Source organism: Convolutriloba macropyga, chromosome 6 (genome assembly GCF_964194025.1).
Source record: "Convolutriloba macropyga chromosome 6, txConMacr16.3, whole genome shotgun sequence".
Classification (NCBI taxonomy): Eukaryota; Metazoa; Xenacoelomorpha; order Acoela; family Convolutidae; genus Convolutriloba; species Convolutriloba macropyga.
In genome coordinates, this window is record NC_134473.1 from 61,991,298 (window position 1) to 62,063,386 (window position 72,089).

A 72,089-nucleotide genomic window follows, 5' to 3' on the forward strand; every position below is an offset into this window, starting at 1 on the left:
GCTCAGATTTGAAAGACCCGAGAAAGATGTCAGGTCTCACATGGAATATGGTCGCTTTTGAATTTAATTATGTAATTTGAATAATTGACAAATGATGGTCATTTTTGCCGACATAATAGCAAAACTATTAAGCATCGCAAAATTCGTGTCAGTGCTGATAATGTACGCTTTCGAAGGCAAAGGTGACCGAACGGCTTTCCAGTGGAGAACATTTGACCAAAGTAGATGCCATTTTGAGTTGATGACACTTGCGGCCCTCTAATGGAAGACTATAGCCAGTAATCATCAAGCATGTTAAGTACTGCTTGATAAACACTGCTGACGGATGCTAATTTTCTAGTTCTGTTTTAGCTTTGTAATATAATATCACAAAAAAGGAAAGTTAAGTTTTCCGCTGCAATCAAAAGCAGGTTTTGACACAAATGCTGAAGCTGAAATAGACTTACTTTTATCAGATAATTTTTAGACCTACAATCAAATGTTCGGCCATTGCCTCACTCTAATTGGCGACATTTTTAGGTGTAACTATTGTCCACACTAATGCGATGGTAAAGGACTTTCGTTTGAGTCGATCAAGAGTTTTATAATAAATAATATTGCATGGATAAGTAAATATTTTTTTGAAGTTACTCAAAAGAACTATTCAGTTATTTTTAATGGTTTAATAACGGAAAAATAAATCTAAATTATTCAGGCAAAAAGAACAAAATGAGCGGTATTAGCCCTTAAAGAATAACTGTTCTAATTTGAAAGCGGCTAAACGTCTTACTAAAAATCAAGCCTGATTTTATTTAGAAACTTAATTTTAAAAAAAAATTAAGAGAAACGAGGGAAAGGATTTCCAGAATTACTTCTGAGATAACTATTTTGTCATTAACGAATATACCTCCTCTTTAGCGTACTGATATACCCTGATTTTTCATTTTCACCTCTTCTCACGCTCTGGTCGCCCTATAAGCTTTAGTGCCGCTACTTGGAATTGTTTGACTAAGACTGAAAGGACCTTACAAGTGTGTTGTGTTTAGTGGTGACCTAGCAAATGGGTTGTGTTTCTGCTGTAGCTAGCTTGGCTGATTACAGTAATCGTCATAATCCTGAAAACAATTTACTATTAACAGCAGCCCTAATCTCCTCTGCAAGCTATTATTGCCCTCCTATCTTTCCGATGCGAAGAAATATGGATTGTATTGGTGATTTGGTTTACAAATAAAATAAATCGAAGTGTAATGCGGCAATGTCCTTTTTTTAAAGATCTGTACACATATTTTCATGATTTTTGAAGTCAAATAGGAGCGATGATTTTGTTCACGCCGGAACAAGAAATGGTGTAAAAATGGTGGTCTTGTGTTGTGATATTTATTCAATCTTACTTTAAAAAGTGGAGTGATAAAATGGTGTTTGCACAAAACTTCACTTTCACGCTAGTGTTTTTTTTTGTTCACTTGCTTGTTTCGACATTGGTTTCTATCGGTTTTTTCGATTTTTTATCTCGTGTTTTTTTTCAAAAAGTTCTTCCCCATCCATTCATAGTCCGTTCTACTTCTAGTTTCTTTTTGTTTAGTCAAGGAAAGTTCTTTGACTTGTCCTGCTATATTTTTAAAGATGTTTTCACACATGTTTCAATGAATTTGACCTTTCAAAACGGGATAAACAAATAGCGCCCAGGGGGAATTAAGCGTTATTGGAAGCCGTCAGCCCATTTTATTAGTCTTTTAAGTGCTTAGAGTGCTGAACGCAATAGAAGGCCACAATTTAATTTGAAGTGTCAGTTTTTGTAGATTTGAATCAAAAAGGGTTCAATTTCGCAGGTTTTCGGCATTTTTGAAGTTTCCGATGGATTGGTATCAACAAAACGATATGAAAACTTGATAAGCGTGGATTGGATAATTTTCATGTGCATTTTTTTTCTGCTATATAATTTGGTAATGCAATCTTTAAAGCCCAAATTGATAAAGAATTTTGCAACTATTTTCAAGTTCTTTTTAAAGTTTTTGATGTTTTAGAGTTTTCGATCATTAGAGTCCAATTTAACATTTTTAGCGCCTGAGGATGGCCTAATGGATGTTTTCCAGAGATTATGGCATGGATCTGAAAATATTCTAAAGAACTTTAGCAGCGTTTCAATTAAATTTGCAATTTTTGTCAAATTTGTTGAAAATCTCTGTCATTTTTTTACTGTTTTTTTCCTTAGGGTCACAAAGGTTTTTCATGAGCTGGAAGATTGCAGTTTCATGATAGTTTCTACAGTTAGGATAAAGGACTTAAAAAGTTTAATGTTTGCAATTTTTTGCGTCTTTTCTTTTTTCAATTGAAAATTGCCTCTTTTATCAACTTTTTTTGATTTTCTGCCTTTTTTGAAGTGCACGCTGGTTCACTAGATACAGTCTAGATAAAAAAATGCTTTTCAAGATAAATTACTTAAATATTGGCGACTTTTCAAAAAAAATTGTCTGTCATTTTTATAAATTGTTGACCTTTAGAGACCAATGGAAGTTTTATGAGTTTGCAGAGGAATTTTTGAATAGTTTGAGTGAGAGTTAAATATATTTATGATAATAATTTTTTAAGTTTCAGAGAATGTTCAGCAAAAATTGCAATTTTTTCCAAATGTTTGGAGATTTTATTAACTTTCAGTTTTTCCAACTGTAGGAGCCATGAAGTTTTCAAACAGTTTTTGCATGTGTTAATGCTAAACTTTTTTTGCTCAGTTTTTGGTTTTGTGGACATTAACGTTAAGAACCTGAGCAAAATTGTGTCATTTTTGCAATTTTGTTGAGTTCATGCAATCAAATTTTTTATGAGCTTGGTGCTGATTCTATGCATGAAATTTAACAGTACAGTTTCTGCGTTGAACACATTTTGGCGCCAGAAACTGTAGTGCATCTCGGTATTCAACACCTTGGTTTTCAATACGCTGATCATAAGAGTTGCGACACTTTCAATGCCATAATATCTATGTTTCTCAGAATATGAGAAACTGCTTTATTATGTTTTTCTGGCATTGTTCAATTGGTCTGCAGGTGAGGTACAGTAGGTTCTAGTTTTTCGTTCAGTTTTTTGTATTGTATTTTAGGTTTTGTCCTGTTAATTTTCTTTTGATTCGTCGAATAAGAAATTGTTTGGTTTTACCTAAGTTCACATCTTGTAAAACATTTTGCATGAAATCTTCTTGTCCTAGGCTAGTTTAATTGTTCTCTCATTCTGCTCAAAGTGCTTTTAAACAGCCGTTGCTCATCAAAGCAATTTGAAGTGAACAGAATCAGTATCAAAAACAAAATCCAAATTAGGAAAGGAATAAACCCATAAAACCCGATTTTAGATGCCCGCTACTAAAATTCTTGTAAGTCTTAGTTACCACCTCTAATGCTTATTGGCTTTAATTCTAACCGCTTTATCCTCTTGTTAAGAGACAGGAGCATGTCTAACTATGAAAAAAATCGAAATAATTTTACTATAATAATTATAATATAATAATTATAATATAATAATTAGCTTAATATAATAATTTCTTACATCAATCAGTTTTGTCAAATTTTTTGTTCATTCAATCCCAATCGGTGTTATGGGAATCAATGGCGGCTATTTTCCGGCAATCTGCCGGGTATATTAAAAATTTGCTTAGTCTTGTAAAATAGCGCTTCTAAATTACCGGCAATAACGAAATGCTTTATTTTCCGTATTTTAATCTCACCCTTTCTCAAATACTCCCCGTCGGTCTTTACATCTAAATAGAATTGTAAGTTGAAGAACTTTTTTTAAATCGGCCGAGTCCAAAAAATTCTCTGAATTTGGTCTTCTCCTTTCTGATTTTGACCGCCTGTCGTCTTTTTGAGAGGCGAGGTTTAAATTAGATTATCTAATTCTTATAAACAAAAGTTTCAGCAGCCTTTGGATTTCTCAGGATGTGAAATTGTTAGGGGTCTAAGCAAGGTATACCTTGAATTGGACAGTGTTGAATTCCAACTTGCAGGCCAAACTTCAGACTCAATTTGCAAGCCTGAATTTCTGCACGATCACATCAGTAGCACAAAGGCTCTCAATTTTGGGTTTCTATTTGATCTTCCTGTTGTTAAAAGACTATTTCTGTATCTATTCATCAGGCACCACATTATGAGGCAACCCTGCTTTTTGGCATTATCTCGGTTCAGCAATAAAAATATACAAAAATGTTTGAATTGCTTGTCTAGAAAATTTTGATGATTCTCTGTTCCGAAAACAATTTTTAATAATCATAATATTATTAAAGGTCACTTTGAGCAAGTACAGCTCCTGCTCGTTAGTATGTCAATCGTATGTTAAGCGTATTTTAAATTTGCTTTTACTATTGATTTAAGATTGAGCGAGAGAGGACAGAGCTGGACCAGACAGAGGTGGGTGCTCCTGATCTGATTAATGACGAGACTCTTCTTGAAGAACAGGAGGACCCCACAGTTATCATTGGTAAGTTTAGCATTCGGTTCAACTTTTCACGGTTTCATCACATTTTACCCAAAGCTGCAATAGCCAATGTGTCCAAGTGTTTCATGCCATAACACGCAATAGGACTTAATTTATTTCCCAATGAGCGGAAAGTCGAAATAGGGGCCGTGATGACAATAAAATACAATAATTGCTGTTACGAAAGAAGAAGAGATGAAGTTTAAGAGCCACAAAAAACGCGAACGATCGCACACCGATTGAGCTGGCACACTGTTCAATCAATTTAAAATCAATTTCATTTTCAATTGATACGTTGAAGATGGTGAACGCAACGCCGACGTCAAAGTAATTGACACAAAATTAAGCCAAAAGTTATGTAATAGTTAAATAATCTGTCACAAACAATACATAATTAACCGTTACAATCCAGGCAGCGCTTAGTACTCTCAATTCATATTGTATTTGAGCGCTACAATTAAACAAAACATGTCATTTTTAAGACATCTAGTGATTGCGAACCCACAGCAGACCACTTTCAATAGCCATGCCTCTCATCCGCTGTGGAATGGATGTAACCGCGTGCAGCGGCCTACCAGGGACGATTTATAATAGTGCTGTCTTGGAAATATTGGCTATTTTAGCACCTAACTCTTTTTCAAAATTCGGCGTACAAGCCTATCAGTTTGCTTGATCACCTGCCTTGAGTAACAATATCGGCCTGATTAACAATTCATACCATACAATTCGACACAAAAACCTTAAAATCAAAAACCCATCATAAATGAGAGTCAGAGTGATTCATTTTGATCTCTTATTAGAAGTTTTAATTGATCTCTACGAACAAGCAGTTTGTAGAAATTGTATTTGGCTCAGGCTGACCAACTGGGGACTGACCAGCGCCCAAAACTCTAGCAAATTGAAAGGTGATTTGATGGCCCCCAGACTAACATTGGAAGAATTTTTTGTCGGCGGCTGTTGGAAACCCAAGTTGGAAAAGGAAACTGATTCAATTAATCAAAAAAATCAAAGGAGTGAACAAGAAACGTGAAAGATTACCCAAAAGTAACCAAAATTCAACAAGATTAATTAAAGGTTGGTAAATTGATCTCTGTAACCAAATCTACTTGAATGAGAGCTACTGTTCTCTATCACCACAACATCTCTCTACAAGAAAAGCACTCACAGTAAATCTCAATTAAGTGGCTTGATCTAATCGCAGTTCTAGGGAGTTCTGATTTTGTTAAGATTGTTCAACTTTCTCAACAATTTTTCATTTATTTTCAAAGCCTCTTTACAAGTCATATCCTAAGCTATAAGTCTATTATGACACCATTGTGATAATGTTATGCTTCTACTTATAAGCTTATTTAAGTCATAGCTGTGAGCTACATCTATTAAGACTTTCGTACGTAAATTATTTTATCACTTCCGATGAGCAATCTTATGAGGTGTACGCCTTCTATTCCAGCTTTTTAAGTTGAAATAAGAGCTGTATAAGACTTCTGACGCTACCAATTAATCAACCGATGAGAGTCTCATCTTTTTCTCAAGAAATTAGCCTTATTCAGAAGTTGTTGCCCGCCGTATCTCTGAAGCAGTTTTCCGAAAACCAATAACAAAAAACTGCCTAGTGGTATGTACTTAACTCCTGCCAATTTTGAGCTTGCTACAGTATTCACATAAGAATAATGTCTTTTAAATTCTCAGCCCCTCTTCATACAGAGTAAAGTTGTCGTGCGAAAAAGTATCACCTTTTATCTATCATAATCCTATTAACTCGATATTTGAGAGATCAATAATTAAGACCTTTAACTAGAACTCTGTGGAGTAGACTTTTCCATTTTGCCCCAGAAGTTGAGTAATTGCACTTCAAAAAGAAAAAACTAATGAGAATATCATATTCTACAGTTGGTATTGCACGCATTTTTTACCATGCATATCATACTTACCTGGTTAGTTTGATCCCATGCTCAGTTGTGATACTTTCATCTCAAATCCCTCGAGCCAATGAGGCCTCACCGCGGAAAAATTTTAGACACATTTAGTGGAATTTATCATTAGGAACCAAATGAAGATTTTTTTTATACCAACGTTTGGTCGAGCGATTTTTTTTCTCAATCTCAATTCAAGCATGAACTTTCGGACCCACGTAAAAAGTCAAAAATTGTAAGAAAAGCAATGAATGCGATGAAATTATGTAATATAGTCGCATGGACCTTACATAATTTTAACGCCTTCACATAATTTATCGCCAAGTTATGTAAGAAAATTGGGTATTACATTTCTAATTTAATTTCTAATTTAATTTAAAAGTTATTAATTAAATGTGTTGACAAACGCTGAAATTATGTAAGAAATGCGTTGAAAATTCAGCATGTAATAGTTAACAGCTGAAAATGATTTTTCGGGGGTTTTCAGCGCTTTAAATTATTTTCGGAAAAAAACCGCGATCCTGTTATTTTGTGAAACTTGTCAATTTTAGAGAAGGAGAGAGATGACACGGAAGTTCCCTTGGAAGCAACAGGTGAGTTGGAGGGGGGAGAGGGTGCAGAAACAGGAAGGGATCTGCAGCAACCAGATGAACAACAAATACAATCAACTGATCCAGAACAGCCGCAAGAAACCAAGGAAGCTGAACCCAGTGAAGAGCCACAGCCCCAGCTTGAACAAATTGCTGAATAGTTTGGAGAATATTCTAGCTTATAACAAACAAACAAAAGTTTCTTATTCATTTTATAGCTTATTGTGCAATTTAATCAAAATTCAATGTCCTGTTTTTCTCCTGACAAAATTGCGTGTGCCTGTAACTTAATTGATGGCGCAACTAATGGCTGTTTTTCAAAAATATAACCACCTTTTTTGAGAAAAATGACTACTTTGTTAAAAGATATTTTGTTGTGAATTAGTAAGCGAAATACGCAAAATTAACAGGAAATCATTCATCATAAATTACTTAAAATGAATGTCCCTAACCGATTTAAACTTACGCAATTCGGAGAAGAATTTATTTGATGTGCCATGAACTTGAAGTGCATGAACTATTTTGACGGTGAAATATTCAAAAAAAAAATTTATCCTGCGATTGCTCAATGAAGTGAACTTAAAAACAGAATGCAAAACTGCCGTGCGTTTTTGTCCTACTGAAAAATTTAGGAGTAATCAAACTCATGCACTCGTCCGTAAATTATTGAAAGGTATCTCCATTTTTCATAGGAGATAGTACAGAATAGTTTACTGCCCGACAATAACCACAGACCGGGCGGCATTTTCTCACCTGTATGGAACGCCGATCAACTAGCAGCATTAGACGTTACCGTCACTTCTCCCTTGCAGTCAAGCCTCATTATAAAAGCGTCGGCAACGAGTCGTTTTGCCCTGTCAGCTGCTGAGGACAAGAAGTACGAACAATACGCCCAGAAATGAAGTGAAGTCGGTATTCGATTCATTCCTCTGGCTTTCGAGTCGTTTCGGGGATTTTCACAGACAGTTCGTAAGACCCTCAAACGAATCGCTACTCTGGCTGATAACAGAAGTTTACAGCCGGTGGGGTTGTCGTTAGTTTTCAGTAGGTTATCTCAATCAGTCTCTGTTACAGCAATTCGGGGGTCCACTATCATGCCCCTTTAAGAGTATCCCAATTGAAAATCAGATTGTGGGCTTTCCATTATCCCAATTGAATAACCGATTGCGTGGGTTTTATTATTCCAACTAAAAACCCGAATGTATGGGTTCTACTAGTCCAATTGAAAACTCGATTTCGTGGGTTTTTATCCACATATCAAATCATCATCAGAGTGACGAGGGACCATTAATACAAGTGTTGCTGTGATTCCAAACTTGGATTACGACTTTAAACTGAGAACTAATGACGTGTCAATAAGTTAATGAAGTCGACTAAGATTATATTACCGAGCTATATATTTACTGAAAAATAAAAATATAAAAAAATGTTTTCTCATAGGTAAATCAATTAGACTGGCATGAGTTCCAGTAGAATTCGTTTGACAGTTTTCCCATAGCAATAGACCTAAGAAATTTTTGAACCTTCTAAACCACGGGAAATAATTTTGTCCAAACAAAATTGCATTTCACCCCAAACATAATGTTCAGCAAAGCTCAACTTCTTGGTCTTAAAGGATTGCAAAAGTAACGCAAGAAACATGATCTATTTAAAAAGAAAAAAAATTTTGTTTCTCTGAATAAAAAGTGATTGATTCTACAATGGCTACTGAAACAAAATCCTCCAGAAAGACAACTTTTCCTTCCAGCTGAATAACATCAATTGCCTGGAGAACTACTTGCAACAACAATTTATTTGCAAAAATCTATTCTTTCATAACAACTTTCCAATAAAATTCAAAAATTTGTTTTATTCACAACTACTTTAGTGTTGATAATTTACACAGTAACCAGAAAAGGCTTTTCGAAACTGCGGATTTTTTTGTTCAGACATCAAATTGATCGATTGTGAAGAACGACGTCGGTTTGAAATAGATAACAAGTGATTGTTTTTTGAAACAGAAGAAAGGTAGAGAGCTATATGAAGGTGACTTCCGAAAAAAAAGATGGTTGTTTTTTGTACAAAATATTGGTCATTTCTTTCAAAATGTTTGTTTGCTTTGTAACGTCGGAAAAATTTTGCTGATCAAATTGCGATAAATTGAATTCATTGGGCATTCGCGGCCGTTGTTGAAGATTTAAGACCAACATGGCCAATACTCTCCACTGAATTTTTATAAAAAATAAGGCCAAATTTGACACCATGAACCTTTGTGAAATAGGCTTTTCTTGATATTTTTTGTTCTTGCAGCTGCTAAAATTTTGCTTTTTTTGTACCTTCTGGCTAAGAAAAAGTTTAAAACCACTGCATTAAAACTTTTCAATTAAATGGCATTCAGTTGAATTTTATTCAAATTTAAAAAAACTATATCTTTTTTGCTGCCTAAAATTTGATTGGTACCAAAGGAACTCTCAAACGCACTGTCTTGAAGTTATTTGATACGGTTGAATAATTTTTGCAAGCTTTTCACCGTTTAAAAACCAAAAACAACATTTTGATAGATTTTCTTCAAAAAATTTAACTCCAATTAAATTGTTTAGCAATTTTCTTTTATAAAAATATTACTTCAAAGTCGAAAGTCAAAAACGTTTCTCTGAGAATTTTGAGTTTTTTTTATATAAATTATATTTTACAAAAAAACAACAAAAGCCCAAAAATAAAAATCAGCAGTTTTAAGCACAATGACCTTGATTTTGTCTCTATTACGCCTTTCCACGGTCAGGGAAAAGTTTTTCTTTATCTGTAGAGGAGTTTGAACGTTGTTTTTAATATATATATATATATATATATATATATATATATATAATATATATATATATATATATATATATATATCAATTGATTTATAATACTTTGGCATAATTCTGAAGATTTCTGATGAATTTGCAGGTTTTTAGGTTTTTGTTTCGTTTCTATTCGACAAAGTTTTTAGTATCCAAACATGTCGAGTATCAAAAATTCTGTCATCCTAAAGTTCGGCTAATTAACGATTCATGTCAATTTCTATTGGCAAACTTTAAAAAAAATTCGTATTGGTTTTGTTTTGCTCTCATTGATCTACTGAATGTGTTTGTTTGTAGCGCTTAAATGCACAATTTTTGAGCGAAAGATTTGAAACTCAGCTGTTTAAAAAACACAATATTCGACAACGTAATTTTGCAATTACCCGAGTTTATCTTTCATTCCTTTTCATTAACTATTAGTTTCATTTTGTTCACAAGTCAAGGTTTTGTCAAAAAATAACATAAGGTTTGTGGTGAATAGCGGTGAAAATAATACTTTCACCCCCAAAGCACCAGCAGCATTTAGCAGTGAATGCGGTGAATTTTTGTAAGATTTGTGGTTTTTAGAGGAATTTTTATATTCACATTATTCACCAAAATTCTGACAAAAAAGACATTTCCGTACAAGGCTCAAACCTTTCACCTGCATGTCAATCATTTCTTATTCCACTGGGCCATCTGTCACTTACTTCTATGATAATTACTGTGAATTGAGTTCAGATTCAATAGATTCTATGGAAATCATGTGCGTTGAAAATTTGTAAGACTCGCGGTTTTTAGCAGTGAAGTCATTTTCACCGCTTAAGCGGTGAAAAAAATAATTCACCGCTACCAAAAAACAAACGATGAAAATGAAAAATTCATAAAAACCGCAAATATTAAAAAAACTCACAAAAATAAACTATATTGATTTTCACCGGTGAATTGATTTAATGTATGCGGTTTTCAAGGCTGAATTTCACCGATGCAAACAAAAAACTTTTCACCAGACAACTTGTATCGAAAATTTTCTAATGTTTTAGATTAGATTTCCCATACATAGGGGATAACTGTCCATGAATTTTGTCCTCAAAAACCGCATGAGAGCCAAACTTTTTTCCTAGGCAGGCTACACAAAAAAACAAGTTGAAAAAATTTATATTCAAATTAAATATCACTTGAGAGTTAAAACAAGAGTAACTAACATAAAATTGGCCCGATTAAAAATTTTGATAAATTTTTTTTTAAGATTTGCGATTTTTTGAGGTGAATTACTTTTTTCACCGCTCTCAACGCATTCACCGATTTTCTTACATCTTGTTTGCAGTATTTTCTGCCGTGACGTTATTTGCCAAACTTAGTCGTGAATTTTTGTAAGAATGGCGATTTTTAGCAGTCAGTTCTTTCCATTTACCGCATACAGCGCTAAAAATTGCAATTCTCATATGTTTTCACTGCATTCATTGCAATTCTTACATTTTTCTAACGATTTTTAGCGTTTCCACCGCGACCCGTGTTTTGAAAGTTGAAAGTTGCTTGTGCTTGTTTTTTTAATCAAGTTCTCTGTTAAAATTTGTACTTTGAATTTCAAGGATTGAGCTGTTGTTCAACCAGATGGATGCGTTTTTCACTCATCTTCTTAGTTTCATAGAAGCAACGCCTTTCTCAAATGATTTCTAATTTACGCAAAGTTATTTTCGAGTTCACAATTCCGCCAGCATTTCTGGAAAAATGTTGGCTTGTCCTTGCTGAGGATTCAAGAATTGTTTATAGTTCCAACGGTTTTCAGAATGGGAGAAAGTATAAGCAAAGCTGGCTTTTTTTCAGTCAAATTTTAACTTTTTGTCTAGGCATCGTAGAGAAAAACGAAAATCGCTGGGGGGACATCGCTCGGTTCCGGGGGGGGGGGGGGGTTGATAGTTTTTCGCGTTGAAAATCAAGATAAAAAAACGCTGAATTTTTATACTTTTAGTTATGTTGAATAGTTTCCAGTTTCATGATTATTTCTTTACATTTTCTGGCAAAAAAATTAACCATTTACACTATATAACCAAAAATTTTGAAACATAAATTATTTTACTTTTTTCTCAAAGTTCGTGTTAAAAAAGAAAAAGAATCTAGCTCATTTTTTCTGATTGAAAAACTCTCAAAAAAACCAATGTTTTTCTGGGTTGAATAATTTTTTTTTGTAATATTTCATGTAGAATTTCAAGCAATTTAGAGATCAAAAAAATGTAATAGTTTCTAAGTTCTTGAGCTGTTCTTGCAAATAAATTCATGTAAAAGAACCGTTTCTTCTTGTACTAGCCGTTTCAGTATTTTTCAAAACCGCGGAGACGTGAAAAAGACCAGTTTCATGGAATGAACATCAATTCAACATCAAGAATGAACATTATTATTGAAAAGTCCAAATAGAAATGTTATATTTTTTTTCATTTGTATTTCATATATTGTGAGAGGAGATAATACTAACCCCTCTGGTATAATGCCATGCAGAAGAATTTGAGAGTTAGACTTTAAAAACCCGTTTAAAAACCCTAAAATTGGATCGCCCGTTTAAAAACCCTAAAATAAAAGTTCAAAAATTTTTGAAAATTAGACAAAATTTCTACATCACTTCTCTGTATTTTTCAAACGTTCCGTAATGCTACTAAATAAGAGCTTTTGATACACAAACTTTAACACTGCCTTACAAGTTGGACACAAGTAGAGGGACATTGCAAAAATTGAAAAGTCTTAGGAAATTAGAAAGATTAATTTGTTTTTAGTGTAAATTGCGGTTTTAAATCCACAATTGTGTTAATTAACTGTAGCCGGTAACATATCTGTGATATCTTAAAAACCTAATTGGCTCATTATGCTCATGAAACATCCAACAGGACATAAACTTGGAACAATTTCCAAATACTTCATTTTAAAGTTAAGAGCCAAAATTAGAGTCGCCGATATAATTGCCTCAAAGACTCCACCTTTGGTAATTTAGAAAAAACCAAGAAGACATAAATGTCAGTCCAACCTTGAGTAAAAATTAGTAGCCAAAATAATTGAAAATTTGTTTTTCCTTGGTTTTGGGATTTCTTTTTGTGAGTTTGTGTTTGTAATGTATGTGTTGTGCACGTTTATATCATTAGTATGTGCATGTATCGTTCAAATTGCACTAACCTTATCTTTATAGAACGTGTTCAAGAGTTTTTTTTCTGTCGGTCAAACAAAGACCGCATAATTTTTTATTCAAACAGTGGAACTATAAATTGCTTTGGGATACTCCCAACTGTTTCTCTTACAAAAAATAACAGTTGTTTCTGCAACCTTGAATTTTACATCACTAGTGTGTGTGAGTGAGAGTTATTATTTTTTCAAACAACAGCCTTCTTTGTCGGAAAGTATGAAACCCAAATATGTGCTAGAATCATTCACAGTGAACGCTTCAGAACCCGTAAAAACTGATAAAGGAAGCCATAACTTGTTAGAAAAGGACATTATCTTACATATTACATAGCTGTTTTAATAAACTCTTATTATCGGAAAAACATACAAATCCGAAAGGAAACAAAATAACAGTGACAAGGAACATTGGTGTAATATTTTCAGTGGGCTAAGCTTGCCAATAATTTCAGTGGGCTAAGCTTCCCAATAATTTCAGTGGGCTAAGCTTGCCAATTTGTTTTTAAGCGTAAAAGGTTTTGTCAATTTTTAGCGAAGAAGAAGCAACTGAATGCTAGAGGCAATTTTTAGAATTGGGAATTTTCGCTTTTGTTTTTTTCTTTTAAAAATAATTAATTCCAACGTTGATTATATTGAAAAACTATTGATAGATTATTGATTTAAATTAGGAACCAATAGCTCATGCTTAAAGGAAAAAGAACGACTTCGTAGTGACCAGAACTGTTAAGGCGAGCAACTGACTTCAGACGAATCGCTCTCACACAACTGTTCAAATATTGGTTTTTATAGTAGCCAATACTTTCCTACAAAGACTAGCCTCGTTGGTTCTCGGGGAGGAGGGGCAAGAAAAATAAGCATAATTCAAGCCTCCAAAAATTTACGTTACCATGATTTCTACTTCCTCTGAAAACTATTTAATTGCAAAATTATTACCAAACCTGACTTCAATTAGTAAACAAATGTTGCTCACAAATATGCACACTTTTTAGTTTTGGAACAAAAACTGGAGTATAAAATTTTCAGTATCGTAACACTTTAGCATAAAATAATTTTTAGATACAACTGACTACGGCCAGATTATTTGCTCTCGAGAGACAAGTGAGGAGTTGACAGTTCAAGTAATGAATATATGATTCCTGAGATAAAAAAATCTGTCAAGCAAAAAACGCGTAAAAACCTGACAACAAGAACCCAATATCTCTTAACCAATTCAATGAGAGCATTCAAGAGCAAATAGCGAAACTATCGAAAAAACTCCAATATCGATTAAGATTTGGATAAAATTGGGGACAATATACCTGAAAATTGAAATCTTCGTAAATTCCCATCTCAGAAAAATCAATAAATTTTTTCAACTTAAACGCCCGGAATACTCCATTGAATTAAATTTAGTGCAGAAAAATAAATTTTGATGGCTCCTCCAAACAATTTTATTTTGATGAGTAAATTTGTAAATTAAACGCCAATGGAAGCGGAACTATATGTTTTGTTCTACTTGATAAATGCAGGATAAAAATTTGAAAAATGTAGCTGCATCAATCTACTGATTTATATCTCCTTCCCTTTTTCTATTAAAAAAAACCCAAGCAAACAAAATTGCTTAGCATATCGTATGTAAAATTGTTAAATGCATAGCTCTGAAATGATACGTTTAACAAAAACTTGCGAAATTTTGCAGCAGCACTTGCCCTTATTGAGATGACCTCGATATCAATTTGTAACTTCACATTTTTATGTGCCTCACTTTTACTTTGGCTGAGAAAACATTCAACTAATAATTAACTACGTAAAATTAAATTTTTTCACTACTTTGTGAACAACTATGTAATTGTTCACTACTTTTTTGAAACTTCTACCGATAAAGCATAAGAACAACCGATAAAGCATATTAAAATTACTCAAGTGAGCGTGAATATTCTTGAGCAAAACGGTCAAGCAAAATTTAGAATGAAAAACCCAAGAGCATTGAAACGCCAGCAAACGAGTTCAGTGCCACGCATATTAGATAACGCAGAAATGATAAGGAGAAAGACGTGAGTCAATGAATCAGACGTTTGATCGAGAGCAATTACCTGTTTCCATTTCTTTCTCCAATCAACGCACTTGCTCAAAGTGTCCGGAAAATAAATGAAAAAAAACTGACAGATATAGGCTGAAAAACTTATCGACGCCGATCAAAAAGCTATGTAAAAATATTCAGCGATAGCTTATTTAAGTTTGTTAAAATTCATTTCGCAGAAGCCTTTTCATTGGTAACCTTCATTACACATTGAGTTCCGTTGACCTAAAACTAATTCAAATTAAACGTAGGTTTTAAAGTGCACACGTCGTTTTATTGAGTGAGGTTAAGTCACGTATGATCAAAATCTAAACACGCAAATGTCCAAACGAAAAATTTGACACAAGAGAGCGAGACATGACATCACGTGCGCAAATGCCATTAGTGAGAGAAGTCATTCAGAAAATGTGACTTTCAACTTTCCTGGGTGAATGCATGTAAAACAAAAAAAACAAGTTTCAGACAATTAAACAAAAAACATGGCCCGAAGAAATCCGGAAGCAACTCGAATCGTCGGAATCTCACCAGCAAAACCGTAACTACAGCCGACATCATTGTTTTGTCTTAAAACAATTATTTTTAGCGCACCTGATTTGAAAATATTTTGTAAAAAAAATCTACCTCATAACGAGAGAAATTTGAGCATTAACATCACTGAACTAGCTAACATAAAAACAAGTAAAAAATCAGTTAGGAATCATAAGAAAGGACTCAAAAAATAAATCCAAAGACATAATTTTCACAGAAGATACTCACTGTGATATCTTGATAACGCAAGCTTTCAAATTACTCGAAACATGTCTTGTAACACTGAATGCTGGCCGAAATTCTTAGGATGGAAAAATATTCTGATCAAAATCAATGACAGGCTGAAAATTGTCGCGAAAGCACCATTGATAATTTTTTGAAACTCAGATCTCCGGAATTAACAATCCAACCCAAAAGACACAATCGGAAAGAACAAGGCAATCATCATTTTTAGAAACCAAATTGCCCTCAAAACAGAAAACACTAAACAATTTCTGATAGCGTCACATCACTTAATAATTAGGACAAAAATAAGATGTAATTCTCTATTGTTGGAGACAGCAGACAATGAATTCAAAACTATTTCAAATTTCATGTAAATTTGAAAAAAGGAACAGATTAACACTCAAAAGCAAAAAGAGATTTATTGAGAATTTAACCTAACGTAGAATTCACAAAAACTAAATATCAGTTAACATTTCTTATACTAATTCCAGCAAACTCAAGTGCTACATTATAAATCAATTGCAAGAAACAAAATTCGAAAAATCTAACAAACAAGAATGTCATTTAAGAATTTTTAAGGAATAAAAATCAGTAACAAGGCTATCCTGGGTCTGAGGAGACAGCTAGCATGATGCATGCTACATTAAGGGTAATACAAAAATATTGAGAAAAAAAACAAACAAAAAGACTACTTTGTAAATTTTGAAAGTTAAAAACCAAATAGGAAAAAGAAGCGGAGAAACAGAAAATTTTACTAAGCTTTCACGGCTCAGAAGATAACAAGCCCAATCTATTGTCTAAAAAAAAATAAAACGTTTCAAAGATTCGAAACAAAATAATTTGCAAAAGATATCGTCAAAATATTGTTAAGACTGCGTTTATGAAACAAATTTTCCACTGAATTTCGCCAATCAATTTTCACTGAAGAAAACTTCAAAAACTAGATCAATTATCATAAAAAAAAACAATCCACACCGGTACAATAGAGACTCTATTAATTAAAACAACTAAAAATCTGAGAAAAACGACAAAAATAGCAAAAATCGGATCAGTACTGGTTTAGTTCTATAAAACAAAAATGACTAAGATAAGAGAACTGCCTAACGCATGAAGTGTCAAGAGGACCTTGCCAAATATACATGTTCTGGAAAAATGTCTTTTTAAATATCCAAAGATATCATTGATGTCAAAAAAACACTTTTCCAAGTTAAAAAGTTTTTCACTGACCACAACGCATGATCAAAAAATTTCTCTCGCTCAGGAAAAATTAGTTCGCTTTTAGGTCAAAAAGCCGTTTGGACAAATAGTGCTTCCAGTAAGCAAAATTTCAAGAAAACCAATACTCCTCTTCGAGTCGTAAAAAACCACGAGCACCGCAATATAGATCCGCTCAGCTTCCACCTATAAATTCTTATTGCAGGCAGGTAAACTTTACCAATGCATAACTCCTCCGTCACTTTTTGTAAAGCTCAAAGCGTAATATTTGGGTATGCATATTTTACAAAAAGGTGATGTACTTTCGAGGGTACGTATGATCGACCTTTGGTAGTGGTAAAAACAGTCAGAGTAAAACTGATCTATTTTAAAGCAAGAAACAATGAATTCCGTTGGTTAAGCTGTTCTTGACGTTTTAGCTCGGTCAAATCTCATTTTAGTCTGCATAGGAGCAAGTCTGACAAAATTTATTTTTTGAAATGAAATTTTCGTTGAACCTACCCCCACAACAGAACTGGATTACAAATACCATTCCCGAATTGCTGCTGCAAACAATTCGAACCTATCGATTTTTTTTACTATTTCCCCCTTTTCCGATCAAAATCTTCGTCTGATTATTAAGAGTACAGTTAGAAAAATTGGTACATACTTAAAAAAAATAAACCTTTCAAAATCTTAAACACAATTTCGTACAAGCAAAAGACGAGTTTGCCTATGGAATATTTGCTCACGTCCTTTTTGCGGCTCCTAACTAAAGACCTATTCCACTCGAGAATATTTTTCCTATTTTCGATAGCCAAAATGGATTCCAATTTCCCATAAAGATATTGATCTTTTCAACAATCGCTCCCATTTGACACATAGTATACAATCGCCTCCCTCTCCTTCTGAGGTTTAGATAAAATACTCATGATGTGCACGGTTTAGATGAGCGATTATCACTCATTACGATTGCGGACCAGTGTTCAAGAATAAGCAACCATTTATTCTCTTTGATAGCGCACTAAATCTCTCACTTAAGTTCTATTGAAGAATTGCCTCCCCTTTTTCAATAGGATAGGCAATTGTTGAAAAGATCCCGCTATTGAGATTTCCGAAGGGTACCAACTTAATATTTCGGATGCACAACCAGAAACAATGTTTTTCATTTTTGCAAGAATTTTTGATCTTTCAAGCAAAAATGATTTCACCGTCGTTTCATGCTTCCGTATAATTTGTCCACATTTAAGCCTTTGGGCAAAACCGAATGTTGGCAATCAAGCGGCAGTTAGTCTTGTTTGAAGTATTGGAATCTAAAATTAATCTTTCATTTGAACGCAAAGTACCTTTAGTCAAATGAATGATTATAGACGTTCGATATTATGTAGTATATAGAAAGATACTATTTAGATCATGTAAACGCAACTTTTACAATTCATCCAAAATATCTGGTTGGAAATAAACTCAATTTTGGGACAGTTGGTAGACGAAATAGAGCTTGATTTGAAATACTCTTACTTTGACACGAATCTACATACTGTCCTACACTTTGTGAACTGGTTAGAACATAGAGCTCAGGCCGCTCTCAAATTAGGTTGACAAGAACTAACTTTGCACAGCTAACTAGTAGAAGGACAAAAGTTGGTTATACTGTTAAGATTTGAATTAGTGAACCAATGTTAAGTTGGCACCATGAGAGAGAGAGAGAGAAGATAGATAGATAGAGAGAGAAATCGGGTTATTTAAACAGTAGTAGCAATAATAGTAGTTGTAGTCTATAATTAATGAGACAGAGTTCAAATTCAATACAAAATTTGTCAATGTAAAAAAGCATCTCTTTAGCAAAGAACTGAAACAAACACACAATCGTATAGGTATATGAATGAATGGATTGAAAGAATGGACGGACAGCTGCTCAAAATTAAATATCTTCAGGTTATCGCATTGAATACAGGCTCTTTATATGCATTTGGATCAACCAAAAATTTATTACTGTAATTTGGGAGAGGGGGAGGGGAGACGAGGAGGGTGGGGGTGGGTTGACTCGTCTAGTTGTTGGCCATACTGACAGCACAGGTCGAGAGGGAGAAACGGCGAGACTTACTGAACAGGCTTTAAATGAATGAGTACAAATTTTACAGAGGCGGGCTAAAGGGGTTTCTTTCTATAAACGAAGCCATAATCGCTGCAGTTATTGTATAATTTTTGAATAGTTTTTAACTGCCCGAAAAAGGAATGCTACGTTCATGCTATTTACCATTTGTATGGTATTCAAAGTTCCAAAATTATTTTATTCACATCAAAATTAGGTCATCAAATGATGATCTAATAACTACTCTGAGACGGAAACAACACTTAGCGTACTAAATACTAGGCTAATTACCAAATTTAATACAAAATTTTCAAATTATAGCGCTTTTTACTTCTTGTCAAAAAATTAACACTACCTTCAGAGCTTTTCAACAATCTGTCACATATAGAGCTTTATAGTGACCAAGATTTTCGTTTTCAGGTAATCTTATTGAAAAACTCTTGTCTCATATGAAAGAACAAGATTGACGTGTTACTAACAATTAGCTACAAATGATTTAATAAACTCTAGTTATAATTACAGTTGCATAACTTATCGATTAAACGAATTGTTAATCGTTTTCCCCACTGCTGCTATATAAACACTGGCGAGAAAACAGTGGAGGCAAAAAAAAGTCTATAATCAGCTGCAGTGTGGCTAAGTTATGCAACTGTTGTAATCGCAACGAGAGTTGATTAAACATTAACACACGGTAGTTATCTCCTTCTCGAAGTTATTTAACAACTGGGCTTCTCCTCGGAGATAGACAACTTCTCGATGGGGATAAGGACCGTGTGGTAATATTAATTCTCTTTTCCTGAAGTGTGCTTATTTATGTCATCAGTTCCAGCCGGACTTGTCTTCTGATTTGTATTGTTGTTAATGCCTTCGGTGTCTATTCGTATTTATATATGCCAGTTGAGCGCAAGGCAACTAGGGATGGGGTGAGTTCCTGACTCGAGGGGAAAAGCGCTGTTGATTGTGGTGAGGTTGAGGAGTGTTGAGAAAGTGTTGCTGTTGTTGTTGACTCTCTCTGTCTCTTTCTGATTGCTGCATGTGTACACTGCTCCTCAACTCTCCCTGGGAGTAGCTCGACGACTGATTGGACGATACTCTTGACAGGTAGGGATGCTGATTGCCTGCTCCCTGTTGTTGTTGACTAAGTCTGCTAAAGTGACTGTTATCTTGCTGAGGAGCAGCTGCAGCACTGCTTTGCATGGCCCCAGCACTAATTGAATTTAGGGAAGAACTTGAAAGGTTCACGGACACTGAGGGACTGCAAATAGTTCGTAGTTGATTGTAGTACGTCAGAATGGCACGACAAACAAACGTGAACTGCTCCGATGTTTGAATCATATATGGCCGTTGGTCACGCAACACTCGTACTAGGTCCAGAGGCAAAACCGGCATGTTCAGCTCAATTAGCCGACAAGCCGTTTCCACTATTATGAAAACTCCAGTTCTGCCAATTCCGGCCGAGCAATGAACCAAGAGAGACGAGTTGCCCAAGAAACTAGCTCTGTACTTTCGCACCCTTCTCACAAATGACAGGAAGTCTTCCGAGTTTTCGGGACATTTCTTGTCGGGCCATTTGGTGTAATGTAACAAGTGAATTTCCCTCGGCATCTGGTCGGGGTAACGCGAATCCATGAGATAGATCTCACGTGTGGTTACGTAGTTCTCTTCAATCGGAGGGCTGTGACAGGATACCAACAGGTGTCCACACTTCAATACTGCATTTGTGTCATACGGCCAATAAGGGTGGCATTTGAGCATCGTCTGTTCCAGAACATTTGTCAACATCACCACAATCGCACAGTTCTGCTCCCAGATCATGCGCCAGAAATCAGTGATGGTCTCTTCGAGAGGTCCTTGTGCCGCAATGTAGTTCAGCTTGGAGTTGTCTGGCAGAATCATGACTAAATGGTTAGCATTGATGTAATCGCAGTCCGCACTGTCTCTGTCCACGTTAGACTTCAGAACGACACGTGACCTGTCGTAGGGCAAAATGTCCTGGTAGCGGTTTTTATCTCGGTTCTTGAGCAGCACAGAGTTATTTACAGTGAAATCCGTTCTCAGCTGAGGAGCATTTTGGAACTCCATATCCAGCTTGGATGCATCCTGGAGCTGTGACTCCAGATACTCCATCGACCTCCCCAGATCCAACGTCGGGTCGAAGTATGTATTGCACTGTTGGGGAAGTTGTAGGGGGTCTGGTTTATCGCCCACGTAATAGGGAGTGACGTCTTCATAGCCATCTTCCTCTTCATCGCCTGGTCCCCATGAGTCATTAGATGCCTCGCTAGGGGGCGAAAAGGCCTGGTGACCGGCGACATGTCCGTAGTACTCGTAGGGATAGCCGTACATTTCAATATCCTGCACGGTAATGTCTTCGAACTGGTCTAAGGTGCCGCTGTTTATATCAGTCCATGAGGAAGACATGAAGGGGTTGTTTGAGAGGCCTCTATGGGCTCCTCCACTCGAGGAAGATGGGCCTGGCATATTTGCACCCAGCGCACTACTGCTCACTGCTTGAGAAGAGGTGGCTGAGGCATCCTGAGGGGTTGACAAATTGGGAAAAGTGAGGTTGCTTGTGCGGATGTTGAGTTGTTGTTGCATATCTGAAGAAGCTGTAATTGAGTTCCGATTGGAGTTGGCTGATGAGGGTCCTAAATGAATGAACTGAATGTGAAATAATAGCAAAGATCTTTAAGTAATAACAAAAAGCAACCAACTAACGTTCGGTCAATTATCTCAAACAACTGACGGGTGTCTGTCTACATTTGGTGAGCTATGTCAAGCTAATTGGGGCTAATTACATGGAGCCAGAGAAACAAATATGTGCGGGCTGCCCCCTTTAAAAAAACAGCACTTGACTTTCTGAAATAGCATTCACATCATTTTTTTCAAAACTAAGAATCTACAAAAACTCTAAGAGCTGCACAGCCACTTAATGCCCGTAATGTAACTTATACGTTTTACTAAATGTCAAAAAGTTATATTGGTCAGACGATTGAACGAACGATCAAAAAAGGCCAACAGGAGCCAATAAATCACTACAAACAGCATTTGAGCCCAGTTAAAAAATATTCGACCGGTAAGTCAGCTATTAAGAGTGTCAAAGAATGTCAAATAGAACTCACGCCAACCTTTGACGCCTGGCGTGACAGCGGAAGGGTAAGGCCTATGCTTGGCACGCCGCAAACAATCAGTAACTTGCAAAAATTTCCGGCAATAGTCTCACAAAGGACGACCATTGGTCAAAAAAAATCTACTTTGTCCGCGTTTGAACCCCAACGTTCTCTGCCCGTAATTTTAACTTACGCAATCTTAAGCTAACGGCGTTTCTTTTTTCAACTTTACTTCGTTTCTTTAAATTAACTTTAAGAATTAAACATACCCCGCAGATTGCCGGAAAATAGCCGCCGTTGATTCCCATAACTCTATTGGGATTGAAAGAAAAGAAAATATCTCCTGTCTCTCAGTGAGAGGCTACAGGGTCTAGTATCAATACCAATAGGCATTAGAGATAGTAACTAAAACTTATGAGAACAAAGTTCAAGTACCGGGCATCTAAAAATGGGCTTTATGGGTTTATCCCGTTTCTATTTCCGACTTTGATTTTTTATACCGACTCTCTTCATTTTGAATTGCTTTGCTGAGCAGCAACAAAAACAGTGATGGAAAGGTAAAACTAATTTAAAAAAACCCAAATAAAAGCTTTTGAGAACCACACTTCACACCATAAATTATGTCTCTTCAAAGAGAACTGCGCTCGTTTGAAATTGATTGAAAAAACTATTGGCGCAACTTTGATCAGAAAATCAGCAGCAAACCACCACATATTACGTTAAGGGCTTAAAATTTGAATGAGAGAACTTCGATCACGTAAAATCAAGACTTTAAGAGTGAAAAAATTGCTGGAAAGGTCAAATCACTCAAGCGAGTGAAAAAAGATCGAACGACAGGCGGGTGGAAAAATAGTTGACCACAACGTGATTCGAACCATGGACCTCCAGATCGCTCCCCAGAGGCATGCCCACTCGGCTATCAGTCCGTTAGTAGCTATGCTGCAATGTTTTCATTTTAGCACCCAGCTTTACTTAAAAAAACTAAAAACCGCTTCGAAAAAACCGCGCGTGATCAAAATATTTTGCTAGCTTAGCGAAAAATTTTTCACACCTAGTTTGTCACTCTCTCAAATACGATATATGATCAAAAGATACCAGGCAGATTGCCGGAAAATAGCCGCCGTTGATTCCCATAACTCTATTGGGATTGAAAGAAAAGCAAATATCAACAAATAATGATTTTTGTATAGAAACATTTAAAGTGCGAATTATCTTGATGTTATTTCGTAATTGAACATACTCCTCTCTCTCAGTGAGAGGCTACAGGGCCTAGTATCAATACCAATAAGCATTATAGATAGTAACCAAAACTAATGAGAACAAAGTTCAAGTACCGGGCATCTAAATATGGGCTTTATGGGTTTATCCCGTTTCTATTTCTGACTTTGATTTTTTATACCGACTCTCTTCATTTTGAATTGCTTTGCTGAGCAGCTTTGGTTTAAAACGACTTTGAGCAAATTACAGAAGAGTGAAACAAGCCTAGAGAATTCAAAAACATTTCACGCAAAATGTCGAAAAAGCGGCAAAATGGGTAAAGCGAAAAAAAGTTCGACGAAGTAAAAAAACATAGCAGGACAAGTCCTGATGTACAATTCAAAGAATTTCCATTGACTATACAGAAAACTAGACCTAGAACGGACTATTGGGAAAACCATTTAAAAAAATCCGATCCAAAAATCGAAGAAAAGTGAAATTGCCGCATGTGAACAAAAAACCACTAGCGAGAAAGCGAACTTTTGTTCAAACACCATTTTGTCACTCTGCTTTAAGTTTAGAGCAAAACAATTTCACGCCGCAAAACCAATCGCTTTTTCGCTCCACTTCCTGTTTCGGCGTGACCAAAATCACTACTCCAATTTTACTTCAAAAATCATGAAAATGTGTGAACAGATCTTAAAAAAAAAGACAGCGCCCCAATACAATTCAAATTCTTTGAATTGTAAAAAAAACAGGAGCGCTATAATAGCCGGCTGAGAAGATGAGGGCGGCTATTAAAAACAAAGTGCAACGCACAGGCGTATTGGTTACACATATTTTGCAGAGAAAAGAAATAAAAAAGATAAATAAAAACCTCAGCTGTTGCTTCGAAATGACTTCACTTCGGGATCTCAAATGATGCTTTTAGAGCTTATTAGAGACCTTAATTTCGGTGACCTTTTGTTAGTAATCTTTAAGTAGTAATAGTAGAGCAATTTAAAACATAACTGACTAAAGTCAGAAGAATTTCTCTCGAACGACTAGCGGGAGCTCAAATCTATTGTACCCCCTTCGCTTCAGTCGGAGGAGGGGGTGGTAACTAAAATCACTACGGGGGCTTCAAATGACGTCATTAGAGGCTATTATAAACCCCCATCGGTCAAACAAAATTTTTGCGTATGAAACCTAGTCGGTAGATTGCCGGAAAAATACCGCCGTTGACCCCAGTGACCGCCTTTGGGATTAAAAATGTTGGAAAATGGAAACACTGACGACAGTCTAATATCTTTTCTAACTGTTAAAGTGTTCGAATTTCTGCAGTTTCATTAGATTAGACAAATATGGTGAATTCTCCTGTTAAATTAGAGAATATTTGGCTGCATACTAACGTCTGTTAGCAGTATACGCTAAGAAATTTCCATAACTTAACGCACGAAAAAAAGTTACAGACAGCCTAGTACTCTTTTAAGTGTCAATCAATTTTCAAATTTGGTCCGCAGTTTCATTAGATTCAATACTATTTGGCGAGTATCGCTTCTATATTGGAGGACAATAGGCTTAATACTAATACCGATTAGCAGCATATTCTATGGAACTTTGATAACTTAATGCATTAAGTCTTTAAACAATAACTCTTAGCGCGCGGGTTTTATTGGTTTATCCCATTTAGTTTCATTTCTTGATTTCGCCTTCTGACCTTGAACGTATTTGAGTAAAAATCCTGAATCAATTTTAAAATCCATTCAGTTGAAACAGAGTGAAGTAAGTCAGAATTCAAAAAAGGTGACTTATGTAAAACGAAAAAAAGGTCAAGCGAATTTAAAAAAGGAAAGCACCTAAATATTAGCCGTTGAGAGGCTGACGACGGCTAGTGAAAAGACCAACAAGTTTTCAATAATAACTTAAAACTTCGTTCGAGAGCAATTAATCAGACAAATGATGAAGTCAAACATGAAGATGTCAGTTAAAAAGTCAAATCGCTCTTGCATTCAAAATGTGCGTTCAAAAGTTGCACACATTTACAATAACTGCTCCATTTTTCGTTGAGAACAATTAATATTCTCGAGACCTCAAAAACGGATTTTTGTTAAGGCTTCAGCAAGATACTTCTAATGCGAGTTAAAAATTAATTATTCGTATACGTATTCCATACTGACGCTGTCACGCTATTAAATTGGAATATTTTGAGCAATAATTATGCGAGCTTTCACCCTCATTTTGCACAGCTAAGAATTTTTTTAATAATTTTTCAATAATTGGCCTGCCCCATCTACAGTTTGACCATGTACTTGTTGAGTCAATATCAGCTTTGGCAACAAGAGAACATAAGTTGAGCAGCCGATGAAACCATATACAAACCGACGCAAGGTAGTCCCCCGTTGGTCTAGTATAAATTTGCTGGACAAGTAACCTGTTGATGTTCTGTTGGACGCTGTCTCTGAGAAGGAAGAGCCAATGACACTGTTTGTAGCAGTCGATGTCTCTTGTGAGGAAGGTTGCTGTTGCAGATACCTACAAATGAAAAAACATCAAACGGAACCTTATGTGCCCATATGGACATGGATGCAGAACTGAGATACACGGAATGTCAATTCAAATGCAAACACATTCATCAGTGTAGAAAATTGTAAATTGACAAAAAGTTTAGAGAAAACAAATTTTACCATTAGATTTTTGACAGATATTTTGAAAACAGAAAAAATCTGGCTAAGGGGTCAAAGAGACAAAAAAAATTGGGAGCAAAAGGTATAGGAGAAGAGATATTATCGGCAATACTCAGTCATTTGTTTAGCTAATGATCTCAAGATATCACTTTAAGGTGACAGAGGTCGCATATTCCTTAAATCGTCTCCCATTCCCATTGCAATGCAATCTTAAATAGTTTTAACTAGCTTATTCGTTGTTCTGCAGCAGAGGTAAATCTATTGTGTGAATTAATCTGTCCCATCCGAAACTCAGAAATCTCTATTCTATTCAGTATAGTAAATAGACAATACTCAATAATAGTAATTCAGTCGTACACATATTTGTACTGATTACCTAAGAGTGCAGACGTTAAAAATCGCCCAAATCTTAATTGAAAACATAGCTGGCAGATTGCAAAAAATAGCCGCAATAGCTTCGTCGATCTCAAAAAAAGTAAAAAAAAAAACAGACCAAACAATTTGATTCTTTTCATTAAGGGCTGAGATGTTATATTTTGATTAAGAATCTGTCTAAGTTATTACCGCCTCTATTAGCTCCTCTCAAATAACCTTCAATTCGAGTGACACACTTTCGCTTGACCTTATCTTTTTGAATTAAAGTCAAAAAGTCAATTTCAAAGTGAGGAAGTCATTTTTGAGAGTGAGGTAAGTCAAGTGTGAAAAAAAATTAATCACGCGAATGGCGAATGAACAAAAATTCGCTCCACTTAGAAAGAAAAATGACATCACGCACGCTATTCAGTTGAAATTGCATAAACGAATGAACAAAAAGCAGATTCGAAGTGATTATGACGTCATATGGTCGTAACAAAAATCTATTCCGGAAGCGACCCGAAGCGTCAAAACTTAACAAAAAACCGTAATTGCAGCTGAAGCCATTAGTCTTCTATTAAACTATTAACTCATTACCTCCCCAGTTCTGATACCAAAATTGGTAAAATTTAAACCACTGTCACCAAGAGAAAGAAAATCCAGCAAAATTTTATATTGAAAACGTTTTGTAACGTTAAAAAGGCCCAATTAATTAGGATGATCAAAATACTGATAGGCTGAAAATATTGACAGGGCTATCAATCGCCCTCAAATAATTCATGATTCTAATCTCAGATCGAGAAAGCAAACGGCAGATAATAATCATAGAAAGTAAGTTTAATTTTTCAAAAAAGAATGCTCAAAATTAAGAATCAGAAAACCCCTACGATTAGATTTCGAATCACTACTAATAAGACAAACAGAACACATACATCTTCTTTCTTGTATATATGCGAGACAACATGATTTCATACTAGTTCAAAAAATAAATCAATCACTGACATAAGCAACAGAATATTGTTCAAAGGCAAAAAATCGTTCAAAAATACAAAGGAGGGAAAAAATTGCACTAAAAAGTAATCAAAGGAAATTCTCGACAAGGATGTCTAGCAAATTCTGAATACTGCCTCATAATGAACGAAGTCAATTGCAATCAAAGAAATGACAAAAATCCAAGAAAAAGCTGAAATCAATCAGTTTTTTCAACAACCGAAAAACTATGTAACCTATATACATGTAGGTGCGGGACAAAACTAGAATAATACAAAACAGAATGTGATGTATATGGACACGATGCAAGAAACACCGTAACAAAGCATAATTCTTGATTTTTGAAGGTTAAAAATCAAATTAAAAATTCAAGAAAAACAATTACATTTTATTGTTCAGCATTCGCATTCGAGACATCGAAAATAAAACGAGTCATCCAAGACAAAGATCCATCCCCCTGAGTAGAACAAAATATGAAAAAGCAGAACTAAAACATGCGAAACATTTTCCAAAAAAATGGTCAAGAAATTTTTAAGACTGAATGTATGAAAAAAAAAATTTGAACTGTTTTTCAAAAAGTTAACGCTAGAAAATGATTGGATTTTTATTGAAACAATATTAAAAATCCCCCATGTTGCATAAAAAGACTATTTCTAGTAATTAAAACCAAAAGACAAACAAAAACTGAGAAAAATTGCAAAAAATTACAAAAATTTGATTAGCATATAAACAATTTCATAAAACAAAATTACATCGAGGGAGAAAGAGGCGTTGAGTACATAAACTTTCAAAGGTGAACTGCCATATTAACTGATTTATGACAAAAAGACGACTGAAAGATCCAAAAAAGAAGAAATTAATAGTATAAAGCCGCAAACTATCTAGAAAATCAAGAAATATGTGCCAATTTTAAACTTGAAACACATTTTCAGGCTCTGCAAAACATTGTGGTATCAATTTCCGAGGTTTACATTTCAATATAGCATCGAATAAAAATTATTTCTACAAAAACACCAAAATTATAAACATAGCTGGCAGATTGCCAGAAAATAGCCGCAATAGCTTCGTAGATCTGCAGTCTCAAAAAAAACAGTAAAAAAGACAGACCAAAAAAATTCGACTTTTCATTGAAGGCTGATAAGTTCTATTTTGGTTTAAAATCTGTATAAGTTTTTGCTGCCTCTATTAGCTGCTCTCTAATAACCTTCATAAAGAGTGACACTCACCCATTTGACCTTATCTCTGAGTTAAAGTATATAAGAGTCAATTTCAAAGTGAGGAAGTCATTTTTGACAGTGAGGTAAGTCACGTGTGACCAAAAATTTAATCACGCGAATGAGCAAAAAAAGGCTCCACTACGAGCGAAAAATGACGTCACGCACGCACTTCAGATGAAATTGCATGAACGAATGAACAAAAACCAGATTTGAAGTGGTTGTGACGTCATATGGTCGTAACAAAAATCGCGACGACAAAAAAAACCAAGAGAAGGCCAATAATAGCCCCAGCTATCGCTGTTCGTCTATTAAAATAAAAAAACTGAGCCACTTCGACGAAAAAACGGCTAAAAAACGGTTATCTATATGTGCCATTCAGTCAAAAGTCAAAAACTACTTTTCACAGTCAAAAAGTCATTCACTAAACGCAGCGCATGATCAAAAACTTCTCTCGCTCAGAGAAAATTAGTTCACATGGCAATTTTTCGCACTTTCGGTTTTAGGTCAAAACGGCGTCTGAACGAATAGTACTTCCGGTAAAAAAACCTTAAGAAAACCAATACTCCTCTTCGAGTCGTATAAAACCGAGAAAAGGCCAAAATAGCCTCAGCTTTCGCTTCGCGGCTATTCAAAATTTAAAAAGAGCCCAATGCAGAAAGCTGCCTTTAATTACCCTAAACTGCTACTTAATTACCATGAAAAGTAGTTTTATAGGTAAATTGATCATGTTCGGTTGTGACAGCTTCATATCAAGTCCCATGAGTCGCTGAGGCATGGTCGTGGCCCGGGATTATTACTCGATAAATATTCATCCAATTACTTTAGAATTATGTTCCTAGTAAACGATGAAATTTCAATTCTCAAATACACTGATTTTACCGTCTTCTTTTATAAGCAATTTTAATTGGCTGTGAATTTATCGCTTAATATGTTCGGCTTTTTTAATCGGCTCTCTTACATGTCACCATTTTCAATATGCGTACTTGTCTGGCTCCGTACTAGTGTCGTTATAATTGAAATTAACCGTCAGTGTTCTCATCATTAGACTTAGTCGGCTAGTAACAGGCAAATAGAGTTAGGCACGTGTATAAGAGCCCTAATCCCGTCTGCCTTAAGTGAAACGGAGCTTGAGCACTGAGAATACTTTTTTGAGGGTCGTGATCTGCTGCCGTACCTTTGAGGTCTTCTGGGTTTGCGCGAGATGGTGGATGATCCGATTTTGAACTTGTTCTTGAGGATGGAGCTGGAGCTGCAGAGGAACTCAGTGTTTGTATGAGAGTAGCCACCTGACGAAGAGGTGCTGGGCTCAATTGACAATTGGCTCTGGAAGAACTGGTGGTGTGCCTGGCACGAGAGAAAACACGCTTTGCAGTTCTTGCCTAAACAAACAAAACTCCATAACATGGTGTGGGTCATTGTTTATCTAATTGCGAATTGTCCCGAGATTTTTTGTAAATGAGAGGTTATAAAAGAAGGTCGAAATTTAAATTTTTTGTGATAAGTTTGTTCAGTCCAAAAAATATATACACATTAATAACAGTTATGGAATTAACAGAGCAGTCAAAATCCAGCCAAAAGTTTAAAAAGAGACCATTTTTATGATGTCGAGAAACAAAATTAATAGGGCTACAGTTACCACTTTCAAATTACTTCAAAAAGAAAACTACTGAAAAAGCGAGCAAAATGGAGAATGTCAGTCAAAATTTCACAAAAATTAGAAACTTTATAATTCCTCCAAAAAGACAAAAAATAACTGGTTATACCAATCATATCTTTATTTGCAACAATATCCACCGACCGAAATATACTAACAAAAACAGTTGAATATATAGTTCCTCCCACATTAAAATGGGTCGGAACAAGAAAACTCTACAGTTGTGTGACTCAAAACCTACACCTCAATTTTTTTCCAATACCTTGCCTGGTTTTCGGAAACCTATAATTGAATCAACGGTTAAAAAGAAGCATATGAAAAAATGTATAAAAAAGTAGTTCAACAAACTTGTTGCTAAAAGTTTCAGTCCCTAGTGTCATGTATCAATTAAAAAGGGATTTAATAGTCAACTGACGTCGGACGAATGGATTTCAAAAGTGCTGGTGGGGATAATTTAGATTGCAAAGCTAGATTCACTGAATAATACAAAAATGATTCAACAAAAAAATGGGGTCTGAATCTATCAACATTGCTCATTTTACTCTTTAAACTATGAATTTATAACTCCTCAACGTTTAGTTTTTGGTAAAACTTACACCTAAGAGACTTAAACTGAACAGAAGAAAACTTAACAGACGTAACTCCGTTGGGATTCATTAGTTTAACTGATTTCTGAAGCGAAAAAATACCCAAGCACAAGATAGCTTATAACAGACCAACAGAGCCAAACAATCGTTACAAAAGTTTTTTTAGCTCAATTAAAAATGATACTTGAAGCATCAATGGTTATACGTGAATATTCAAAGCACCTCTGATAATGCTCGGATATGTTCTCAGTGGGCCTTTAATATTAAGCATGGACCCTTTCTCATCCTCGTCAATGCTATTCCTTTCAAGGCAAACAGTTTAAAAAACCATAGCTCGTAGATTGCCAGCAAAATAGCCGCAATAGCTTTGGTGATCTGCAGTCCCAAAAAGATAGACAAAAAAATTTATTAAATGATGAGACGTTACATTTTGATTTAAAATCTTTATAAATTACTGCTGCTTCTATTAGCTGCTCTCAAATAAACTTAAATTATAGTGACACACAACCATTTGACCATATCTCTTTGAATTGAAGTAAAAATAGTCACTTTCAGAGTAAGGAAGACATTTTTGAGTGAGGTAAGTCAGGAAGACATTTTTGAGTGAGGTGAGTCAGGTCCAAAAACTTATTCACACAAATGAAAAAAAATCGCACCACTGAGAGTGAAAAATGACGTGCCACACGCAATTCAGTTGAAATTGCATGAACGAATGAACAAAAATGGTCAGAACAAAACTCCTGACGACAAAATCAAAAACATAGCCGGATGAATTCGGGAAGCGACTCGAATCATCGGAACTTTACAAAAAACCGTAAATGCAACTGAAACCACTACATTATATCTTAAAAAATTAACTCACCTTACCAGAATTAATTATAAAAACTGTAAAATCTACCCCGCTGTCACCACAAGAGAGATTTGAGAATTGCCATCATTAAAGCAAGTTAAAAATTCCCCCTATCATTCAGTAAAAATACAAAACCGGTCATATTATAACCGGAGACATAAATTTGACGGAGGAAGCAATGAAATCTTGATACCGCATTATTTCATTAATAAACACATTTTGTAATGTTGAAAATGGCCAAAATTTTTAAGGATGCTCAAATACTGATAGGCTTAAAAAACAGACAGCTAAATACTGTTAAGAAATAATCCATGATGCTCGTCTTAAAAAGATAGAGCTCCGTAATCAACTGTTCGACCCAAAACACATCGTTACAGCATAAGGCAGATGAAATTCTTAGCAACTAAACTGCATTTTCGAAAAGAAAAAGAATACAAAAATTTAGGACTCAAAATTATTGTTCTGGAGTCACAGCAAGCAAGACAAAAAAACTATACTTATGACTTGGCATAGATATCAAGGAAATTGAGTCCAAACTATTGCAAAATTAAATTAATCAACAAAAACTGAAAAACAGAATATTAATGTTAAAAAAATTGTTTAAAACCCAAAACCGAGAACCCAGAAATATCAGAAAAAACAATGATCAGTCAACAGTTTCCTACAGAAACAAATTTTCAGCGCTAAATTTTATTTAAAAAAATTAATTGCGGACCAAAAATAGAAATATAAGAAGGCTCAAATCATTTTCAAAACCTTTCAACAGCTTTACAACATTTTCAACAGCTGATAAAAGCGGATCGAATAAAAAAAAACTATAGGTCTTAGGCGAAGGATCGAGCGGTACTTTCTAGAATGTGGAGAATATGGGAACATTATAAGAACATTTCCGGAAAACAGCCACCGTTGACCTGATTGACGCACATTGTGATTGAAAGAGATAGAAATTGATTATAATAGAAAAAAAATAGAGATAGAAATTGACAGAATTTCTCCAAGTGTTCTTATTTGTTGCACAAAATTGGCATACTCAGTTACATTCTAAAATTATACTTAATTAAGCTTCTAAACTGACCGCCATTAAGCATAATACCAATGCCAGCTCGAATCTTTTTAATGAACATTGATAACTTAATGCACTATGACTTAATGACCAGGCTTTATATGTTTTTGCCGTTTCTTTTGATTTTGCTTTTTTGACTTTGACGGTATTCACATTGCGTAATTCAATGCTTGAAAGAATTCGAAATCCATTCAGTTGAAACAGTTAGTGAGGTAAATCAGAAGTCAAAGAGTGAAAATCGTGACTTATGTCAAACGAAAAACGTGGTCAAAAGGTAAAGCGAATTAAAAAATAGGAGATCGCCTAAATAATAGCCGTTGAGAGGTTGAAGGCAGCTATTAAACATAAAAAAAATACATCTTGATTTTTTACAGCTAAAACCAAACTGAAAAAAAAACGAAGTAAAAATACAAAAAAAAATTGCTCTCAAACATTAAAATTTTTGAAAAGTCAAAATATTTTAAAAATTGAACATAACTTTAAATTACGGAATTTTGAAGACTCAACGTCAAAAAATTATTCAATTAATAAAAACACAAAATTATAATCTCTGAGTATGCCAAGAAAAAATCTTGGGCAGTAATTAAAACCAAAATACAAACAAAAACCTAAAATAAATTGGACAAAAACTGCCAAAATCGGATTATCATGAGTAAGATTTCATAAAACAAAAATACGACACGTTATAACAAGGCATTCAATGCCTTAATAACCAAAATGACGTTGCCTAATCCACTAATTTTTGAAAAAAGTCCGCTTGAAGGTATGAAAAGGATGAAATAAATGGAAAAAAAAAACAAAAATTAACTAAAAACTGAGAAGTGTGCCAATTTTGAAATTGAAACGCATTATTATACTCTCAAAATCAGAATATTAATGTTAAAAAAATTGTTTAAAACCCAAAACCGAGAACCCAGAAATATCAGAAAAAACAATGATCAGTCAACAGTTTCCTACAGAAACAAATTTTCAGCGCTAAATTTTATTTAAAAAAATTAATTGCGGACCAAAAATAGAAATATAAGAAGGCTCAAATCATTTTCAAAACCTTTCAACAGCTTTACAACATTTTCAACAGCTGATAAAAGCGGATCGAATAAAAAAAAACTATAGGTCTTAGGCGAAGGATCGAGCGGTACTTTCTAGAATGTGGAGAATATGGGAACATTATAAGAACATTTCCGGAAAACAGCCACCGTTGACCTGATTGACGCACATTGTGATTGAAAGAGATAGAAATTGATTATAATAGAAAAAAAATAGAGATAGAAATTGACAGAATTTCTCCAAGTGTTCTTATTTGTTGCACAAAATTGGCATACTCAGTTACATTCTAAAATTATACTTAATTAAGCTTCTAAACTGACCGCCATTAAGCATAATACCAATGCCAGCTCGAATCTTTTTAATGAACATTGATAACTTAATGCACTATGACTTAATGACCAGGCTTTATATGTTTTTGCCGTTTCTTTTGATTTTGCTTTTTTGACTTTGACGGTATTCACATTGCGTAATTCAATGCTTGAAAGAATTCGAAATCCATTCAGTTGAAACAGTTAGTGAGGTAAATCAGAAGTCAAAGAGTGAAAATCGTGACTTATGTCAAACGAAAAACGTGGTCAAAAGGTAAAGCGAATTAAAAAATAGGAGATCGCCTAAATAATAGCCGTTGAGAGGTTGAAGGCAGCTATTAAACATAAAAAAAATACATCTTGATTTTTTACAGCTAAAACCAAACTGAAAAAAAACGAAGTAAAAATACAAAAAAAAATTGCTCTCAAACATTAAAATTTTTGAAAAGTCAAAATATTTTAAAAATTGAACATAAATTTAAATTACGGAATTTTGAAGACTCAACGTCAAAAAATTATTCAATTAATAAAAACACAAAATTATAGTCTCTGAGTATGCCAAGAAAAAATCTTGGGCAGTAATTAAAACCAAAATACAAACAAAAACCTAAAATAAATTGGACAAAAACTGCCAAAATCGGATTATCATGAGTAAGATTTCATAAAACAAAAATACGACACGTTATAACAAGGCATTCAATGCCTTAATAACCAAAATGACGTTGCCTAATCCACTAATTTTTGAAAAAAGTCCGCTTGAAGGTATGAAAAGGATGAAATAAATGGAAAAAAAAAACAAAAATTAACTAAAAACTGAGAAGTGTGCCAATTTTGAAATTGAAACGCATTATTATACTCTCAAAAACACTGTGGTATCAATTTCAGGAATTTACCTATTAATAAAGCATCGAACAAAAACTCCACAAAAAAACAAGCAAAATTACGAGCAAAAAATGGCCAGTTGGATGAAAAACGCCTAAAAAAGGCTATGTATATGCTCCATTCTGTCAAAAAACACTTCAACGTCGCAAATTCATTCACTGAACGCAGCTCCTGAAAAGAACTTCAGTCGCTCATAAACAATTTGTTCACAGGGCAATTTTACTCACTTTCGCTTTTAGGTCAAAACGCCGTCTGCACGAATACCTCATGTTAAAAAAACCTCAAGAAAATCAATACTCCTCTTCAGGTCGTAAAAAAACCAAGAGAAGGCCAATAATATCCCCAGCTATCACTTTGCGGCTATTAACAATGAAATTTCAGGAAGAAACTCAAGAGTTTTCTAACTCAAAATCCTGCACATGCAATTAAAAGAAAAAGTCACTAAAGTTACAGAAATCATGAGTAAAAACGGCCTTCAATGAGTCCAATCTGTCTGAGGAAAAACACCAGAAGTAACAACAGGTTTACCCAATGCCAAATTACCCAATGCTCATTGATCTTTTCGCTAAACCGATTACAAATTAGCACTCACTAATACAAGGATGTTGTAACATCCTTAACTGGACAATATAATCCCATGTTCGGTTTTGATAGTTTCATATCAAGTCCCACGGGCCATTTCTATAGTTGGCTAAATAGTCCTTCTAAAAATGGGTTGGGTATAGCGGTATTGGGTACAATTGTATTGGGTAAATTGTCCTGATACGGTAACAGGAAGATGACCCAATACATACTTTCCAATAAATTAGTGAGACTAGCAAGTAAGTCAAATAGATAAAGATTAAGCAAGATGGATTGCATATGAAAAAAGCTTGCTCCTAATATTTTTGGCTGACAAATTATAAAATTATTCTTACTTGAACTGAAGGTAAAATTGACTTTGAAGTATTCATCAGGGCTAGTGTCAGCTTGAATGATCAAGATGAACTGCTTGCTTTCACATCTGATCTTATCAATGTGCTTCCATGCTAAGTCTTGCTCGTCTTTGATTCCGTTCTTGAACACGCAGATACCCTCACTCGACACGCCTATCTCCACCAAAGTGTCTGGTCGCTCGAACGTGTCCAGGACTGATGTGGGGTTGATGATTGATTTGGCACAGTGGATCTCGATTCCGTACCTCTCCACCCTCGAGACATTCTCCACCAGGGTTCTGATTGCCCGCTGAGTGTCTATACCTGTAACAAGTTTCCTTTCTAGTCGCCAAGTAATAGTTATGGGGTATTGTTTGAACAACACAAAATGTTTTGCAACTGTTTTCTGTACAAATTCAACCTCATCTTTAAGGCTTTAATAACCGGTACTAGGACTATAGATGGAAAGCGAAAATTGGTGCAAATGATTGGTGCAAAGTGAAATTATTCAAATTTGCATTGGCCAATCACATTTAAGTAATCATGCTACATATTTGGTTGACAATATGTTCGGTTGTGATAGATTCATATCGAGTCCCACAAGTCGCTAAGGCATGGCCAAATGCGTTAATGCTACTTGACAGCAAGTTTAATTTTCAATCTACTGTCTCTGTTTGACTGTTTTTGATCAATGTCCCGTTCACTGAAAAACCCTTCTCAGAGCATAAACAAGCATTAGTTGGTTTATCAACGATATTAAAATGTACATATTCTTTTCGGGTATGTGACGGGATTCCCATTTGTTCCATCAGTTTCCGGTAATTGAACAAAAATTATGGCTAATTTTTTTCATCGTACTGGCAGCACTCATTAACCAAACCTTTTAGACCTCTTATGTTTTCCGCATATGCTTTTTTGCACTCATAGTGCTTTTGTAAATGTAGTGCTTCAAAAGTATAATTTTTACACAATACTATCCCCCCTTTGACATCCCATGTTCTGTATTTGAACATATCAGATTTTCTCATGAACAGATAGATCAGTGACAATACCTTTCAGACGTTTGTGTTCCTCTGCTATCCTGTTGAGAAGGTCAGGCTTCCTTTCCTGCTCCGGGTAAATGATGATCTGATGAAGGTATTCAGCACCCTGCTCATAGTCACTGAAGTAATCCTTGTAATCTCCAATCTCAATTTGGGTCACTAATGCACCAATGACAGCGGCGTCATGACTTCTCGGCTTAAGGACACCCTGCTGCAGCATTGTTCTCAGTTGGAGAAAGTACATTTTAAGACTGCAGTTATCTAGGGTTTCAATTAGACCCGTGGACACGAAAAAGTGGACTCTGAACTCAAGAATCGGTTCTCCATTGCTGCCGCCAAGTTGCTTCTTAAGCTTGGAATTGAGATCGAGCCACTTAGTGGCCTCGTCTGTGTCTTTGTACTGCAACCCGAACAGCTCTCGTTTAATTCTCTGGGGGGCATGACGAGCTTCTAGATGATTGATCACTTTGTCATAGAGGGCAGATCCCGGACTCTGTGCATGGATTTCGAACATAGATGAAGAGCTGTCCAAAAAAATCACCATGCACTCTATGATGGCCGATTGGCCTCTCAAGTGGTACGTGGACATCGCAGGATTATAATGGGAGTATAAAAAATAGAAAGGAGATAAAAAATATGAGTCAGCTACGGGGGATAGAACATCGGACAATATTTACTTCACTCAAATATTACACATTTATCTGAAATAAAAATTCAAAGTTTCACTCATCATCTTTTAATCGTTCAACATATTTCATTCTCTGATCAAAACAAAGCATAAATCGTATTGGAATCTTTTCCGCTTGTGCCGCACGTTGGGCGAGGGGGTCAGACTCAAATAACCGCCCTTCAAACCATGAATTTACATCTCAGCGAATTGTATACTTAAGAGTCTTGTTAGCCGAAAGACTCTCAGAGCCCTTAGAGACCTCAGGGTACGATTTCATCGCTCACTAAAACTTCGAGGCAGAGCTCAGTTTGAAAGATTGAACTTAGACTTGAAGAAGTAAAGGTCTATTTTTGTGCCCTAAACAGTCCTAAATTAGGGCAAAAATAGAGTTCGTTAGAAATCTAACTTGTGGCACTTGAATCAATCCGCTATAAATAATCCGCTGCTTCGCTATTGGAACCGTTCGGTTTATTTCAACTCCATTATATTTTTAAGAACACTTTTCTTTCACTAATCTGCAAAATTGTACCCTTAACGTCAATTTCAAATGAAATATAACACTTCGTAAAATTTGGTTTTCCAACTACGTTAGAACAAAATTTTTAGTCCACCTCTGGCGACTAAGATTATGTTCCAAACTAAACTTAATGCCTTCTGAGCGTTAACTGTTTATCCAGGTGCTGAGGACAAGTCAAAAGGTTCAGACAAAAAATTGGTCAGCCGCAATCGCAGCATTATAAAAAGTCCACAGGACTAACATAATAGCTAAAAACTTTGTTTGAGAGCAATTAAACAAAATAGTACAATACATATTTTGGACGCTGATTTCAATGCACAATTGACCTGAAAATATGGTAGAAAAAATCAATTCCGTCACCAAACCCCCCCCCCCCCCCCTCGCCCAACTTAGTGGGCAAAAATTTTATGAAACCCCAGGCTCACCAGATATTTTTTACATAGTAACCTGCAACTCACCAACACAATTTGTCAGTAAGAGGCATAAAAACACTGCGGGCAGAATAGAATCGAAAAAGAAAGAAATGGTTAATGGCGAAAAACACATCAGTCAATGAGAGCAATTAGGATTACCCCCGCTTAGACCGTGAAGATAAACCCTTTTTTATGTATAACCGGATTTTTTCCGTTTGTGTCCCCCAGCTTACGGGGTCAATTTCTTGCACCCCCAGACGCAAGTGCCATTTTTTGCATAATGATTTCTCTGTAACTAGGGGCTGGACAACGTTCTGGGGGTACAAACGGAAAGGATCCAAAAAATTGACCAAAACGTTTAAACAACCGACTAACTTCGAGCCAATTCCTCTCAAACGACAGGTGCGCGTTTGGCTTCGTCAGGTTTCTACAGCTTAGCGAGGCTAGCTTTATCTTAATTGAAGGAGCGTGAAGTGAGCGTGAGGGATGCACTGGAGATTGATGGAGGGGAGGGGGCAACGGGGGGTCTTTGGCGGCACGGGTACCTTACGGCCTTAGCGATGTGCAGGAGAGGGTATTGGGGTGGTGGGGAGGGGGTGAAGTAGTGGTGGGGGTTCAAACATTAAGAACAGCTTTTCACACCATGACTTTCGCCCTTCCCAGCTGGACGAGAGGGGCTCCTTATTGACGGGTTGCAGGAGGGTGAACGGGGGGTTGGGGTGAATGAGGGGGTGGGGTGACAGAGGGGGTCAAATTTTTAAGACTAAGCACGGCCTTCACACCTTGAAATAAACGAAAAAAGAGCGTAAGACGACGAAACTAAAAAACTCAAGAGCACCGCAATATAGCTGTCCTCAGCTTACAACTAAAAAAACAAAGCCTAGAATGACCTATGAACGCATTAGGAAAACCATTCAGAAAAAAAATCCGATCTCAAAAATAGTAAAAAGTAAAAATCAAGGTCAAATTGCCCCATGTGAACAAAAAAATCACTAAGGAGAAAGCGAATTTTTGTTCAAACACCGTTTTCTCTCTACTTTAAAATTAGAGTAAAAAATTTCCACGCCACAAAACCACACTCTTTTTCGCTCCACTTCCTGTTTCGGCGGGACCAAAATCACTTCTCCAGTTTGACTTCAAAAGTCATAAAACTGCGTGAACAGATCTTTAAAAAAAGACAGCGCTCCTATACAATTCACATTCTTTGATTGTAAAAAGGAGAGCGCCTGTTGTTATAGCCGTTGAGAGTCTGACGGCGGCTATTAATTAGTTAAAACCAACTGATTCCAAAACCACTACAAACATTTTACAAGCAATTGCAAAAAGATTTCCAATCTCTTTTAGCATCAGAAACCTTTTGCACCCTAAACTGACAAACTAAACGGACAAAAATGAGTAATGCAACCACGGTACAATCAAAAAGTTACATAGAAAAGCCGAAAATCGGCCGACATGACCGATCTCCATGACAACTCTGAGTAACTCAAATCGCGGAAGCACAAATTGCTTCTGCAAAAATATCTCACAACTGATTCAATTTTGCCGAAAATCGGGTCTTATCCATTCTAGCCAACCAGCTTAGTGGTTGTATAACGTTTATCCCCACTCTCCAATTGCCGTTAATATACCATAAAGGGGCCTATATTTTCGGGAGAGGGGCTATAACGGGAAAGACCCAAAAATTCTATCCAAAATTTATCACCTCTACATTGCATGTGATTGTACCATAAAATCAAATTCAAAAGAGTATCCTAAAAAGCAGTTAACATCCTAGCCATCAGAAAGTTTCCATGCTTACACTACAAAATTTACAAAAGAACAAGCAACAAACATTTGACAAAATGCAAAAGAACATTTCATGTATTTGAACTTGAACGAAAAAGACTGTTAAAGAACTGCCCCCAACCCGCAAAAGCTTATTTGAATTCTGCAAGAAGTTAGCTAAGTAGAAAAGACGTCAAAAGATAACATTTCATATTTCTAATTTTCATTGGTGTGTAAGCTTGACAAACAGTAATAAATAACGGCTTCAATAGAAAATAGTTGGACAAAATATATCCAAATGTGATGCAGTTATTGCAATGATCATTTAATTCCTTAAAAACAAGTAAGCAGCCAAAATTATCTACACTACATAAATTGTTGATTAAAATCAAAATGAACAACTGTCATAGATCTACAGAATCTCTAGAGCTCTTTGTTGGTTGTCGTTGTGATGATGAGGTGGTCGAGTCTTTCATAGTACTGTTAACGTTAACATGTGCCTTCGTTTTGTCTCCCGATACCGACTTTGAGCCTTGCTTCTTCGACGTAGATTTCCGACTTTTCACATCAATAGAGCCGTTTTCTGTCACATTTAACCTTCCCAGACCAGAACCGTCTCTCTTTACAGTAACATACGGCTTTCCAGTGTTTGACCCGCGTCTAGGGGGGCTTGCAACACCTACTGCTCCACCGTTGACTGAAAACTCAGTTTCCAATTTCTGTGCATCGTGGAGAGCCACGAAAAATCTTTCGTGATTTTCCGCGAATCGACTAATATTGGTGGGTTCTGGGCTCCTATGACTCGAATGGCCAATCCGACCTCTGAGTCGTTCACTTCGCGAAGTGGTGGATGGTCTGTAATTGATGTCGGAGCTCCAACTGTTCCGGTTTCCCAGGTTGCGATACCTGGGAGCTGCCAGCTTTTCGGCCACACCCTGTGTGTACAGAAAGGATTTAGGGGGTGTTGGTAAAGTAGTTTGGTTTAACCTTGAACGGCCACCGGCGGATGATCCACCAACTGATCCTGCAATACTTGAATTGTAATAGCTCTCGTTGGGCGAGGTGAGGGTGTAACGTGGGTTAGACCGTCCACTGGGTGATGAGTCAGGCAAGGCAATTGGAGAGAGAGAACTTCGAGCAGATGTCCTTGAGGTCCTGTGATTCTGCGTACCATATAGAAACCCTCTTCTCGTAGACTCATAAGTAACTGACTGTTGCTCTGAGACATCGATCTCGGCAGAACTGTGTGGAGAGTTCGATATTCGATGGGAAGACTTGCTGGTTAGATAGCCTGTGCTATTGGCATTTCTCTTGGACAGGTTTTTGGGTGCCCGGACAACCAAGTGTTTCGCTGGCAGCGCCACATCATTCTCGGTTCCACTTACGGGGCTGATGGGTGAGTCGGGGTTATTTCCGGATGCTCGTCTTCTAAGAGGTTCAAAATTGACACTTCCCCCACCCAGTGACTCATCATTGCTAGTAAGTCCGCCATCCGTTTCTTCTCTCCCACGCTCAGAAACTAAATCACAGCAAACAAAAACTAACGTTCTGATAAAATCAGGTCAAAAATGAGGAAAATTACTTCGCTTCATTCTGTCATGAACAATGAATGCTCAGTTAAAAGCCAATATCTTGATGTTAAAATTGGAAATCGGTTCTATCAACGGAGCCAAGTAACACTTAAGACCTCCATGCCTGGAAAAATTGGTAGGTTTGCAAAAATTGGTGATTGAGTTCATTATCAACACCTCATTTGGCTTGAGGTAGCATTAGTATGTAGCATTATGTCATACCATCGACCAACCGACTTCAATATTTTGTTGAAGACTACGGCTGTGATAAAACGTGAACCAACTAAACTAGGACGATTAGCTCGGGGAGCCCAATTTACTTCATGGTGGACAGTATCTTCAAATAAATACCAAACAAATACAAATAAGATTGAGAGTGAAAAATTAGACCAATTTCCAGCAAAAGAATATTCTAGAACAAAACGGTCAAGCAAAAATTTTGCATGAAAAACACACGGGTCTACAAAAGTTGGTTCAAACTTGATTCGATCGTTCGAGAGCAATTAAACATGACTTAAGCGGTTATACTTTAATCAAAACTAACATTTCGAGTTTTGTGAGCTGTTGCGTGACCTCTGATTTGTGGGAGTGTTAGAGCTGCGTCTCTCCAGTTGGTTCAACTTAGACGGCAGCTGTGCAATCGCACCCTGCGGAGAGGATGGACTCTGTTTCTTAAACAGCCTCACAGATTTGATTGCCTTTCCTGAAGTTCCAGCGTCACCACCCCCAACATCTCCCCCACCACTACCTCTGAATTGGTCACTTTTCGAGTTAACAGGTGTTAAATGCTGGGCAGAATCATAGTTAGAATCGAGCACCTGGGAAGATAATTTTGCTCCATAGGATATTTTGGACACTGCCTCGTTTTCAATGGAGGCACTTAGTTCTAGGTTTGCTGTCTCATTTTTGCTGTCAACTTCATCTCCTTTCCATGACGTGGTAGTGACTCCATTCCTTAGTTCAGCTCCAACTATAGACATCGGAATATCGGTCTGAGAAACACTGGGTGATTCGTAAGGAATAAAACTGATGCGGTCTTCGGCTTTCGTGTCTGATCTTTTGAAGGCCGAGTCCTTAACGCGCTCGATCAATGCCTTGTTCTCCTTCTTTTCAGTTTCGGCAGTAATTTCGACGTCAACATCATCATAACCGTTACTCTCCACGTCAGTCCGGTTCATCAGAGTCCCAAACTCGGCTGGAATTTCTCCCAATGGTGGTTCTGCTCTTAATGGTCTCTTGGAGGATTGCATCATTGCTCGGAAATTGCGCTTGAACAACTCGATTATGTTTGACTCCTCGTATTGCAATGTTTCTTTGAATTTGGTGATGTACAATTTGGGACATTCTTCCCTCTTCAGCTCCTTCTCTTTGTAGGTGATGAGTGTGTAGGCCATGGGGAGGAAGATGATGTCACCTTCTAGCAGGAATATGTCCCAAATGCGCAGAGATAGGCTAAGGGGGAAGTCGGCTTGGAACACTGTGAAGTACCAGAGCATAAGGTACGTGTCCGTCACCGTTTGGCACTCCATCAAATGATTGTAAAGACTCTTGTTCTAAATCAAAGCCAATATCTTACGAAAAATCCGTCAACCTTATGATCTGATAAATTACGCAGGTTTTGTACTTCTATGAAATTGGTCCCCTCTACTGCCTCGGGGTTGTCTCCAATTGTAGCTAGCTGACGCTTAGGAGGCCAGTTAACTGGGTATTTTGGACCCCTAACACTTGATTTAAATTCACCAAATCAAATTCGGTCTGTGTCCCTAATTTCTGTATAGGATACGCCTTGAACCATTTTTCATGGAACGGTTCTCTCCAGACCGGACTGGAAAATATAAACAAAATTTCATAATAAAGTAACCATTCTAGCCAACAACTACAAGGCAACAATTACTACATGCAAGATAAGCGAAACCTTAGCCAATCACAGATAATCAAGGCATAAGAAACTTTTTTTAAAAGAAAATTAGAGATAACACCATATAGCTGAACAATTGTGCTGTTTATGTCTTATAAATCATCATTATCTACTAGAAAAACATTACAATTTTCGTGCTATAGTTGACGTAAGCAACACATAAATCACAAAAAGTTGGCATTCGTCATTTCTTAAAATCAAACAAGACCAATATGGACACAGACTTATTTATGCACTCTGCACTATTCATGCTATTAAAGACAGCCTACAGACTTCTCTACAAACTAATCCCCATGCTACATAAAGAATTTTTTTAAGAAGAAAGAAAACAGCCGGATTAAAATGATCCAGAACGAGCCATTAAAATGTTTATATGGAATACTGAGCTATCATATTTTACCCTCCATTTTTTGTTTTAATAATCAGTAAATTTTGGTAACAAGATAATTTTCACACTTTCAAGAGAATAAAAAAACAGCTTCAACTATTATCACCAATTAATCCTTCTTTCGAAACTTCTCATTTTTTCCCTGATTGGTCAATCCTCAATTTTCAACAGTGAGCACAAGAGTATCTCATCTCCAGCGAACAACAATTCAGAAAAAATTTTCCATCAAAGTCTGTAAAAACGACAGTTGTGAAAAATTTTACTGCATTGACAGGATTTGATTACCTGAGCACAATCATTTTGAAAATGAAACATCTTATAAATTAAAATTTTCCAGTTATCGGTGCATATTTTTTACCGCATTTTTTTCAATTACGCCCGAAATGGGGAAAAAGATTTAACGACCGTCCGTTTATCACATATTTACTCAAATCAAACGACCCAAAAGGAAACTTGTGGAATTTCACGAACATCATTTTGTTTTCTCTCTACCCCCTCCCCCAAAGAAAGGAAAAAAATATTGGTCATCATAGATGCATCAGCCGTGAATTTATCTGTGAGCCCTTCTCGCTTAACCATAGCTTGAGTTGCACTACAGCCTGATCAATCTCAAATGAAATGTGTACAGAGACAAAAAAAAGTGACAACCATCACCTAAAAGCAGCTAAAACATTCAACTACTGCACTGCAATTTGAAACACCTAATGCTGCTATTACGCAGAAATAAAATTATTATTGTTGTTTGAAAGTTTTTAAAATTGTCAACTTCTTGCAAAAAGTAAAGCTTCACATTTTTAAGGCTTCACTTATTTCAGCTTTATAGCAAATGTGATCTTGTAGTTCAACTACTTAAGAGCACCACCTTTCAAGAGGTTCCATTAAATTACTTCTTGATGGATCACGCATTTTTTGCCTATATTCCTGAACAAGTACCCCTATTCCACGATCCCCTATTTATATAGCGTTTCATAGTTATTTTTGCATTGAGCTACAAAAGTTCCCCCAATGTTGTTCTGAGATATTTGTAAACATAGGCTGGAAAGGGATTTGGGGAAAATTGGATAATATGCAAAAATTGGGTGACAACCCTTGTTTGATCTCTTATTAACCTTTACCGGAAGAGGCACGAGCATTAATGAAAACTGATAACTTCGGCTAAAAAATTAACCTCAATTTTTTGTTTGAATAAAGGTTGAAAAATGGTTATTTTCAAAGCAGCACAAAAATTAGTAGAGCACATCTATGAAACCTTAAACCTGTAGGGCAATGAGGGAGGGTTGTCCGGAAATATCGTACCAAAAGGAAAGATAATGATTTTGCGAATCTCGTGCCCACTTGCGTCAGTGAAGCAAGCTGAAATGACACAAATTTGACCAAACTTTTAAGGCAAAACCTCCGAGAGAGCACTCAGCTTCGACTTGTGACCCTAGAAAACAAAAACCAAAAGTCGCATACAAATCATTTTTTTTAACAGAAATGGAAAGACATATCGCACTTTGCACTGAACAGCTGACTCTGGGATCTACAGATGCCTTTGATACCAAGAAACATTTTATGAGGACAGAGCAAAAGAAAACAGCTCGATTGATCCAGAACTATCCATTAAAATGTCTATATGGAATACTGAGGTATCATAATTTACCCTTCATTTTTTGTTTAAATCAGTAAATTTTGGTAAAAACGATAATTTTCACTATCAAGAGAATAAAAAAACAGCTACAACTATTATCATCAATTAATACTTCTTTCAAAACTTCTCATTTTTTCACTCATTGCTCAACCCTCATTTTTCAACACTGAGCACAAGAGTATCTCATCTCAATTGAATAAGGCAGAAAAAAATTTTTCTTTCAAAATCTGTGAAAATGACTGTCATGAAAAAAAATGAAAATGAATTCAAAAATTTAGTATTAAAAATTGCATTGACAGGATTTGATTACCTGAACACAAAACTATTTTAAAAATGACAAGCTTATAACTTAGAGTTTTCCAGTTTTCGGTGCATATTTTTTGCCGCACTTGTTTTCAATTACGCCCGAAAAAAAAATTAGGTGACAACCCTTGTTTGAACTCATTAATTTTTACCGGAAGAGGCACGTGCATCACTGAAAACTGATAACGTCGGCTAAAAATTAACCTCAATTTTTTCTTTGAATAAAGGTTGAAAAATGGTCATTTTCATAGCAGCACAAAAAATTAGTAGAGCACATCTATGAAACCTTAAACCTGTAAGGCAATGAGGGAGGGTTGTCCGGAAATATCGTACCAAAAGAAAAGATCATATGATTTTGCGTACCTCGTGCCCAGTTGCGTCAGTGAAGCAAGCTTAAATGACAAATCTGACCAAACTTTTAAAGCAAAACCTCCGAGAGACAACTGAGCTTCGACTTGTGAACGTTGAAATCAAAAACCAAAAGTCGCATACAAAACATTTTTTATAACACAAAGGGAAAAAAACATCGCACTTTGACAAAACAGCTAACTCTGGGATCTAAAGACGCCTTTCATACAAAGAATCATTTTATAAGGACTCAAAAAACTTAGGCGATTAACCAGTGAACTCCAAAAATTGATTTTAAAAAAACACCAGCGACAGCAGAGACTAAAAATTCATCAAAAACCTTGTAAAATCTTTACATTCAGCAATTACGCCAGTAGTCTAAAACAGATTAAGATTCTCTCCTGGAAACTCATAATTTACGAACTAAAGGAGAAATAAATTTGACAGAAATGGCGCAACATAGAAAGAACGAACCAACTAGTTTTCAAGAACAAAAAAAAAACGAAACATGGCGAAAGATTGCTATCTTTAAAAAGCATCCATAAATTGAAACAATCCCATTGAAGTCGGATGAGTTGCTCTCAAGTGATAGGTGGGGGTAAATTAATTTGAATGGTTGTAGCTAAGAAAGGATTTATGTGGAAAACGAACCTCAGGGGTTTCAACCCCTGAAATCCAGGATGACAGTCGGCCATCTTTACCACGAAGCTGCAATTGCTTTGCTACTCTTTCGCTCAGAATCGCTTTTGTATTAACAAAAAAAAACTTATTTTCAGAATGAGAGCAACTTAGACTACTCAAAATACCGGAAACGACTCAGAGTAGTGCAAAAACACTACCTATTCTAGAAAAATCAAAGGAATAAAAACAAAGCAATATATATAGTTAGAAACAACCAGAAATGTGGTTAGGTAGGTGTAAGGCGTATATCGTTGGGGGGGGGGCGAGTGGGTTGTCGGCAGGGGTATTCTCGAAAGGTCATTCTCAAAGTGAACTTTTAACCTTGACTATTACCAGCAGCTCCTACGTACCATACAAAACAAATTCAGATACTAAGTTTAATGTTTGAAAACACTCACTAATTCAACATATCGGACTAAGACCGGATCAATTGCTCTCAAACGATTGTCATCTTGTTTACTTTGGTTGAATCTGTTTCTTGTTATTATTAGTTACATCTGTAGACACTCCAAGAGATTATAAATCTTTTGGACTCAAAGTTAAATTGAGATATTAATGACTCCTGCTCATGATATTTACCTTCTATTACTTCATCATTAATATCTTCTATTTTATAAGTGGGTGGTTGTGTTCTTAGAACATCAATATTTTTATATAATTCTCTATTCCAATCAGATGTATATGCTTTTGTAAACATATTAGGTTCATCAGCAATTCTTACATAATCACCTATTTTGTTTTGGTTTATATTTGTTTGAGTAAAAGGTATATCTAACCTTCTAAGGATAGTTTGAGGAATCAACAAGTGTCATATTAGTTGCTGAGTTTTTATTATAATTACAAGTTGAGTATAATTCCGTCTGATGTTCTTCGAGTAAAGATTTAAATGGTTCATTATAAAACTCACTACCTTTATCAGAAGCCATAATTTTTCTGGCGTTCAACCTTCCAAAAAATTTGTTTTAAAATTATTTGTTATAGATATACCAGATTCATTCATTAAAGGCATAGTCTAAGCATATCTGGTAAATATATGCTTGACAGTTGACCATGTTTCCTCAATGTATAATGGTATTATTCTTTCTTTAGAATTTTGTTATTTGTGGTGAATATATTTCTTTAGCTAATTCTTGTTCTTGTTGTTTCATTTACTACAATAATAATAACTATTATAATAAATATAATTATAAATGTTATGTTATCTATTATATTAATGAGAATGATAACAAATTATCTACCATAATTAAAAATAAAATTATCCAATTGTTCTTATATAGTACCATTTGTCGATAATAGTTGTTTAGATATTTTTAAGACATCATATAATCCATCTTTTCCTCCTTTTGTTTCTAGTACAAGTTTTTCTAATAGTTCTGCTAAATCATTGTGATAAATGTTTGTTAAACTAGATCCACGTAGCGGCGGGTTCCCCAATTCACGTAGTGACAGGTTCCCTGATCCCAAAACCCTCGGGATTAATAATATTTTATTAATTCACGTCTATTACTTTTATCTCCTGCATTGTAATCATAAATTATATCTTCGTAATCATAATCATGAAAGAGAATCTGCTATGTTATCTTCTTCTATACCATCCATTTTTCAATATTAGATAAGAAATTATTAAATACACATTCATTACCCTTTATTATAATTCCGTTTGGTATTAGTTGAGCATCAACGCAATTGATTTTAATTTTGCCCTCACCAATATTTGTTGTTGGTATTATCTTTGAGAATTTCCTTGTGAGATTGATTTTAAAAATACTTCTATTGTTTCATATGGTATCATAGCTGGATAACCGTTATCATCTTGTTTGTAAAGGTTCTTTTAGGTCGAATGTACTTGTATCATCGAAGCTGCTTTGCAGATCAGTTAAAACTTCATACAAAATTCTATTGTTTTCTATTAGAGTATCAGCAAAGCTGCTTTGCAGATTTGTTTATTCATCCAGTTTCTGATTTATCGAATTTAATGTTTTTGTTAAGGGGTCATATAACTCTTCTATGTTACCATAATATTCTTGTTGTTTTATTTTAACTTTTAATCTTGCTTGTTTTCTTTTTCTACATTGTTTAATTGTATTAGTGTTTCCAAATTAGTTTTAGTCATGGCTTCACTTCATTTTAATTTAAATTTATTGTAATTGAATAAAAAGCCAAAAAGCAATTCCACCAATCTCAAAAGAGGTTTTTTTTACTGTATAACCATCACAGTGTGTTCCACATAAAGTATCAGAGTAGTGATTGTTTTTTGTTTTAATCATTTAGTTTCATAGTAATTCATCAAGTCAGGAGACGTTCACTGAAGACAGCGAGGAAGGAACCCAAAACATTTCGTCTTCTCATGCCAATTAAAATGACTTGATGAATCCGCAAAGCTGCTTCGCCGATTAAATACTACACCAAGTGAGACAGGAAGCAATAGTTTTATATTGGTTGAGAAAGAATTGACTGATATTGGTTGAGAAAGATTAGTAGGGATTATTATGTCAACATAATATTCCCGATCAGTTTATGTGGACATATTCATTAGGTTATTTCAAAATAATAATCCCTATAAGTTTATGTCGACACATCATTCCCTATATTATTATACTATCAGTTATAGCTATGATTGTTTGGGTTAATTTTAGTGTTTTGCTTATTATAATAAAATATCTAGTTTGCGTTTTTGATATTTTAGTAAAATTATATGTGTGATTTTAGTGTTTTTTGTTAATATTTCATTATTTTATGTAAGAGCAGTGTACAGTAGGTGCTATTCATAGTCACTAGACAGTGTTTCAGAGCAGTTATTGTAAGCCAGATTTCTGAAAAAAATCCAAAAAATACAACGAATAGGCCGTTTTTTGGATGTTTTTTTTTAAAAAGTCGTTAAAAGGAGCAATTTTTTAAAACTTTTAATCAGCTGCTCAATAACACTTATTACAAACTACTCTTACCTAGCTTTCCAATTAACAAAACTCTGGATCTAAGACGCCTTTGAAACCAAGAAAAAGTTTATGAGAACTGAAAAAATTAGGCAATTAACCTGCGAACTCCAAAAATTGATTTAAAAAATACACCACCGACAGCAGAGACTCAAAATTCACCAACTACGCCAGGAGTCTAAATCAAATTGATCGTCTCTCCTGGAAACTCATAATTTATGAACTAGAGGAGAGGGAAATCTGACAGAAATGGCGCAACCTAGAAAGAACGAACCAACTATTTTTCAAGACCAAAACAAACGAAACATGGCGAAAGATTGCTATCTTTAAAAAGCATCCATAAATTGAAACAATCCCATTGAAGTCGGATGAGTTGCTCTCAAGTGATAGGTGGGGGTAATTTAATTTGAAGGGTTGTAGCTAAGAAAGGATTTATGTGGAAAACGAACCTCAGGGGTTTCAACCCGTGAACTCCAGGATGACAGGCGGCCATGTTTACCACGAAGCTGCAATTGCTTTGCTTTTCTTTCGATCAGAATCGCTTTTGTATTAGCAAAAAAATTTATTTTCAGAATGAGAGCAACTTATAATTCCGTCTGATGTTCTTCGAGTAAAGATTTAAATGGTTCATTATAAAACTCACTACCTCTATCCGAAGCCATAATTTTTCTGCCGTTCAACCTTCCAAAAAAACTGTTTTAAAATTATTTGTTATAGATATACCAGATTCATTCATTAAAGGCATAGTCTAAGCATATCTGGTAAATATATGCATGACTGTTGACCATGTTTCCTCAATGTATAATGGTATTATTCTTTCTTTAGAATTTTGTTATTTGTGGTGAACATATTTCTTTAGCTAAATCTTGTTGTTGTTGTTGTTTCATTTACTATAAAAATAATAACTATTATAAGAAATATAATTATAAATGTTATGTAATCTATTATATTAATGAGAATGATAACTATCATATTATCTACCATAATTAAAAATAAAATTATCCAATTGTTCTTATATAGTACCATTTGACGATAATAGTTGTTTAGATATTTTCAACACATCATATAATCCATCTTGTCCTGCTTTTGTTTCTAGTACAAGTTTTTCTAATTGTTCTTCTAAATCATTGTGACAAATGTTTGTTAAACTAGATCCACGTAGCGTCGGGTTCCCAAATTCACGTAGTGACAGGTTCCCTGATCCCAAAACCATCGGGATTAATATGTTTTATTAATTCACGTCTATTACTGTTATCTCCTGCATTGTAATCATAAATTATATCTTCGTAATCATAATCATGAAAGATAATCTGCTATGTTATCTTCTATACCATCCATTTTTTCAGTATTAGATAAGAAATTATTAAATTTTTGAGTAAAAACACATTCATTACCCTTTATTTTAATTCTGTTTGGTATTAGTTGAGCATCAACGCCATTGATTTCAATTTTGCCTTCGCAAATATTTGTTGTTGGTATTATCTTTGAGAATTTCCTTGTGAGACTGCTTTTAATAATATTTTTGTTTCATATGGTATCATAGTTGGATAACCGTAACCATCATTAATTTGTAAAGGTTCTTTCAAGTCGAATGTACTTGTATCATCGAAGCTGCTTTGCAGATCAGTTAAACCTTCATACAAAATTCTATTCTTTTCTATTAGAGTATCAGCGAAGCTGCTTTGCAGATTTGTTTACTCATCCAAATTCTGATTTATCGAATTTAATGTTTTTGTTAAGGGGTCACATAACTCTTCTATGTTACCATAATATTCTTGTTGCTTTATTTTAACTTTTAATCTTGCTTGTTTTCTTTTTCTACATTATTTAATTGTATTAGTGTTTCCAAATTAGTTTTAGTCAAGGCTTCACTTCATTTTAATTTAAATTTATTGTAATTGAACAAAAAAGCCAATCACAGCAATTCCACCAATCTCAAAAAAGGTTTTTTTTACTGTATAACCATCACAGTGTGTTCCACATAAAGTATCAGAGTAGTGATTGTTTTTTGTTTTAATCATTTAGTTTCATAGTAATTCATCAAGTCAGGAGACGTTCACTGAAGACAGCGAGGAAGGAACCCAAAACATTTCGTCTTCTAATGCCAATTAAAATGACTTGATGAATCCGCAAAGCTGCTTCGCCGATTAAATACTACACCAAGTGAGACAGGAAGCAATAGTTTTAGATTGGTTGAAAAAAAATTGACTAGTAGGGATTATTATGTCAACATATTCCCGATCAGTTTATGTGGACATAATATTCCTTATGTTACGTCAAAATAATAATCCCTACCAGTTTATGTCAACACATCATTCCCTATATTATTAAACTATCAGCTATAGCTATGATTGTTTGGGTTAATTTTAGTGTTTTGCTTAATTTTATAATAAAATATATAGTTTGTGTTTTTATTGATATTTTAGCAAAATTATATTGTGTGATTTTAGTGTTTTTGTTTATATTTCATTATTTTTGTGAGAGCAGTGTACAGTACGTGCTATTCATAGTCACTAGACAGTGTTTCAGAGCAGTTATTGTACGCCAGATTTCAGAAAGAAATCCAAAAAATACAATGAATAGGCCGTTTTTTCGAACTTTTTTTTTAAAAAAAGGCGTTAAAAGGAGCAATTTTTATAATTTTTAATTAGTTGCTCAATAGCACTTATTACAAACTACTCTTAACTAGCTTTCCAATTAACAAAACTTTGGATCTAAGACGCCTTTGAAACCAAAGAAATAGCTTATGAGAACTGAAAAAATTAGGCAATTAACCTGCGAAATCCAAAAATTGATTTGAAAAATACACCACCGACAGCAGAGACTCAAAATTCACCAACTACGCCAGGAGTCTAAATCAAATTAATCGTCTCTCCTGGAAACACATAATTTATGAACGAGAAGAGAAAGAAATCTGACAGAAATGGCGCAACCTAGAAAGAACGAACCAACTATTTTTCAAGACCAAGATAAACGAAACATGGCGAAAGATTGCTATCTTTAAAAAGCATCCATAAATTGAAGCATTCCCATTAAAGTCGGATGAATTGCTCTCGAGTGATAGGTGGGGGTAATTCATTTTGAAGGGTTGTAGCTAAGAAAGGATTTATGTGCAAAATGAACCCCAGGGGTTTCAACCCCTGAACTCCAGGATGACAGTCGGCCATCTAAACCACTATGCTGCAATTGCTTTACTACTCTTTCGCTTAGAATCGCTTTCATATTAGCAAAAAAACTTATTTTCCAAATGAGAGCAACTTATATCAATCAAAATAAAAAAACTCAAGCGTGAAAAAGTATCTCATGAAGTGAAAGAACGTTCTAGAACAAAAACTCAAGCACGTTTGGTCAAGCAATATTTTTGCATACAAACACAGCCGGTGGAATGCCCGAAACAACTCAAAGATTAGTGGGAAAATCTCAAATAAATACTACCAATTCCAGAAAAAGCAAAGAAATAAAAAGAAAGCAATATATATAGTTAGAAACAACCAGGAATGTGGATAGGTAGGTGGGTGGCGTACGTAGTTGGATGGGGAGCATTGTCGGCAGGGAGTATTCTCAAAATGCCATTCTCAAGATGACCTTTTAACCTTGACTTACCAGCAGCTCCTAAGTACTATACAAAACAAATTCAGCTACTAAGTTCAAAGTTCGAAAGCACTCACAATTTCAACAAAGCCGACTAACGTTCGAATTGCTCTCAAACAGTCGTCCTCTTGCTTACTTTGAATGAATCTGTTTGTCATTATTATTTAATTCTAGAGAAATTCTAAGTGATTATAAACCTTTGCTATTAGATTCAACGTTAAGTTGAGATATTAATAACTCCTGGTCATAATATTTACCTTCTATCACTTCACCATTAATATCCTCTATTTTATAAGTGGGTGGTTGTTTTCTTAGAACATCATTAATTTTAAAATATTCTCTATTCCAAATAGATGTATATATTTTTGAAAAGATTACGTTTATCAGCAATTCTTACATAATCAGCAATTTTCAGTTTTGGTTAATAGTTGTTTGAGGAAATGGTATATCTAACTTTCTCAGGATAGTTTAATGTATCCACAGGTGCCATATTAGTTGCTGAGTTTTTATTATAATTATATGTTGAGTATAATTCCGTCTGATGTTCTTCGAGCAAGGATATAAATGTTTTACTACAAACACACTACCTCTATCTATCCAAAATTTTTCTGGTGTTCCACATTCTAAAGAAATTATTTTAAAACTATTTGTTATAAATATTCCAGATTCAATCATTTAACGTATAGTCCAGGAATCTTTGGTAAATATAAATTTATATTTATTATACCTACTTAAAGATGATATACCAATAAAATCAGCTGACCATGTTTCTTCTTTATATAATGGTATTATTCTTTCTCTTTGGAACTCTGTTATACGATTATATTAAATATAATAATAATAGCTGTTATACTAACTGTGATATTAAATATAGTAAAACTATTACAGTATCTACCATAAATAGAAATGAAATTATCCAACTGTTCTTGTGTAGTAACATTTGTTGATAATAGTTGTTGATATTTTCAACATCTCATCAGTTAATTCATCTTGTCCTGCTTTTGTTTCCAGTATAAGTAATTCTCATCGTTCTACAAAATCATTGATCAATCTTTGTTAAACCAGATCTACGTAGCGGCGGGTTCCCCGATTCACGCAGTGACAGGTTCCCAGTTCCCAAAACCCTCGGGATTAATAATACTTTTATTAATTCACGTCTATTACTTTTATCTCCAGCCTTGTAATCATAATTTATAACTTCATAATCATAAAAAGAGAATCTGCTATGTTATCTTCTCCTCCAATACCATCTATTTCTTCAGTTTTAGTTTTGAAATTTTTGTATAAATACACATTCATTACCCTTTATTATAGTTCCGTTTGGTATTAGTTGAGCATCAACGCCATTGATTTTAATTTTGCCTTCACCAATAATTGTTGTTGGTATTATCTTTGAGAATTTCCTTGTGAGATTGCTTTTAATAATACTTCTATTGTTTCATATGGTATCATAGTTGGATAACCGTAATCATCTTTTGTTTGTAAAGGTTCTTTTAAGTCGAATGTACTTGTATCATCGAAGCTGCTTTGCAGATCAGTTAAAGCTTCATACAAAATTCTATTGTTTTCTATTGGAGTATCAGCGAAGCTGCTTTGCAGATTTGTTTATTCATCCAGTTTCTGATTTATCGAATTTAATGTTTTTGTTAAGGGGTCACATAACTCTTCTATGTTACCATAATATTCGTGTTGTTTTATTTTAACTTTTAATCTTGCTTGTTTTCTTTTTCTACATTGTTTAATTTTATTAGTGTTTCCAAACTAGTTTTAGTCATGGCTTCACTTCATTTTATTAAACAAAATTAATTGTAATTGAATAAAAAACCACTCACAGCAACACCACCAATCTCAAAAAAGGTTTTTTTACTGTATAACCATCACAGTGTGTTCCACATAAAGTATCAGAGTAGTGATTGTTTTTTGTTTTAATCATTTAGTTTCATAGTAATTCATCAAGTCAGGAGACGTTCTCTGAAGACAGCGAGAAAGGAACTCCAATCATTTCGTCTTCCAACGCCACTTAATTTGATGAATCCTCGAAGCGGCTTCGCCGATTAACTACTACACAAAGTGAGACAAGAAGTAATAGTTTTAGATTGGTTGAAAAAGAATTGACTAGTAGGGATTATTATGTCAACATAATATTCCCGATCAGTTTATGTGGACATAATATTCCTTATGTTATGTCAAAATAATAATTCCTATCAGTTTATGTCAACACATCATTCCCTATATTATTATACTATTAGTTATAGCTATGATGGTTTGGGTTAATTTTAGTGTTTTGCTTAATATTATAGTAAAATGGTATATAGTTTGTGTCTTTATTGATATTTTAGTGTTTTTTGTTAATATTTTATTAGAGTAGTGTACAGTAGGTGGTGCTATTCATAGTCTCTAGACAAAGTGTTTCGGAATAGTTGTTGTAAGCCAGATTTAAGGAAAAATCCAAAAATACGACGAATAGGCGGTTTTTTGGAACTTAATTTTTTTAAAAGGCCCTAAAAGGAGCAATTTTTTTGAAAATTTTTATTTAGTGGCTGAATACCACTTATTATAAACTACTCTTATCTAGCTTTGCTATGAGAAAGAAATTCGTGCTTATGCCCAGTAATGAACAAGGATTTGGAAAAATTAATTATAATTATTTGTTTAGCGCGAAAAAGGAACATTCAATTAAATTAACTGGCAAAAACACCAGTGAATTATTGCAATCATTGATCAATTAAAATTCGCTTTCGATCAATAATTTTTTTCGTATTGTTTTTTCTTTGTTTTTACTCAAAAATGTACGCAAAGGTTTACACTATCTGTAGCTTCGAAGACGGAAATTTTTTCACCAGAAAATCAAATTTTTTACGATTTGCGATAGAAATGTGATGATCACGGCAGTTTTATCAGGTTTCTGGCCTGCAAGAATGTTGTTTCAAATTTCTCTAATTATTGGCAATCAATTGTGTCGTTCCAATCAATTAATTGCCAATTATTGCAATTCAATAAATTTTTACAAATCCCTGGTAATGAACCGTATCTTACCTTTTTACGCAGAATCCTTTCAAAATCTTCTCTAAGCCTGATATACTTTGGAAACTCATATAGAAACATTCCATGCAGAGCATAGCGTGGGTTCACCATTAACCGATGAAGACCCCAGAAGGCACTTTTCTCATCTGGAACATAAAGCAGAAGCAGCCCAGCACATTGGTGCATACCCTGACAGTAACCCAAGGTGTCATTGTAATAAGAGTACGCCATTAGAACGTTGAAAAGCATACATTGTCGTTTAGAGAATTCTTTCTTGAATTCTGCTCTGTCCCGAAAGGTTCGTTGTACGTCTTTGTCTATCTGAAAAACGTCTTCAAGACGAGCATAGCGCTTGCTGTTTTCCTTGATCAACTCGTATTGAGAATCGTCGTCAGAATTCAAGCCATTTATTCCCAGGAGACATAACCAATACTTAATTCTGAAAGCTTCGGGAATTCCATTGTAAACAAGATCACAGAAGCGTTTCTTTTCGCGTACTTTTTCAAAGTCAGATTTTAGTCTGGGCTCATATTTCTGATGAAATTCGCTCCATTTTAAAATAGCTTCCTGCTCGCGGATTACGTCTTGATTTGTTCGCTTCTCATCAACACTCAGCGTTGGCTCTTGATTAGGATTGCAGTAATTTGTGATAATTTGTTTCACTTTTCTTCGATTGGAATGATACAGCGGGTCAGAATAGGCATCTCCCGCCATTGTAAACCGGCTTAACCCATATCCTGAAAAACAAAGCATTCGCTGCTAGCTGTCCTCTTTTCAAGTCTTTGAACGAGAGGCATGAGGCATATCAGCATTCAATAGTTGGAAAAATGGATCTATTCTGTCCCCCCCCCCCCCCCCCCCCAGCTTAGTGAGCATAAATCTTTTATGACCCCCAAGCGCACGTGCTATTTTCTTACATAGTAACGTGCTATATAACAACATACAATTTTTAACTGGGGCCATAAAAAACACTGGGGGGGGGGACATAGAATAGATCCGAAAAAAATAATGAAGATGAGGTAGTCATTGCAAATTTCTTTAACGAAGGTCGTAACTGTCTATGACCTTTAATAGCTGCCCTCTGATAGTAGTAAGTTCAGTTTTGAGATGGTTCTGATGTTGACGAAGCACCAGATGTCGAAGCGGAGGACGAGAACACAGCGGGAAAATTACAGCGTGCTACACAAGGAAACACTGGACATTGTTCTAAGCCACCAAGGAAACCTGAATCTTTATTCAAGAAAGGAAACGGGACGAACTTTGGGAAACAACACAGGAAAAAGAGCAAAAATGAGACTGGTAAAGAACATAGAACGATAGTGTAGCTATTGAAAAATCGGGTTTTGCTGCCGCCTGTCCTTGAGCGAGCTTCGGACCACAACCACCTAGGTTTAGGTCCAGACCCAAATTGGGCTATGATCAGAAATTCCAGACCAAAGTTATCTCTGATCAGACTCTTCCGCCGGAAATAAACCTCTTATCAGACTTTCCACGCCAAAATGTCCTCTGATCAGACGGAACCCAGGCCTCGGTCCATACTATAGTGCGTTTATCATCAGACTCATATTCAGACCATTGTCCAGACTATGATCAGACTTTCCTGGCCAAAGTGACCGCCTTTCAGACCGAGCACAGACCGGATGAGAAAGGAGGAACACAAACTCATAACATACAGGAAAAATCTTATATGTCGGTTTTCGCAATTGCTTGAGATTATTCCCACAGTCAATCAGCTATTTTATAACTACTGCACGCGAAACCGCTTTAATCAGACACAAGAGCGCTTTAAACGCCCTCTGATTACTCTAGTGCGCTCAGACGGCCTCTGATCAGACTATAACGAACGCTGTCCAGACCCTGTAATTTCAGATCCAGTATTGAAAAGTTTCAGATATAAGTCAATTTCAGGTTCGCCTTGGTTGCCCTTTTGTAATGTTGATTGTTGGAGCTAGCTCATTACATCATTCTCTGGAGAAGTGGGATAACATTCGAAGACAACTCAAAGGGAAGGTCATCTCGAAACCAGGATACAATCTACATCCAAACGCTAAAGATAAGTACAAGGTAGTTCAAAATCGATTGCGATACGTTGAAAATAGTACCAAAACTATTTTGTGGCACGATATTATCAACAACTCGGTAACCAGCCCGAAAAGCGATAATAGCACACCCCTCAACGATGAGCAAATAAAAGTTGAAATCGAACGTCTACAACGAAAGGTAGATATAGTTGGAACTGTTTATTGAGTCAAAGAAGGCGCTCCTGAAGTCTATAACAAATTGAAAGAAACTGCGATACCAGTGTTGCATATTGTCAAGATTCTCACCGAAAACGAAAGGATAAGAAAGTGTTGAAATAGTAAAGCAAAATTCATTTGGATCAATTTCTCGAGTTGAAAACGCTCTTCACAATCGTACGAAACAACGTTGATTTGAAGCGAATTAATAAAAAGAAGAATAAAAAACCCAAAAACAACGTAAGAAAAACTCTACCAATAAATAATCAACTTTAAATTTAGTTTAAGTTATGTGAAGTTCATAGGTATTAGGTTCCTTGGTCCGTATCAGAACTTTCAACCTAAGGTCCCAGTCGTTAATTATTTTTGAGAAATTCCTAGCGCTTAAGTTCATTGGTTTTGCTCAGAAAAAAAAATAACACGATATGGGAAAAAATTGTAAAAAATTCAAGAAGGCGGTTAACGTGAACGATACGAGTTACAGTTGTGTGTCATCTAACTGTAACATGCAGCTGCGCCCTAAATGTACTGTTCTTTTGCCAGCAGCTTTTACTGGCATTAAAGAGCGTGGTATGAATGCCATGCTGTTCTGCAATAATTGTGTTAAACAAAATGAATAGGATAACTTTATTCGTTGTCGAACCCTAGCAAAAGTTACTGACAAAAATCGTTAGCTTGGATGGGAAAGAATTGGAGAATATGGAAAGGTGACTACAGGACTAAGCGAATGATTAAAATGGGAATGCTACGAGAACAATTACAAAGTTGAGAAAACATATGCTGCTGTCGCTGCTGTTAAAACTACTACAGGAAAGACTAATTGAGGTAAAAAGGATGAAATCTAAAAATATCACAATATCAATGAATGTATGAGAATACAAGGGACAACTGAGGATCCTAATAAAACGAAAGAGGAAAATCTTGCCCCAACAAACAATGAAATTAATAATCTGCTCCATTTGATAGGTGCGAAGGCACATGTCACGAAAATACAAAAGCTTGGAAATTTTCGAAATGAAAGAAAAAGCCAAGAGTGGTATTAGTGACCTTGGCAAACGAACACGAATCAAGAATCACTCTTGCAAAAAGTAAAGAATTCATGATTAATTGGTTGAAAGAAACATTTACACCCTGCCAGCGTTGACGAGGGATGACGCACTGAATGAAAATCAAATGTTAAAAAAGCGAAGGGAGCTGCTTGACGGATGAATACCTAAGGAGAAATTGAAAATTCAAAATCTAGAATTTCAAAATGATAAAGTCAAAGTGCAGTTGGATACACAAAATGCACCTGCCCACTGACTAGGCTTTCCCCATATCCTCCAACTAAATACAAGAAGCTTAGTAAATATCGACAGAAGATCAAAATTCATAAATGCAGTAATTAACTCAGATAAAAATGTTCTATGTATTTCCGAAACCTGGTTGAACAAAAACTTCAATGATGCTGAACTCTTTCTTAACAATTAAAATATTTATAGAAGTGACTGGGCCATGATTAGAGAAAAAAATGCGCATGGCTCTACCCTCATTGCTGTGAAAAGTAATCTAATATCGGAACGAATGAATTACACTCCACAAAACTCTTATGTAGTCTGTAGAATTACTTTGAATGACAGTCAAGTATTTCTATATGCGTTTGACAATCCACTCTTATCAAGCTCATATCGATACACGATAGAGGATTTCCAATTGCTCCTGAGTAACATTCCTAAAAACAAACCAATTGTCATCTGTGTAGACCTTAATTTTTCAGAAGCAACTTGAAAGACACTGTATAGTCCCAACGAGATTGAAGACAAAGTCATCGAGACGGTTGAAGAAAAAGCGTTTCGATAATTTATCGACTTTTCAACATGCGAAAACAACATCTTGGAAACTGCCTTCTTTCAGAACTGTCATCTATCTGCTGAATTAGACAAATCTTTTCCACCTATCTATAATCTAACTTACCATGAAGCCATCCGTCTATCCTTAGAAAGCGCAATTACTGAAACAAAACCATCAATACAGAACTCTGAGAGTTTTGAAAATGCTGACAATGACGCTATAAACAAGCATCTTGTTGGAAAAATGTTCCAGGCAATTTGTTACACCAACATCAACAAGTTGAGCAAAAAAATCACAAGGTATCTCGACGAAACTTTTGATTTAAATTTCCCAAAAAGAACAAGGCATAGAAAGTCACTGCCTCCTTGGATTTGCTGCAGTAATTCAAATATGATTAATTAGCTAAAGACGCAGAAAACTTTATTGGAGAATAAACCAACATCCTACAGAAAGCAGTTGATATAAATCTGAAAAGTCAAGTCACTGATTCATTTGAAGAAAACAGAGTTGTGTCCCAAGAAAACTTACTAGGATCAAGAAATGCAGTACTTCCTGCTGTACCTCGAATATGATTAATAAGCTAAAGACGCAGAAATCTTTATTGGAGAATAAACTAAAATCCTGTAGAAAACAGTTAACTTAATACTGGAAAACCGAGTCACTGATTTAACTGAAGAAGACAAAGTTGTGTATCAAGAAAATTTACAAGAATCGAGAAAGGCAAACAAAATTTTTACACATCTGAAAAGCCTAAAAAATCTACCTGCCTGCCCAAAGTCTTGATGAATGATATCAACCAAAGTTCACTTTGATGCGAAAAAGTAAATATGTTGGAAAGAATACTTTCACTCCGTGTTCTCCACAAAAAAATAATTTCAGTTTGAAAGATTTCTAAATACAGAGAGCCTTTCTGAAAATTTTTGACATCTCGAAGAATACAATCAGAAATATCATAGATGATATTGATGTCACAAAATCCAGAGGGCCGAACGGTATACTTCCAGGTGGTTACGTAAAAACTAGCAAGAATATCTGCAACATCATGCATTCAGTCCTTTGGAGTATGAAGAGGCTGCGAAAAATACCCGACAGCTGGAAAGTTGCTTCCACTCAAAAAAGGAGACCGAAGAAAAGTTTAAAGCTACCGGCCTGTCTCATTATTGAATATTGATAGTAGGATTCTGGAAAAATGTATAACCATTGCTTTGTAATATCATTTTCAAAAGTTCCTAACCAAGATTCAAAATGGTTTTGTCAGGAGAAAATCTGTGCAAACAAATATGGTGCTGTTTCCAAAAATTTATATGAAGCTCTTGATTACGACCCTCACTCAGAGATAAAAGCTTTCTACACTGACTTCTCAAAAGCTTTTGACGAAGTACCATATTATGAATTAATTCAAAAATAGTTGACATTGGAGTTGGTGGGTGTTTGCTTGAAATAAAAATCGACTACTTAAAAGATTGACGACAATATGTGCGTGTGGACAATACAAGTTCGAAGATACCCGATATAACAAGCGGGTTAGCACTAGGGTCACTCCTAGGCCCATTACTGTTCTATATAATTATTGACGATCTTCCAGACGTCCTGCATCTTAGCTGATGATCTTAGATTTTTGGCCGTGCAAAGAATCTAAAGGAAGTTCACAATGATCTACATGGGATTGAGAACTGGGTAATCCAAAATCGAATGGAGCTGGCAATAGACAAGTGTGCATACCTCAAATTCAGAGGTGGAGACCAACAGTACGAATTAATGGGAAAAGAATTGAAAAAATCCCTGACAGTCAAAGGTCTTGGTTTTCACGTGGCGGCTGATGTATTGTGGAAACTGCATATTGAAGAAAAACGTAAAGTCCAAAAAAAGTTTTCTACATGCTTAAGCGAAATGTTGAAATTAAAGCAGACACGTTTGTAAAATTGGGAATATAAAAGTCCTTAATTTTGCCGGTACCGTTGTATGGTTTCACGTGCTTGACTGCAGGAAGAACTGAAAATCAGATTCTGGAAAAATTTCAAAAAAAGGTAATCAAATGGATAACGGGAAATAAAGATACAGATTACAAAAGCCAGCTTTGACTATTAAGCATTTTGCCACCCACAATGTTTATCCAGCTAAACGATCTTTTGCTGGTTTCAAAATTTCCGAATGAAGAGAATAGCGGCATCGAACACTCAGAAATACATAAAAAAGAAACAAGAAATAACAAAATTTTCAAAAATGACAAAAATTCGAACAGAGGAAGCGCGCAGCGAATACACCTTTAAAACTTGTAGAGTTGTAAACCGCCTAAAAAAATAATTGAACTTAAGAGAATCAGTTGGACTTGAAAAACAGAATATTACGTTCAATATGGAATTGTTTCAAAAGGAATTTTTCTGAGCGAAAAATTTGCACTTGGCAGTTTTCCTGCAATTGTCAAAACTGTAGAATCAATTAGACATTTTTTTATTTTGATGACTGGGACTTTAGACCTTTCAGCACAGCTGTAAATACCCCAAGAACAACAACAACAACAACAACAACAACAACAACAACAATTTCGGTCTGGGAACACACGGGTGCGCGTTTGAGTGGGTCTGATCATAGCTGTTTTTGGGTCTGGATTTGAACCTGGGCATAGCTTAGGTACATTCTCAATCACAACAACTGTTTAGAATAATATCTAAACTATGTCAAACCTTTGAATAAAATAAGAACCTATAAATAGAGATTAGATGTTTTGAAAAACAAAAACAAAATAACATCATTGCGGATTTTTGTTTCGAATACCCAAAAACGACGTTTTTCAGAACAAACGGCGACAACTTAAACTCTTAGGGAAAAAAATTGTTGGTGGTGAGTTAGGAAAGAGCAACAACGACAATAAAAAGTTATGTGAATTAAAATTGTGACCAAAATGGTACGCAAAAACGAGCGTGAGACACGAACTGCCAGAGCGGTTAAGAAATTCTGCTAAATTTTGAAGGTTAAAAATTGCTAGCTGTACCATTTTAGAAAATTGTTGTTGACTTTGAGTGATGAAAATGACAACACACTCGAACAAACAAAACCAAATCCTTAGTGCCACTCAATCTCTGGCTCGTAATGCAGAAACTGACATTCTAACCATGAAGACTGCAAAATAGATCACAAGCAGTCTGCAGCACCTAGCGAAGCGGGGAAAAGTAAGTGGAAAGATTTATCAGAGGCTGAAGACAACTGGATAGCAACCGGGCAGACTTTATGGACTTGGTAAAAATTATAAAAACCGCATTCAACCGTATCATATTCTGCTGTTACACCGTAGCTACGAAAACAGCAACAAATTTCTCACTACATTCTTCCAGAAGTTGCCAGGAAAAAAATATACATTAACTCAAAAGATGGTAGAGCCTATTTATAACCTACTATTCTGTAGGACGTTGACAAGTAGTTTCCCTCGACGTTAAACGCTTGCACTTCAATGTACCGTCAGTGGAGGCAATTTAAATTGTTTTTACAGTTCTGTACTCCAGTATCGGGGTTCATGACGTTCCGAGGTCGGATATGAAGAGCATTTTAAAACCAGCCGTAAAAAAAGGTTCTATGGAAAAGGTCAAGGTGTTATTGACACGGAGTAAAAGAACATGCAAGAAATTGTATGGATCTTTTCCTAGTGTGCTGAAAAAGGCAGAACCGATGACACACAGGAATTAATATTGTTTATGATACACATGCGTATAGAGTGTATTGCGTGGAAATTAACTTTAAATTATTTTTTCAGGTGCACAAAAAGGACTTTCAAAATTGAAAAACAGTTCTGCACTTGTTAATTCGAAGTTTTGTCCATCCCAACAACTTAAGGATACCGCAGGATAGGGCAGAGGGTAAAAACGGTTTTTCGGGAAATGAAATAAAATAATGTAGAAAATGCATAAACAGCGGACAATCAATTGTATTTCATTGGGTGTGTTCATTGTTAATAAATTAATGTAATTGTATAATTAACTCTAAATTATATCAAAAACAAAATTTGTTTTGGTTTTAATTCATTTCCTAGAATTAAATGAATGCTGTCAGTGAGGAGGCTGCATAGTTTTAAATCATTTGTTTGGTTTGAATCAATTTTAAGTAACCCTGATGATGAGAGCAAATTTCAAAAACGTTCCCGTACCGAACTCCAGATGTTAATCAGTACTGGGCACTTGTAAATGCAAGTCTCCCATGTAATACAATTTGCTGGCTTTCTCGCTTGAAATTTGCTTCTTTCAAGCGTATTAGAACAGCGCAAAAGACATTATTTCAACAGTCACGGTGGCGCAGTAAGAAGGACAAAGATCTAATGAGATTGAGAGCGTGGGTTCGATCCCCGTACGGAATTTATTTTCGCACTTGTATTTAGACTTGCCGAGTCTGACAAGTCTTAAATGTGTTATGATCATAGCTCTGAATCAGTACTGATATCTAGACTTGGAATTAGACTTGCGCAGTACTGATTTTGACTTGGCGTTAAGTACGGGTTCGTTTTCCAAAAAAAATTATATTTTTTTTCAAATCCGATTTCTCTGCAGCTTCAAATTTAATGCTGCTAAAACCTAAAACTGATATAGGTCGCTAAAAAGTGTACTTTTTCAAACAAGAACTTGGAGGAAATAATTTAATAGAAATAAAATTTTCTACAAAAAACTCATTACTTCAAGTTTTCCAGTAAAAATGGTAATCTCATTTTTTTCATTATGGTAATCGATCTTTCGTACAGTTTTTGAAATAATTATTATACCCCAATTCTCATTTGATATCCCTATGCGTTCAATTCTACAATGTTTTCAGGAAATTAGACAATTTCTGAATATGACAAACATGAAGATTAGACATGTTGTAGTGCATGGCCGAAGAAACTTTGCAAAAGATGTTTCCAACGCAATTTGTATTGATGAACTCATGCACGATACAGCAGCTTTAGGAGTGCTACATGATAGAAATCAAACCAAAATCACACCAAGTAAAAAGATGAAGCAGCCCAAGCATGCAAAAAAACTTGAAATAACCCCACTGTATTTGATAAAAAAATAAGCGCAATTTTAATTTAAAAAAGCTCAAGAAGCAGTGGAAGCCAAAAATCGTCAAATGTCATGGATAGGAGACAAACAGCGACATGACTCAAACTGAAAGGCGTATCAGAATTTAAAAGTTGAATCAATACTAGACAGTTCTTTTCTCACTGAATTTTTTTGTTTAAATGAAAACCATAACGGTTGTTGGCCCTTATAACAGCTCTCTGATTATAATATGTTCACCTTTAAATTTTCGACACGCTTCTTGCTACAAATAAATGTGTGCAGTCCTGAACAAAACGAAAACGTGAATCACCAGTTATTCTAATACGTAAACCAGAAAAAGCAATTACAGCATTTATAGATCAATTAAGTGTGACCTTCTTTTATTAACTTTTGCAAAAGTTTTAAGTTGATCTGCCCTAATTCACAAAAAAATGACGCAAACATTTAGACGTGAAACATTAATTTTTCAATTGCAAATTTGTTTGCAAAAAAAATCTCTGCACAAAAACATGTTAACTTACATACAATACTCGAAAGTAATATGTAATTTGTCCATCTCTCGATATATGGACATATTTAGATGTAAATAGTGTTACAATTTTCTCCAATATTTGAGCATTCAATTGCGTTGTTCCAGTCAATTGTTGCAGTTTCAATTATTTTGTCTAAATCTTTGGTCCTAACAATTTGACTTTTCGCAAGAATACAAACAGTCAATTAAAACCCTTACCTTTATTGCCGCCGGAAGCCAAGATGATAACTGGAAATGATAGAGTCTGAGCTCTTTATTTACCAATATGGCAGTTGAAAAAAAATTTACTCCCCTAGTCACTCAACTCAAGCCATGATTAGCATCAGGCCGTGATGGATGTCAACATGGTCTGAGGGATTCAATTTTGGAAGCTCTTGGTCCAAGTGTTTGGATTTCAGAACTGTGAAACCTTGTGTTACTCTTACAAAGATGCTTCCCTGAAAGAACCATCCAACGGGTTCTCGCATTTGTCCCCACAACCCACGCCCGGAGAACATATAACGCCATCGTTTTTGCAGATCTAAACAAACGTAGCTCTTTTCACATTTGATGTGCATATGATTGGAAGTCTTTGTTAGATTTTACGTATATCAAGATTATCACTTCAAGTATTTTTGTGCTCAGTACCGTTTTGTCTTCCAACCATTCTCACATGATCAAAATCCAAACATCCTTAATTGCTCTGAAAACACTGCATAATTTCTTGCCTTCTTGTTACTACTAATTACCAAGAAATTTTTGACTTCAAATTTTTCTGCAAGGATGGTGATCTCAATTCTTATTTTATATTAACCGATTTTTCATACGAATTTTTATTATACTATTCCACAATTTTCGGTTATTATGCACATGCTGTCCGACGCACATGCTGTCAATCTTTGCAACAATTGACTGGCTTTCGAGGAGAACAAGATCAAACTCTTTAAGTGGCTTGAACACTGGTGTAAATGTCATTCAGGCAAAATTTTACAAAAGCCACAACCTACCAAGAGAATTCGGAAAAAAATTGACAAAAATCATGAATACTTGAAACGTTTCAAAAAATATGGTGAAAACTGAACGCAGAAAAATTGAATGAAATAAAACGCTTATCAGTAGAACTCTGATATCATTTGAACTAATCCATCAATATTCCCACCAAATATCTAGCTGAACCCAAGCATGTAATTCATTAAAATTAACTCCTCTAAAATTGATAATAAATGTGCAACAGCAGTAGCAGATGCGGCCCGGAAAACCATCGGAAGCCATGGTCTGTCGACGCCAATGAAACGAGACGAAGTACTTCGTACATAATCCAGGCAAATTTGCAACAACCTCTTTCAAAACAGCAGGTGAACGAGAGTCATGTAAGCATCTAACAGTTGAATAAGCTTTAGAAAATTGGTTACTCACTAATTTTTTCAGTTGAAACAAATACCATAACGGTCGTTGCGTCTGCTTTAAAAAAGTGCTCTCTGATAATAGTAAGTTCAATTTTGAAGTTTTGATAAAGTTTTGCGGCCTTGAAAAGGGTTTTCGACATAAAAATGATATTAAATATCGAGACTAAAACACGAGCAACCGGTTATTTTAATTTGTAAATTAAAAAAAAATCAAATATTTCAATGACAGCATTTATAGATCATTTAAGTTTGAGCTTCCAATAAATTTTTGCAAAGTTTATAGGTTAATCTGCCCTGATTCACCAACAAGTTGGCGCAAACAATTATAAGTGAATCCTTAAATTTTTAATTGCGAGTTTTTTGCGACAAAAATTTTTCAAAACCAAATACGTCGACTTCAACACAATCCGTCAAAACAATTTCAAATTTGTCTAAATTTCTACTGGTTCAAATTTTCTAACCTGGACAACTGTTGCAATTTTTTCAATATTTGACCGTTCCACTTTAATTGTGCCGTTCCACTCCATTGTTGCAATTTCAATTAATATTTCCAAATTGTTATTCTTAACATCCTGACTTTTCGAATAAACACAAATAGTCAAATCGAAACACTTATTTTATCACCACCAGAAGACAAGATGACAACTGGAAATAACTGGACTCGGAGTTTTTTGATTTAAAAAGTGACAATTGGAAGAAATTAACTCCTCTAGTCACCCAACTCGAGGGCAGCTTCAAAATGGACGATAACATGGTCTAAAAGACTCGTTTCTGGAATCTCTTGGTCTAAGTATTTGAATCTCAGAACTGTGAAACCTTGTCTTTACCATACAAAGCTGCTTCCCTGAAAGAGCCTTCCAACGGGTTCTCGCAAATGTCCACCAACCCACTCCCCGAAAAGCATATAACGCCATTGTTTTTGCAGATCTTAACAAACATAGCTCTTCTCACATTTGTAGTAAATACTATTTGAAGTCTTTGTTAGATTTAACCTATATCAATTTCAGTTCTTCAAGTATTATTGTGCTCACTGCTATTCTGTCTTGTATTCAGCCTCACATAATGAACATCTAAACACCTTTAATTGTTCGCACCATATCCAGAATCAGTAAATCAGTCTGATTTTGCATATGTTGAACTTAAAGATCAAGAAGGATGTAATGCATGAAGGAAGCAATTTGACAAAAAAAGTAAACCATGACCAATGTTAAGGTTGCTCCAAGAACACTCCAGCCATCTCAAAATTGCGCAACACCACCTTCAAGGTTTCCGTTCCACAGTTTGTCAACCTTTGCAACAACGGACTGACTTTTGAAGATATCAAGAAGGATGTAATGAATGAAGGAAGCACCTTGACAAAAAAGTAAACCATGAACAATGTTTAGATTGCTCCAAGAACGCTGTAGCCATCTCAAAATTGCCCAACATCACCTTCAAGGTTTCCGTTGCACAAGTTGTCAACCTTTGGAACAACGGAGTGTCTTTTGAAGATAACAAGATCAAACTCTCTTTGGGTGGCTTCAACGCTGGTGTAAAAGTCAATCTGACAGATTTTTTCCATAGCCACAGCCTACAAAAAAAATTGGAAAAAAATTAATACAATGCAAGATCACTTGAAACAGCTCAAAAACGATATGGAAAACGGAACGCAGAAAAATTAAACGAAATAAAACTCCCATCAGTAGAGCTCTCACATTTACTTGATACAACCCATCAATAAACCCATCAATTTTTTAGCTGAACACCAGGCACTCAACTCAATGAAAAATAATCCCACTTTATTTGATAATAAAAGCGCAACGGCAGTTAAAAGGATTGCCATAAAAACCGTTGGAAGCCATTGTCCGTCAACGCCAAGTAAACGAGATGAACTACTCCAAACATAACACAACCAATTACCTCTAATAATTGCCCTCTGATTGTGGGAAGTTCAAATTTGGTGTTTGGAATTGACTTCTTGACATAAATAACTGTGTGCGATACTATAGAAGGACTTAGAAAAACTAATTGAGTTAAATGGCTAGACTAAAACTTGAACAACAAATTATTTTAACTGAGGAGCCATAGAAACCAATGAGCGTAATAACGGTAATTATTGATAAAATATGTTCGACATATTTGTAAAGTTTTTGAATTGTTTTCAAGTTAACTTCTCCTTGATTCGTCCATGAATTTCATTCCGCAATAGATTATACGCGCATCATTAATTTTTTCAATCGAATTATATCTACGGCAACTTTCAACTCTAATTTTTGTTTCAACTCCTGACAAAAGATTTCATTTTAGCCACATTTTTGGTTGTTTTAGGTTTCCGAACTATGAGAATGCTTCGACAACCTGTAAAGGTCAATCCGACGATCTTCCTCCCAAAGCAAAAACCCACAGTTCAAATTTGGAAAAATGTTCAACTGAAAACACAATCACTTGAGACAATTAAAAACTTATCTGAAAACAGGACAAAATTGAACGCAAAAAAATGCCCGACGGGTGAGCTCTCACATGTTCTCCATGTAATTCATCAAAAATTACAACAGAAATTTAGTTGAAAGGCGAGCATGCAATTAAAAAAGAATTAACCCTTCTGTATTTGAAAACGTAAGCGCAGCGGCAGTTAACTAGGCGGTCATAAAAACAATGCAATCCATGCTCCGCCGACGCTAAACAAAGGAGAGGAACGAACTGCGACATACTTCAATTATAACCCCGTCAAAGTTGAGACAATATTATCCAAAAACCCAGCTTTACTTAAGTCAAATCAGCATTCAATAGAAGAATAAATTTTGATGAGTGTTTTGCTCATTTCCTGTTTCTGTGAAATGAATGGCCAGACAGCCTGTGACGTTTAATAACTGGTCTCTGGTAGTGGTAGACCTAGTTTTGATGTTTTGAGATATTTCTCGCTATAATTAAGGGTGTGCGATTAGTCATTTTTTTAATAAACAAAAAATTCAAGTTTTGCAATACCTGCTGTTATCAATTAACTAAATTAGCAGGCCGGCAAAAGCATTACACGAAAATCATTTAAAAGAACAGAAGGTACTAAAAGAGTCCGATTTTTTGTACATTCTCGGCCTGGAACCAATGCCCTTCTTTCGACAGCCATAGTTATTACGTTACGCCACCGATGTGTTTGGTTTAGTATATTACCAAGTACCATCAATTTTTTGTTCAACGACACTTCAACTATCTCGAACAATTAAGGACAGTACAGACTTGTACAGATTACGAACTTCTACATGAAAACGCAGTTAATACGTTTGGCTGCGTAACGCATGTAATACATTCGGCTGGATGTATAAGGAACGTTAAAACATGCAAACATGAGGGATTTAAACATGCAAGAGAGAAAAGAAAGAAATCAAAGGGAGAAAAAACAGAGAAAAAAACGAAAAAATAGAATGAGAAAGAAAACAGATAAGAAAAAGAGAAAAGAATATGAAAGAGGGAGAGAAAACAAAAAGAAAAGAAAGAGAAAAGAAAAAAACAAAAAAGAAAAGGAAGAAAAGAAAAAAAGCAAGATAAAGGAACGAAGGAAACGAAATAGAGCAAAAAAGGCAAAAGAACAAAAAAAGGCGGAACTAAAGAACAAAAAAAAGAAAACAGAGAGACAAGAACGAGAGACAAAAAAGACTGAAAAGAAAGACGAAAGCAAGATAAAAAAGAAAAAGCGAAAAACAAGAGAAAAAGAGAGAAAAGAGAAAAAAACACAAGAAAGACCGAGAACCGGAAAGGAGAAAAAAAACAAAAGAAAGAGAGAGAAAAGAAGAAAGGAAAAAAAGAAAAGCAAGAGAGAACAGAAAAAGAGAAATGAAAGAGAAAAGAAAAAAAACAAAAAAAGAAGAAACCGAAAAGAAAGACAGATTAAAAGAAGACAAAAAAAAGAGAAAAGAGGAAAACAGAAAACAAACAAAGAAAAGCAAGAGAGAAAGGGGGGAAAATGTAGAAAAGAGAAAGAGAGAGAAAAAACCGAGAAAAGAAAAAAAAGACAAAAAAGACCAATGAAAGAAAATAGAAATAAGAACAAACGAAAAGACAGAAAAGAAAAAAATTAAAAAGATAGAAAACGAAGAGTGAAAAGAAAGAAGAGACAGAGAAAAGAAACACAGACGAAAAAGATCAGAAAAAAGAAAAGAAAGAAAAAGAAAAGAATGACAGAAAAGAAAAGGAAAAAAAGGATCAAAATAAAAAAGGTAGAAAAGAGGAACCGAAAAAGAGTGCAAAGAAAGACAGAAAAGAAAGAAAGAAAAGCAAGAGAGAAAAAAGGCAGAAAAGCAACAGAGAAAAGAAAAACAAAAGAAAGAGAAAAGAACGAGAACCTAAAGAGAGCATTGAAAGATAAAAAAAAGACAGGAAAGAGAAAGATATAAGCAAGAAAGAAACGAGACAAAAAAACGAAAGGGAGAAAAGTGAGGCAGAAAAATGAAGAGAAAAAGATGAAAGCAAG

The 72,089-nt window shown here is 35.2% G+C and overlaps 3 protein-coding genes across 3 annotated transcripts in view; 1 reads left to right on the forward strand and 2 right to left on the reverse strand.

Annotated features, from left to right (window-relative positions):
• Window positions 1-7,186, forward strand: part of LOC142341116 (putative malate dehydrogenase 1B) — a 61,292-nt gene extending 54,106 nt beyond the window's left edge. The window contains exons 10-11 of the mRNA XM_075392003.1: window positions 4,335-4,440; window positions 6,902-7,186. Of these exons, the coding sequence (XP_075248118.1) occupies window positions 4,335-4,440; window positions 6,902-7,101 (306 nt within the window). The 3' untranslated portion in view covers window positions 7,102-7,186. The remainder of the gene's footprint in view (window positions 1-4,334; window positions 4,441-6,901) is intronic.
• An 11,371-nt stretch (window positions 7,187-18,557) lies between these two features.
• LOC142341828 (tyrosine-protein phosphatase non-receptor type 4-like) lies at window positions 18,558-37,617 on the reverse strand. Its single transcript, XM_075393079.1, has 5 exons — window positions 36,896-37,617; window positions 35,847-36,167; window positions 29,713-29,917; window positions 25,725-25,825; window positions 18,558-21,652 (listed from the first exon to the last, which is right to left on the reverse strand). The coding sequence occupies exons 1-5, from the start codon at window positions 37,473-37,475 to the stop codon at window positions 19,917-19,919; spliced, it is 2,943 nt and encodes a 980-aa protein (XP_075249194.1). The 5' UTR covers window positions 37,476-37,617; the 3' UTR covers window positions 18,558-19,916.
• Window positions 37,618-40,443: 2,826 nt separating this feature from the next.
• Window positions 40,444-57,405, reverse strand: LOC142341829 (uncharacterized). The gene is made up of 3 exons (XM_075393081.1): window positions 56,650-57,405; window positions 42,366-43,374; window positions 40,444-41,769 (listed from the first exon to the last, which is right to left on the reverse strand). Exons 1-3 carry the CDS (start codon window positions 57,388-57,390, stop codon window positions 40,655-40,657), a joined length of 2,865 nt encoding a protein of 954 aa, XP_075249196.1. The 5' UTR covers window positions 57,391-57,405; the 3' UTR covers window positions 40,444-40,654.
• Between the last annotated feature and the right edge of the window lie 14,684 nt (window positions 57,406-72,089).

What these genes read in the sequence shown, in the direction of transcription:
- LOC142341829 (XM_075393081.1), bottom strand. Translation starts at nt 57,390, where the DNA reads ATGCTTTGTTTTTCAGGATATGGGTTAAGCCGGTTTACAATGGCGGGA. An exon ending in AAAGGATTCTGCGTAAAAAG is followed by an intron (nt 43,375 to 56,649) that starts GTAAGATACGGT and finishes GCTTTGATTTAG; the next exon opens with AACAAGAGTCTTTACAATCA. An exon ending in CAGCTCACAAAACTCGAAAT is followed by an intron (nt 41,770 to 42,365) that starts GTTAGTTTTGAT and finishes GCTGTGATTTAG; the next exon opens with TTTCTGAGCGTGGGAGAGAA.
- LOC142341828 (XM_075393079.1), bottom strand. Translation starts at nt 37,475, where the DNA reads ATGTCCACGTACCACTTGAGAGGCCAATCGGCCATCATAGAGTGCATG. An exon ending in CAATTTTACCTTCAGTTCAA is followed by an intron (nt 29,918 to 35,846) that starts GTAAGAATAATT and finishes TTGTTTGTTTAG; the next exon opens with GCAAGAACTGCAAAGCGTGT. An exon ending in AAACCCAGAAGACCTCAAAG is followed by an intron (nt 25,826 to 29,712) that starts GTACGGCAGCAG and finishes TTTCATTTGTAG; the next exon opens with GTATCTGCAACAGCAACCTT.